The 57,323-nt window shown below is 46.5% G+C and overlaps 3 protein-coding genes across 3 annotated transcripts; 1 reads left to right on the forward strand and 2 right to left on the reverse strand.

The window, feature by feature from the left end:
- Positions 1-1,778: 1,778 nt before the first annotated feature.
- SDC4 (syndecan 4) lies at positions 1,779-26,214 on the reverse strand. The gene is made up of 5 exons (XM_036752548.1): positions 25,818-26,214; positions 7,460-7,604; positions 5,667-5,713; positions 4,514-4,703; positions 1,779-3,800 (listed from the first exon to the last, which is right to left on the reverse strand). Exons 1-5 carry the CDS (start codon positions 25,875-25,877, stop codon positions 3,649-3,651), a joined length of 594 nt encoding a protein of 197 aa, XP_036608443.1. The 5' UTR covers positions 25,878-26,214; the 3' UTR covers positions 1,779-3,648.
- Positions 26,215-42,599: 16,385 nt separating this feature from the next.
- On the forward strand, positions 42,600-47,805 carry SYS1 (SYS1 golgi trafficking protein). Its single transcript, XM_036748071.1, has 4 exons — positions 42,600-42,777; positions 43,262-43,541; positions 45,403-45,470; positions 46,367-47,805. The coding sequence occupies exons 2-4, from the start codon at positions 43,380-43,382 to the stop codon at positions 46,605-46,607; spliced, it is 471 nt and encodes a 156-aa protein (XP_036603966.1). The 5' UTR covers positions 42,600-42,777; positions 43,262-43,379; the 3' UTR covers positions 46,608-47,805.
- A 1,489-nt stretch (positions 47,806-49,294) lies between these two features.
- On the reverse strand, positions 49,295-54,791 carry NRN1 (neuritin 1). The gene is made up of 3 exons (XM_036752520.1): positions 54,701-54,791; positions 53,790-53,913; positions 49,295-49,721 (listed from the first exon to the last, which is right to left on the reverse strand). The coding sequence occupies exons 1-3, from the start codon at positions 54,750-54,752 to the stop codon at positions 49,502-49,504; spliced, it is 396 nt and encodes a 131-aa protein (XP_036608415.1). The 5' UTR covers positions 54,753-54,791; the 3' UTR covers positions 49,295-49,501.
- Positions 54,792-57,323: the final 2,532 nt, after the last annotated feature.

Consider the following 57,323-nt stretch of genomic DNA (forward strand, 5'->3'; position numbering starts at 1 on the left):
CTTAGTTGTCAAATCCCATGACCTTTTCTCAATCGTCATTCTCGCCGACCTCTCTGCATTTTTCTTCATTGTTGATTATTGTCCTTGTTTGGTACTCTCTTCTCTTTAGATTTTTGGGACACTGCTCTCTCCTGGTTCTCCTACCTATCTGACCCCTTAGATTTTGCTGGATCCTCCTCCAGATCACCCCCTTTGAATATACATGTCCATCATGGTTCAGTCCTGGGTCCTCTTCTCTCTACATACTACCTCACTCTGGGATCTAATTAGCTCTCATGGATTTAATTACCACCTCTATGCTGACAATACTCAAATCTACCTATCTTGTCCCAAACTCTGCTGATCTCCAATCTCTCATTTCCAATTGCCTTTCAGGTATCTCAAACTGGATGTCCAGTAGACGTCTTAGATTCAAAATATGCGAAACAGAATGCATTATCTTTCTTCCAAACCCTCCCCACCCCTACCTTCCCTATTACTAGAAGGTAACAACATTAACTTCCCAGACCCTCAGGCTCACAACCTAGGCATCATCCTGAATTCCTTACTCTTCCACACCCCACAATTCAAAGCCAAGGCCTGTCAATTTAATTTTGTTTTAATGAGCCCCTTCTCTCTTGGGTACTGATACCACTCTAGTGTAGGCCCTCATTGCCCTACCCTTTGATTATGGTAATAACCTCCTTGTGGGTCTGCCAGCCTTAAGCCTCTCTCCCCACCTCAATCAATCCTCCATTTAGCCATCAAAGTGATTTTCCTCAAACACAGGTGTGATCACATCAGCCCCCCTACTCAATAAACTCCAGTGGCTTCCTACTCCCTACAGAATCAAGTTCAAAATGCTTTAGCATTCAAAGCCCTTCATAACCTAGCCCCCTCCTGCTTTTCCAATTACTGCACTTTACTCCCCAACAGATATTCTTCAATCCAGTGACACTGACTTCTTGGCAGTTCCAAAAGCAGGACACTCGGTTCTCAGTTCTGGGCTTTTATCCCCCATGCTTGGAAGGTACTCCCTCCTCTGCTCTAACTACTGACCTCTCTGCTTCTCAATTAAAATCCCACTTTCTACCGGAGGCCTCTTAATTCTAGTGCCTTCATCTGTATATACGTTTGCATGTGGCCTCCCCCTTCAGACTATAAGCTCCTGAGGGCAAAAGGTCTCCTGCATTCTCTGCATTTAGCCCATAGTAGGTACTTAATGTTTATTGATATGAGATTGGGGCCAACCTGGCATTCCACTGCTCATTAGTGGTATCTCCAAGTGTTATTTCCAAGTATGGTATTTTTCCACTGCCTTGGGTGTGTTTCCTACTAGACTCATAAGCTCCTAGAATTCGAGGCTTCCACAAAAAGGCATTCAAAATGCTCCAGAGAGCAGAACTGTTTTCAGAGAAACAACTAAGTGCAAAATCAAGCAAGGCCTTTCAGGTTTGCTTAGAACACCCATACCAAGAAGGGAAATATTGGTGGAGCTGCCATGTGGGGTAGATGGCTGTGATATTTGCCTTGGCAATGTTTTCTGCTCATCCTGGCTTTATCACTTGCCAGCTTTCCAACTCTTAGCAAGTCTGCTGAACTGCTGGGAGGTAACATAGGACTACTAACACATATGCCACCTATAGCAAAGGACTGCCAGCCATTACTGGTGAATAATCATATTAAACGATTCCCTTTTCCCCACTATGGGTGAGATGGGAATGTGGGGCCAGTGGAATTCGGGACTGTAGAATCTACTTACCCACCCTCCCAACCCCCTAAAATGAAACAAAAGCAGGGGGTTTGAGAAAGCTTTTTATTTTTATCCAAAATATCAGTAACAGACACAGTGAAAGGCAACTACAAAAAGGCAGGAAGTGCCCACTCCCACCACTCAGTCACAACAGTGGGCAACAGGAAGTTGGATGGGGGTGTCAAGGGAGGAAGAGGGCAGAGATCCAGCCAGCTGGAGTCCTGGGGCAGGTACGGGGTAGGGAAACCAAGTCAGATCAGGGAGCAAGAAAATGGGCAGGTTGGGAAGAGCTACCCACCCCAGCCAGCAGGGTGGTGGTGGGAAAGGGAATCCCTAGAAGGCCCTTCTCTCTTCACCAGGGGTCCATGGGGCTGGTTCTCTGGGATTTTTCTGCTCTCATATAAGGAGTCAGTTCAGGACTGTGCCTCCATCAATAGTCCCAGGAAAGTCCGCTCCCTCCAGGATCTCAGACCAGGGCCAACCAACTCTCGACACCATGGCTACTGCCACCATCCAAATTGGGAGAAGGCACCAGAGGAAGAGGCCAGGGAAAGAATCGAGAGCTGAAGTCAACCACTCATGAACTCCCACTCACCCACCCAGCCTATTTTATACTCTTTAAATCACACACTTTACTTGAAAAATATATCTCTATCTAGAACTGAGGAGAAAGAACAATATATTACATACCAAGATAAACAAAGGCCCACCATTGCCTACAATATCAACACAATTTGGGATCTGCAAGAATCTATTTTCCTGATGTGGAAGGGGCTGAGGTTGAGGACAGTGTCTGAAGTATCAAAAAGGAAGGGATTAGAGAGGTAAGGAGTGTCCATAAATAATAAAAAACAATTTCATAAAAATCACACCCCAGGCTCTCCCCTCATTTGAAACAAAAACAAAAACAAAAAAATAAAGACACATAAATAAGACAGGCCACAGCAGGTGTTGGGAGATGCTGGAGGCAAGGCCCACCCAAGCTGGTATCTCCCACCATGCACCAGGGCAGGAGCAGCCTCCACCCCAAGGAATGAACTCTTCAAAAATTGGAACATTATTTTTTTTAAGTTCTTAACGTTTTTCTTCTTAAGAGAAAACTCTACAAATCACTTCTCTAAGTATTCACCTGTGTTTGTATGCTCTCTCTACCTACCCCCAAAAGAAGTTATAAAAGGAGTCCTCAACAGGCCAGTACAACTTATCCCTGATCTCTTTTCCCTAGCGTTTACACAAGAGCTCTTGTTTCCCCACTATCTCTTTTCCCTGATGCCACCCTAGGGTAATGCATTGCTACTGCTATAGACATCATAAATGTCATAAACATCGCTATGTGTTAATAGTTCCATCTACCTCTCCTCCACCAATTGCAATGCCTTGGAGATATGGGGTGACCTTGGCCCACCCCTACATAAAAGGACAGCTTGCCCTGGACAGAAATGAGAGAACTGTAGGACCTTGCCTATACTGCCCCCAAGAAATGCTTGGGGTCCATCTAGTTCCCTCTCCTTCCTCCAACTGTTCCCTCTCAAATCAGACTCCAGAATGCCCAACATTAGACCAGGTATCATAAATTCTAAGATCAGAGCAGGAAGAGTTTCAAGAGATTTCCTTTTCCAGCTCTGACTTTCAGGCTAGAGAATTATTGCCATTTTTCATATGAAACAACTGAGGCTCAGAAAGATGAGGAACTGGTAAAGGAACAGGAGGTGGGGATGAGGAAGAGGAAAATTTTCTCTTATATAACCTACCCCGCTCCCCAAAATGCAAAAGCACCCACTTTATGGGAAGAGGGGAGAAATAAGCGGAAAGAAACAGTGGAGACACCCTGGCTGGTCAGTGCCTTCCCCTCCCACTGAGATGGCCAACCCTCCCCTCCCCACCCCTAAGTCTATGCTCTGCTGCCCCTGAGGGCCTCATGCGTAGAACTCCTTGGTAGGGGCTTTCTTGTAGATGGGCTTCTTGCCCAGATCATAGCTGCCTTCATCCTTCTTTTTCATTCGATAGATCAGCAGCAGGATCAGGAATATAGCGAACAGGAGACCCACGGCACCACCAGCAATCAGAGCTAGGGAGGAGGAGGAGGGAAAAGGTGTTAGAGCTTGGAGGGACCTGTGAACAGAGGAAACAGATGCAGAAGGGAACTTCAAGGTCATTTGGTCCAACCCACTCCTTTTCCAGATGAGGGAGGAGCAAAGAGCCAGAGTGGAAAGCTGACCTGCCCCAAATCAGCATATCCTCTTTCAGTGAAAGGCCCCTGGACCTGGGGTCAAGAGACCTAAGTTTAAGTCTAGCCTTAGAGAAGTCTCATAAACCTCTGTCTCAGTTTCCTCATCTATAAAATGGAGAAGATAGTGCCTACTCCCAACATGTTGTCCAATTTATTGGCTGCCTAAGGTGGAGGCAGTTACTTGCCTTCTCTGAATCTTAAATGAATTACTCTACTCATCGGGCATAAATACTTTTATGGGCTTCTTTGAAGGAAAGTTGTGAGGAAAACACTTTGTAAACGTTGAAGAGTTACTATCGGTCCAAATCATGCTGCCAGATGCTTGTGCTTATTCCATTTGGGGAAAATGTTTTCTTTTGGGGAAGGGAGGTCTCTCTGATTATTGCCTGGAAATTGCCGAAAGATAAAATGTACCCATATTTAAAAAAAAAATAAGCCACACAACTTTAAAAGGTTACAGAAATGAGACACCACATGCGCGCGCGCGCGTGCGCACGCACACACACACACACACACACACACAGAGTCCCCAAGAACTTAAGCCAACTTACCTGCCAAGACTTCTGTCTTCTCAAAGATGCTGCCTTGGGCAGTGCTAGACATTGACACTTTGTTGTTCATTTTTTCTTCCTCAAAGGAAAAGCTCTTCTTGGAGAAGATCTCATTCTCCTCCAGCTCTTCAGAGTCCTTGGGACCCTGGCTTGAAGGCTCCTGCTCAAGAATGTGGTTATCCAGGGGCACCTAGAAAGGGACAGAGTATTCAATGGTGTTTAGGAAAGGAAAGCCCAGCCCAGTGTTCACATAACAACTCTGGCCATCTCACACAAAGAGAGAGAAAGAGAGACAGAGAGTGACAAAGACAGATAGAGACACACACACACACACCCACCACCACCACAAAGAGAGAGAAAGAGAGACAGAGTGTGACAAAGACAGATAGACATAGACACACACACACACACACACACACACACACACACAACCACCACCACCACCAGCACTGATCACCAGAAGAGTTAGGGAGAGAGTAAGGATGATTCCAGCTGTGGGTAGGACAGGTCTTCTCACTACATTGCCAGGCAACTGAGGACCATCTTCCCTTTTCAGTTCTGTCACTGCCCTCCACCCACCCCACTCACACCCAAGCACTCTCATCCATCTCTTGAACACACCTGTTTGTTCTCTCACCTCCAGGCTTATGCTTGTGATGGTTCCTATATCCAGAATACCTTCAGGGCCCCTTACTGTCCCCCCACCCCTGCCCCTACCTCAAGTTCCTACTTTTTCAAAGCTCAACTCAAGCCCTGCTTCCCCAAGAAGGCCTTCCCAATTCTCCCCCGCCCCACCTTTACCTTCAGCACTTTGTTCATGCCTCTAATTGATCAGTATTTGAATTCTCTGTTTGCAGGTTAAGGCCCTTCCTGCAGCTCCATGACATAAGAACTCGAATGGAACTCAGCACTGCACCGAGTAAGTGCTTAATAAATGCTGAAATGACCTTACAGCTCATGTCCCTTTAGCATCATATGAAGTGTGCTTGCCCAGGCACTAAGGTTGAATTGCCTTTAGATATGTATGTACACGTACATGCATGTGTGTAGACACATGGGCTGGATGGGAGGCTTCCCTTACTCCCAGTCCCCCTGCCCACCCCACCCTAGGGCAAAAGGGAAGGAGGGAGGAATCAAGGCTAGTGCTACTCACCAATGGCTGAACTGTGTTAAAGAATGTCTCGGATGACTCGGTATCATCTGTAGGGACAGAGGATGGATGTTAAGACAAAGATTGGAAGGGAGCTCAGTTTATGTCTGTTGTTTAGTCGTTTCAGTCATGTCAGACTCTTTGAGTTCCCATTTGGGATTTTCTTGACAAAGATGCTGGAGTGATTTGCCATTTCCTTCTCCAGCTCATTTTTACAGATGAGGAACTATACAGGGTCACACAGGTAGGAAGTGTCTAAGGCCAGATTCGAACCCATTAAGAAGAGTCTTCCTGACTCTAGGTTTGGCACTTTATCCACTGTACCACTTAGCTGTCCAGTCTATGTTTAGATGATGTGAAATTAGCCCAGCTCCCACCCAGAGGGAAGCTTATTTAGACAGGATCTGGGCATCCCGTACTAGAATAGTCTTGTCTGTTTGTCTGGCCTCTCCAAAGGCCAGAAGAGAGCAGGAGGGAAGGATGGCATAGACAACTGTAGGCCCCACAGTGGGCCCTTCAGCGAGGCCCTGGACAAAAGGAAGACTGGCCTGCATTCCAGCTTTGCCACCCACTTGCCGTATGACTAAACAAATCACTTTCCATTTCTAGGCCTTGGACTCTTCCTTGAAAAATGAGGAGTTTAGATTAGATCATTTTAGTCTTTCTCCCTCTAACAGACTTGGGTCTACAGCTGCAAGGAACCCTAGAGACTGTTTAGTCTCCTCCCCTTCCATAAAAGAGGGTTTATACTTGCAAGCACAGATGTGAGGAAAACACATTAAACACATAGAGAAAAGGGTGGAAGATAAATAAGAAATAGGGAGATGGATTTCTGGGCCTCTTGATGCCCTGCCCTCCTCCACCCTCCCTTGGGTGTACCCAGGGCCTTGTTCCAGTTCCCTGAAGATCAGCCACCATGCCTGTCACCTGCCCAACCTCAGCCTCAGCCCAAGTGTCTACTCTACCTCAGCCCAAAGCCCAAGCTTGCTCTCATCCTCCTGTGCCAGTTCTTTCCCCACTTCTTCACCTCCCCCCTTCCCCTGTCCCCCAGCTCTGCCTGCACATGCCCTAATGGTTTCAGGGCTGGTACTTCTCCTTTCCTCCCCACCCCTGGGATGCCCCAAGCTAAAGGGAGGGGCCTGTTAAGACAGGTTGGGGCCAAAGCTCTTGAGAGCAAAAGGCTCAGAGGCAATTTCATAGGCTGTCAGAGTTGGATAGAGCCTGAGTTCAACCCCCTCATTTCTCAGGAAGAAGAGAGCAGCTGAGGGCTGCAGAAGCCAAGGGACGGCCCAAGGCCACGCAGTCAATGAGACCCGGGGGGTCTAAGTCTCCTGACTCCTGGGCCAGGGCTCTTCTCAGGTTCAAATATTTGTTTCCCAGAGCCAGCACCAAATAGGACCTACTGTGGAGGTGTTCAGGATGAAGACGATTGTCTTTGCCTATAAGTTCACACGAGTGAATTGGAGCCCAGATCAGAGGGAGAGGCCCCTCCAGCCAAGAACTGGCAGCAGAGGAAGAATAGTAATGGGGCGGGAGGAGGGGGACCCGTGATCCCAACAGCTTTGGTGAATGCTCTGACAATCGTCAAATAGAAAGGGAAGCCCACACCCCACAACCCCCAGGATCAGGATTGCCTATGGCCTTCTGGGCCCAGAATGTGGCCAAGTGCCTTCCAGAATTACCCTTCCCTCCCTCTCATCCCAGGGGAAATCTTAGAGCTCTCCTTCCCAAATCCCATTCGGGATCCTCAGACCTCCCTACCCTTCTCTAACTTCCTAGAAGGAATTAGGCCTTACCTGTATCTCCTGAGCCTGACAATTCAAAGTCATCAGGCTCTTGTTCCAGAAGGGCCCCTCCCACATCCTCATCATCTGGCAGGTCTCCAGAGGGGTACTGAGCATCATAGAGGTCCCGGGGGTCCATCACTTCTGTCTCACGGATCTGGCCAAGAAGAAGTAAAGGCCTGTCAGCCAACAGTGTCTGCAGTCTAATCAGCTAGATGGAACAGAGAGTCAATCCCCAACACCAGGCCTATCTAGAACACAGGATGAATGTGGGTCCCAACACAGGATGGTCAGGGACAGGGGCTTAAGGAATGTAGCCTGGGCAGTGACCCAGAAAGGGAAGGTCAAGGCCAAGCTCAAACCATTCTGGGTCTGCTGCAAGGGAGCCAAAAGACACAGCCCTCACCCTGGAAGAGCTGTCAGTCAAAATGCAAGAAGGTGGGAAGGTCAGGATGGCAGGACTCACCCTGGGCCTATCTCTTCTGGGCACTGGGAACTACCACAAAAGCTCCAAGGGCTTCAATAAGAGGTGAAAAAGCAAGTGTGGGATACAGTGGACCTTGGGCTACAGGCACTCCAGCCCAGCTGCTAACTTGCTAGGTGACCTTGTATGACCCTAGGTATGACGGGAGCTCCTAGGACAGGAATTACATTTGTTCCTAGCTCTGTGTCCCCTATGTGGGGTATGGCACCTGGCACATTGCAAGCAATTAACAAATGCTTGCTGACTTCTTGGAAGCTCAGTTTTCTGCTCTGAAAAAATAAATATCCTCCAGGTAGAGGTGGAATGGGAGAGACAGACAAAAAGGGATCTCCCAAGCCTGTTCCTTACCAACTACAGAATTCTGATTCCTCTGAATTCCAAAAGAAACCTAGGCTCTTCTCTAAGTATCTGAGGCCTTGAGACTTGATTTCCTTCCTGAAAAACCATGAGGAAATGTGTATCCCTCAGGCAGACTTCTCAGTAAACAGGCCTGACCAAAGTCACCTTCTGCCAGGGAGATGAGGCTGGTCAGGTGCTTAGCACAGGATGAGGGGAGTAGGAGGGAGGAGGAGTTCCAGCCAGGCTTCTAGCTGCCCCAGGCTCTAGGACTCAGAGGATCTGTTCTAGTAGGTGGCTACAGAAAGAGAAGGACCCCCTCCCACCCCTTCCTGCCTACCAGGACACAGGCATCCACACGTACTGTAACAGAGGAGCTCCTAGTGCCTGCCAACAAGGCCAAACCCACAGGCTGCACGCGGGGGCTAGGAATTCCAGCAGCAATAGCTCCTGATTCCCAAACCGTGAAGTCATCTCACAGCAAAGGCTTTAACCCCTTCTATTCTCACCTTTCCTGGCTGGGGGAACTGTTCAGAACAGTATAAAGAGGCGCTGGCCTGGGTAATCTGGAGGCCTACAGTTTTACTCCTAGCCCTAGTCTCTGTCCCACCAACACTTGCTTAGCCTTTCCGGGAGAGGGCTTGCTTCCTTTTCTGATAAATCATGGGGTAGGTAGAAATTGTCCCTGTGGTCCCTCCTTGCTCTAAAGTACTAAGATTCACAGATGGGGCTGCCCAGGAAGGGGGAGAGTGAAAGAGAGAGAGAGAGAGAGAGAGAGAGAGAGAGAGAGAGAGAGAGAGAGAGAGTGTGTGTGTGAGTGTGTGAGTGTGTGTGTGTGTGACATCCACCAAGGAAAGAAAGTCAATGATAGTTCAGTTGTATCAAAAGAGGGCCTTCCCTCCCCATCTGAAGGGGTACAAAGACCCTTTTTAACTTGGCCCCTGTTGAAGACTCCGGCTAACTTCAACTGAAGTGGGGCAGAGTGGGGGGTGGGGGGATCACCAGAACTTGCTATGTGATACAAGAGACCACCTCTCTGCCTCACTTTGATTTATCTAAGTTTGTTAAATGAATTTGCTTTTTGTTTTAACCTATCTAGCATGTACCAAGAAAATAAATGTGAAAGTAATTTCAAAATGGCAGAGGGCTACCTAAACACATGGGTATGACACAGCTAGACCCAGAGAATCCAGGCAGGGTGAGTGGCCATACTCGTGTGCTCATACACATACAACCTCTGAGTCAGCCAGGCACCACCCAGACCCAAGGCTCTGAGTCCCAAGGCTCAACCATTCTCCCTAAAGAGCCAGCCAGGCCTGCTCTGGCCTTCAGACAGCTTACAAGAAGCCTGGTTCAGGCTTAGCTGGAAAAAAAGGTGTCTTGGGGCTGGGGGAGGGGACTAGGGAGGAGAGGAAGAGAGGAAGTGAGGTGGGGAGGAAGGAGGCAGCCCCACTCTCCCATCTGAGTTAGGGTCAAGTATCTACTGATCTTAGAATCCCAGAATTTAACACACAGAACGTCAGAGCTGAAAGGGAATGCGTAGCAGAGGGCCATTCCCTCATGTCTGGAATGTAGGCCTCTCTCCTATCTGTGTGTTGAAATCTATTTCTCAACTTTCTATGATCCTGCCATCTTAGAAGTGATCTTTGCCTGGTTTCCAGCACCCTCAACCTCACATCCTATTCACCTGTAGACATATTTAATCTCTCCTGGATGACCATAAACTTCTTGAGGCCAAGGAGATTTGTACAGAGTATCTACTCTGTTCTCAAGGCAGGTTTATTTTTATTGATTTTTGTCCAACACGGAATATGAGAGCTGGCAGGATCTTTATAAACGATAGAGCTCAATTTCTGTTACAAAGGAAATCCCAGGAGAAAGGTGACTTACTAAAGATTATACGTATGGGGATAGGGGTTGGCACAGAGCCAGTGATGGGCTAGATCGAGCTGCCAATTGGTAACACTTCAATGTGAGCATTCACACCTTGAAAATGGGCAAATTCTACTCTAAGAAAATGTCAATAATACAGATTAAGGTTAAATGTGGGTCTTGCATTTTCCCCCCGGAGAGCTGGTTGTTAAACATATACCAGCAGATTCCAGCCTAGAATCCTAGGCAATTACGGGACCCTCAGGAGGTGGTATATCAACATGCTCTGGGTACAGCCAGCACTAGAGGTAGGCCTAAGCCAGGGCCAAGATGGGGGCACCAAGTGACCCCTGGAGACTCATGGCCCGCCATCATTTCCCTCCTAGCCCTAATTTGTAGCCCCTTTGTACAGAGGACCCATTCAGCACAGGGTGGCTTTCTTTCAGAACCCAGGCCACCCAGTAGTCTATGTCTGCAGAGGCTTCTACCTTTCCCAACTCGAGGACAGGGAACTTGCCCTTAAGAGCTGGGCAAGATCAGCATCCCATAAAGCACTTTGTGTGTGTATCTCCATAACTCCTTACAGCCAGTCTGTAGTTTCTCTACCTCCCTGTTCTTGCCACCTGAGAAAGGTCGCCTTCCCGGAAAGGAACAGAGGGTTCTCTCAGGCTTTGCTGGGCTCCAAGGACAAAAGGTTGCTGGGCCTCACAGCCTAGACTGGGAGTCTGGAAACCCAAGCTTAAACCCTAGCTTGACCATCTATATTATAGCTACATTAGGTAAGTCGCCGCCTGATTATGTTCTTTAAAAAAAAAAATGGGGAAAATGCTAATACTACCTGTCTCCAAGTTTGTTAGGAAGAAAATACTAAAGAAATGGGAACTAGTATTATCCTAAGGTCTCTTCAAGTTCCTAGGCTCAGAGCTATAGAGGGCTGGAGGGTTCTCAGGCCACTCAGCCTAACCCCCTCCCCGCTTATTTCATTGATTAGGAAGCTGTTGCCCAGGTGTTGTCCAAGATCACAGAGATAACAACTATCAGAAGCAGAATTTGAATTCAGGCCTTCAAAGCCAGAGGGGCTCTTCCCACTGGATCATGCTACTTCTAATTTAGAGACCATGAATGCCAACAAAAGGCTTTACACACAGAGAATCAGAGCTAGATCCCTTTTAGAGACTGTCCAGCCCCCTCATGTTATGTGAAGGAAAATTGAACTGCCCAAGGTCAAATAGCTCAGGTCTTTTTATGACATGGCTGTGGCTGCTCTAAACCATCCTGCCCTAAACTATGACAGGATACAGCGTGAAGGAGAAATGATAAAGAAGATGCTGACTCCCTACCCTTAAGAACCACTGTAGGTCAGTACCAGACTGAAGAGTTATAAAGTATATGGGGAGAAGACCCTCAGGGTTGGGGTAAAAATCCAGCATTAATTGCAGTCAGTCATCAGGAGTCAGATCTCTCACCCCTACCCACCCTTCCAGTAGGATAAAGGCATCAGATGCCAGTTATTCTGACTACCAGACAACAGGCCCAGCCTGCCTAGGAGCCCCCGATCCTAGCAGGAAGGTAGGAGAGGAAGGCAGGGGCATAGATCTTCCCTTGCAGGCTCCTGGAAGAAGCCTCAATGTCTTTCTATCATCCACCAGGCTCTCCACTCCACCTCTCTTCCCAGTGCCCACAGAGCAAACACAGAGAACCTCTAGGTTGTTTAAAGTACTGTTTAAATGGAAACTTGGCCCCTTCTCTAGAGGGCTCTAGGCAGGGCCTGGTTAACTATTTGTGAGGTGAGGAGAGAGAGAAGGGCACATTCAGGGAAAATCTCTAAGACTTGGCCCTTGAGGTTGGAGGAAAGGGACTAGAAGCTGTAGATTATTTTGCTTCCTTCATTCCTTCTGAGGGTCAAAATATCTGCTGGTTAATGAGGGTGGTCCAAATAAGGGAGGGGGTACTGCTCAGTGTTCCCCTCCTCTGGCTCCTGGGAATCACTGCTGTCTATAGTTCAGCATCCATTGGTGAAAGCAGAGGAAGAAAGGAAGAAAACTGCAGGGACAGACACCCTGTCCTCTCCCCACCCCATAGGATGAGAATTGCCCAGGGAAATAAAGACCCAAGTGTCCCCAACACCCACACTGGGACTGTTCCATCCAAAGCACTGCAGACCCGGTTCATTTGGGATCTTCAGGCACCCTGTAACCAGCCCCTTTGGATTTCACAAACCATTTTGCCTTATATATCTCAGATTCACTTATACAGGAAAACTTTATTATACTCCAACAGTCTTCTTTCTTTCTCCCTCTCACCTCCTTCTGGCTTAGAGTGACCGAGCTCTTATCAATTCCAACATATAAGTATCTAGCATATGCAGAGGGCCCTGCTAGACATCATAGAACAAGACACAGCACCCCCATCCTCAGTTTATAGTCTAATTGTAGTGCCTGCATGTACACGTACTTGCACAAATGTACAGAAAACAAGGCATAAACATGATAAAAGGAGAATCATGGCAAAGAGATGAACCATTTAGGGGAGAGATGTGGAAGTGAAACCAGAGAAGGCTTCATGGAAGAGGCAGCATATGAGCTGGGGTTTGAAAGGAAGAAAAGGATTTCAAAAAGCTATAGCGTAGAGGGGGAATAGTCTGAGAGAGATTAGTAGATCTGGGAATAATCTGGTGGAAACTTCAAAGCGAATCCATCTGGTTGGTAGGCAAGGCCTCTTTTAAAACCTGAAGGCAATTCTGCAGCCCCTCAAAGAAAAACTGAGCAGGAATGGATTCAGCCAGGGAGAAATCCAAGGCAGTTAAAAATTAAAGGCAAATGTGTGTGTTGAGGAAGGTGGTGGATTGGAAAAGAGTGAAAAGTAGCAGGAGCTTGAGACCTGGAAAATCAGCCCAATGACCACTGGAATTTGCTCGGCCTATCTTTTTTTCTCCGGGGTGGGGTGAGGGCGGAAGAATGAGACTCACATTTCCTCCCCCAACACAGTATGCGAATGCCCACACATATGTACTTCTAGCTCTAAATCCTATGGTCATGGTACCCAAGGTCACAAGGGATGGCTGATCCAGAGGGCTGAGCACTTTTCTCAGACTCAGAGAATGTCAGAGTTAGAAGGAGCCTTTAAAAACCAGCCAATACAGCCTTCCTCACTTTGCCAGAGGCCCTAAGAGGGGAAATGACTTGGCCAAAGTCGCACATGCAGTTACTGATACTCAAAAAGTTAAACCAGGTCTCCATGGGGGCTCAAATGGCCAGCAAGGCAGGCAGTTCTGCTCCAAGGTCGGGTTACTTTCAACACAATCACTCTGGGGAGGGAGCCCAGATCCAGGCTGCCAGCATCTAGGAAGGAGTTTTTACAAGAACCCTGTGCGGCAGCCTATTCATCCCCATGTAGAGGGCAGATCCCGGCTAGGGTACTGGGGGACATGGGCAGGAAGGCCCTTCAGGTGGGACCCAGTTCTGCACTTTGTATGCACCTCCCTGATCAGGTGGAGCTTGGTTTTGGGGATGCTAGAAAGTGTTCAGATCTCTTTCAGATAGCTAAGGCAGGCCACAGGAGAGGAGAAAGAGCTGCAGCACCCCACCCCCTTCCTCCAGGGGCTCACAGACAGAGATGCATTGAGCCTGGCCTTTTAATCTGAGAACCAGATCTGAAATCCCTGCCGGATAAGTGTCCTGAGGAGCTCTCAGGCTCTGAACACAAATCTCCTGTTCTCCCAATCTCAGGCAATAGCTTCTTTCCAGGCCTGTCGTCCTTAATTATATCACCCCCTGTAACCAATCCAGAAGGCCTGGTTCCCCAGACTCTCTCTCTTCAGTCCCCGAGGGTGGGAGGAAGGGTGGGCATGTACCCTTGGGGAAAGCCTCTTCTCTGGAAAGGATCAATCTGCCCCACAAAAGTTGGGCAAAGCAGGTCAGGCTTCCCCAGGCTGGGGATAGAAGAGGCCGCCTGATCTCCCCGGGTGATGGGGCATCAGCCAGCCCCACCCCACCCCCACCTCCAGGCTCTGAATGGGAGATTTTTCATAAGGTCCCAGTACACAGGGTCCCGGCAATTGGCCACAAGCTGTTTCTCTGCTTGGATCATTCTTTCCACACACATACTTGCCACGCCACCCCACCCCCTCATCCCTTTCCACTACCCGGTCACCTGACTTCCAGCTCCTTTGGCTTCAGGGCAGAAGGAACTGGGAACAACTGGGCTGCCAGCCCCACACAGGGGCAGCCCTTCTTCCTCCCCCACTCCAGACCACTGAGATTAAACAGACAAGGTCCCTGGTGGACTGGCACACTCACACTTAAGGTTGCTGCCTGAAGGAGACCAGCTGGGCAACACAGGGACCAAGAATGTACATGTATGTGCATTTGGGAGAGAGCGCCCATTTTCCAGATGATGAAACTGAGGTCCAGAGAAGGGAAGCCAAACCACTGGCCAGGACCCAGGGGTCCTGACTTTCAGTCTAGCACAGTCTCCATTACATGTAACACCCCAAACTCCTTCCCTCCTTCCTACTCTTCCCTTTCCACAGAATCTCACTGCAACCTGTAAGACAGATCCATTCTTTTCCCCCTCCCCACAAAGTATCTTCAACCCTGGGCCTGCAGACAGCAGGGAGGGACACCTAAGAACTAGTTCTAGTTTAAATATAAACTCATCTGATAATTCGCAAACAGCCTAGTTCTTAGGTAAATAAATAGAGAATTCTGGATCTAGGCCCCACCACACCCTTTTCCCCAACAACAGAGCAGTAGGGCAGAGGGAGAAAAGCAGCTGCTTCTGCGGGCTCCACCCCCGGGACCCCTCAGGGAAGGGAAAGGCACCACCCCCCAACCCCACTCCCACCTCTGCAGCCCAGGCTTAGGGGTTTCTGAACTGGGGCGGACTTAGGGGTAGAGGGCAAAGCCCAATTCAGTAGAAAGAAAACAGACCTGAGTCCAAGGCCATGGGTTGGAGTCCCAATTTTGGAACTGAAGTTAATTAACTGGGGGACCTGGAACAAGAACTTCCCTTCTCTGGCCCTCAAGTTTTCCCATCTATAAAATGAGAAGGCTGGACAAGATTTCGAGGGCCCATGCTAGCTCTGACACTCTGGGACTCTGGGGGCAAACACAGCCAAGGGATTCAGAATGACTGGTTGTTGACCCAAGAGGATCTTTTCCTATAGGGGTTAATGAGGCCCTGACCCCTAAACCATCAGGTAGACACATTTCCTCCAGCAGAGGAAGCTGTCCAGACTCCAATACCTTCCCACCCCAAGACGGAGAACCGAGGAACTCATTAGCACAATGTCTTGTAGTATTTTTCTGTTAAAACAAGTTTTATTGATGCCCTCTAAAATATTAATCATTTCCAGATACACCCCAAGGCAGCTATGTGGCTCAGTGGATAAATGCTGGGCCTGAAGTCAAGAAAACCCGAGTTCAAATCCAACCTGAGACACTTACTAGCTTCGAGACTCTGGACAACCTCTGTTCACCTTAATCCACTGGAGAAAGAAGTGGCAAACCACTCCAAAATGTTTGCCAAGAAAAGCCCATGGAAAGTATGGTCCACAGGGTCATGTAGAGTTGGACACAACTGAACAATAAAAGATACACCATAGCACTAAACACTCTTACAAAACGATTGCTTTGTAGCAAAATGAGACTGGAAGAAATTAACTGATTTGCTCCGGGTCACACGACTGCTAAGACTCATAGTTTGGACTTGAACCCAGTTCTCTGGGTCCTCTAGCCAGTTTCTTTTCTACTTCACACTAACTCTTCAGAAGGACTAAAGGCCAGGTGCTTTGCCTTAAGGGGGTCTGGGGCAGGCTTCATCCTGTCCCTGACTCTGTTCTTTAGAAAGGGTGGCAGGTAAGTCAATATTTAACTGACTTTTCAAGGAAAGGACTAAACAGCTTTCCTGGGCCCCAAGGGGCCTCCCAGTCTGTGCCCCACCAAGCCTGGAGCAGTTCCCAAGAAGCACGAATGACTCAGGGTGAGTTACTCCGACTGTGACTCAGGGACCTAGAGCTAAGGCCCTGTTCTCCAACAGGTCATCTCCAAAGACTTCTCCCCATTCCACCCCAGCATGGAGGCTTGTCCTTCAGTATGGTGCCAAGATGGGTTTCCAGCTCCCTCCTCCACTGATGTGGGACTGCCAGTCGGGAGCCTGACTTTTCAAATTCACAAAGTGGGGCGGCCTTGACCCCCCACAGTCTAGCATTCAGAGTCCTTAGAAAAGCCCTGAACGGAACTTCTGTTGCTGGGGAGGTGGGGGCAGCAAGGACTGAATTCTGAATCGCTGGTTTGTCTGACATCCAGCTGAGTTAAGAGGCACCAGCTTCCCTCTCCTCCCCCACAGGCCAGGGAAGGACCAAGGCCTGGACCTGCTTTGCTCAGTCACTAAGGCAGAGTACCTCTACCTGTTGGCTTCCCAAGCCTACAGCAAGCTCATGTGCCCATTCGTGGGCACATCGACATGCTGGAGCGGGCAGAGACCCTGGAAGGGACTTTAGGAATCATTTACATGAGCCAACCCTCTGGTTTTATAGAGCAAGAAACTTAAAAAGGAAAGAAGGCTTGACCCAGGACACATAGCTAATTAAATAGGAGAACCAGGCTTTCTAACCACTAGGCCAGGACTTCTCTACCATACCACATGTCCAAAAAAAATTTTTTTTCTTTCTAGGCCCAACCACCTTGCAATTAAAGAGTTAAACCTAAACCTCCCACATTCTAAGGCACAGTTAGGTAGCACAGCAGATAGTCTGTAGTCAGGAAGACAAGAATTCAAATCTAACCCATCTGCCTCAGTTTCTTCAACTATAAAATGGCTTAATAGCACTTACGGCATAGAGCTGTTGTGAAGATCAAACAAGATAATAATTGCACAGCACCAGGTCCCTAGTGGCCACTTAATAAGTGCTAGTTTTCTTCCTTCCTTAGATAAAGTAGAGGTCACTCTAAGTTCTAGTCCCTGCTCCCCTCTCCCCTACAAAAAAAAATCCTCACTTCCAATGACCAATCTGCCCACCTTGTTAGGTAGGGTTAGGCTGCCTACCACCAGGTTAAAATAGCTAGGGTCCTGGGATTCTTTTTAACTCTCCTGCATTTCAGGGCCACATTCCAGGAAAAGAGTCACGAGGTGACACACAGATGGTGACACACAGATACACAGGTCTCCAATCCTAGAGAGGTACCTATAGAAAGCCCTATAAATAAAGGTAATGGAGTATCTAAGGAACTCTACTGGGTCCAAAGCCAGCCCTCTCCAAGGACGTTCTTGGCACCCAGGCCCGCCCTCCATGCAGCTCAAAGCCAGCACCATCCCCAAAAGAATGCAGTATGTAACATCTCCTAGCTGATTCCCAGCCTTCCTTTAAGACACAGCAGATCTTCAGTGACCCTGTAGCTGATTTCCATTCCCCCCTGCCCCCTGCCCCCGCCCATGCCCCTCCAGCCATCTTTCCCTTCACTGAGGAAGTACAAAAATTAAAGGAACTGGGAGCAGGTGGAGAGCTTAGAGATCACAGGGTATAATAATCCCATCAATTTTACAAACAAGGAAACAAGCGAACACATCCAGGTAGCAGGGCTTGGGATTTGAACTCAGATGTTGTCTCTCTGTTTCCCTCCATACAGTTCTTGAATATATCTGGTCCTTCCCAGCCAGACTAGGAGCTCTCAAAGAGGTGGGACTATGATTTATGTTCCCACCCCTCCAGGGCCAACAACTTTGTCCTCTAGGTAGCAGACAGCTGATAATAAACACCCTGTTGATTGATGGGAGTTGTCCAGATGTAGGGACAAGAAAGGTGAGAAAAATCAACATCCTCCCTGGTCAGAGCAGCTGGGGCATCATATACTGGCCTGGAACGGGAGCTATTCTTCCATATGGAAGGCACAAGGTATAATGACCCAAAAGCAATACAAATAGATAGATGGCAAAAATAAATCCAGTGCTGGGCTTGGCTGGAGTTAAAAGATCTGAGTTGGAGTCCAATCTTGGACACTTACGAGCCACTTAAGTCTCTAGCCTTATTTCCTCATTCATAAGAAGGCAGATAACAGCACCCGCTTCCCAAGGTTGTTTTGAGGCTCAAGTGAGATAACATATGTAGACACTGGATAAATTTTAATTATTATTCTATGACTCCATTTTCCTTTCAGCTCCTTGACCTTCTCAGCTTCAAAGACCTCAGCTTGTCTGAACACTGGCAGGGCTGACAGCATGAATTTGGATTCCAGTTTTAGCACTAACTAGCTGTGCACCCTTGGACAAGCTTCTCTCCTTTGGGCCTCACTTTTACTGATAAAAATGGGGGCAAGGGGGTTGGCTTACCTGACCACTTATCTCTAGGGTTCCTTCTTGCTCTGACTTCCTAAATTCTAGAGGCTCTCTCCACCCTATCACTGATCTCTTCAGCCTATTTCTGAAGAACACTTCCAAGTGGTCCCTCTCTTCCAGACTGGAGTTTAAATGCAATAGGAACATTTTTGAAGGTCTCCCCCAGTGGTTTCTATTCCCTCACCCAGACATCTATGCATTCAAGAGGGAGATTGTCTGACCAGGCTAAAAGCTTTCCCTAAGTCCAGATGTGCTGGGAACCAGTGACCAGCTCTACCACCCACCGTCTAAACTCTGGGCTAGAGAGGTTGGAAGAAAAATGTTTCCCCTCTTCCTTGTGGCGATAGCTTAGCCATATTCCCTACAAAGACCTAGATGAGGGCCTACTCATCATTCTGTTGCTGCCCTGTTTTTTTTTTTTTCCCTCCGTCATTTCTGGAGATATCCACCCTCCCCACCTCCTAGATGGACTCTCCCTTGAAACACAAGCAAAAATACTAAATTACAGTGACCTCACAGGACAGTGTATATAACATTCTGCCCTAGTGGTCTCTTGCTTCTCCGAGAAAGATTTCATTGTCTATCCCCAGGGACCATTTATTGGTTTTTCACTTACTCAGTCTGGCTTCCTTTAACGATCTTTTCATTTCTAGGGATGTAGTCATTGTGTACATTGCTTTTTTTTGGTTCTACTCATTTCACTATCAGTTCACAGAAATCTTCCCATGTGGCTTTGAATTCTGCATTAGTCATTTCTTATCACTAATATTCCATTAGATTCACATGCAGCAGTTTTTCCAGTCTCTCCCCAATTATCAGACACTAACTTTGTTATGACAATAAATGCTATGAATATTTTGGCATATGTTGGACCGTTGTTTCTGCCTTTGACCTCCTTTGAGGGGATCCTTGACTACCTTCTACAATAAGATGGACAGGTTGGAGATTGTCACCCCTATTTCATAGAAGAGGAAACAAGATCCAAAGAGGATTAAGTGAAAGAATACTGAATTAGTCAGATTACAAAAGTTCAAATCTTGCCTCTCTGCTATGTCCAACCAGTGACTTGGGGCAAATCATTTCACCTCCCCCTATGTCTCAGTTTCCTCTTCTGAAAAATGAAGGGGTTGAATTAGATGACCTCTATCACCCCTTTCCACATCTCCCTCCAATAACAGTAGGGCCCAGGCCACGGCAGCCAGCTTGTTTGAGCCAGCCACTCCAACAGGAGACAAGGAGGCCTTTAATTGGTTGGGGCAGGAAAACTGAGTAGGGCACCGAAGGAACAGGCCCCAGGGAGTGCCCTCCCCACCGGACAGGAAGAACTGGTTTGAAATTGTAACCAACACTGGAGCATGGGCCCAGGCACCGGGCCCAAGAGGGGTGACCCACAAACACTCCGTACAAGGACAAACATCGAAGGGACCTGCTTCTACCCAGACCCCCTCCTGGGAGCCTGTCACATGAGGCAGAGTGAAAGGCTCAATAGAATTTAGAGCTGGAAAGGGCCTTATCTAGTTCCATTCTCTTATTTTCATGGATGAAAAAACTGAGGGCCAGAGAGGTTAAGTGATCTGCCCAATTTCAAGCCACTTTGAGTGAAGATGTTTCCTCAAAACGGAAACCAAGTGAGAGAGTAGGACATAATAGAAAAGTTACACCTGTGTGACCTTGAGCAGCAAATAGCTTCTCTACCCTGGGCCTCAGTTTCTTTATCTGTAAAATGAGTGTTGGACTAGGGTCTAAGGGACCAGCTCTAACATTCTGCTATTTGTGAGCACAGGATAGAGTCAGGAGACCCAAGTTTTAATGCTAGCTCTGGGCTATTGCACAAATCACTGAACCTGATTGGACATGGTCCATCTAGGGAGCCAAGAATGCCAGATTAGGAATCGATAAACCCAGGCTCTAAGTCTCAGCTTTGTTACAAAATAGCTGTGTGATGGGGGCCTCAGTTTCCTCATCTGCAAAACTGATATAATTTCTGGCTTCCAGGGTTGGGGGGAAAAATGATCAAATAAAAGAATAGGTGTGAAATGTGTTAGAAAAAAAAATTTATCATTATAACCTCCTCCCTTCTCCCATCACCTTTGCATTAACCCCTTATTCTCTGCTTTCCCTACCCCAAGCTCAGACCTCCATCAGGTGACAGAAAAGAATAAGTATCTTTGAGAGAAATCTTGGGCCTTTTTTCTTTGTTTAAAGGGCCAACAGAAGCTAGAGAACTGGAGCCTTTGGGCAGAGGTCAAAGATCAATGACCTCTATCAGGAGTCATGCAAGCAGTAGCAGGTTGCCTTATCCCTGTGACTCAAGTAAACAATTAACTCTTCCACTTAGGATAGACGGCCAGGCTCCCTTCTAACTCTCTTCACTTCCTCAATACAGCAGGAGCTACATCTAGCCTGGCCAAAGGGCTGCACTGAACCCAAAAGTCACTGCTACTAGAAACTGATGCTCAAAAGGGGAAAAATTCCTTCCCCCACTTCTGAGCTGCCTATCACTCTTTAGGGCCCTCCAACCTAACAGGCAGGGCTTGGGAGTGTGCACCGGGGACACATTACTGTGGGTGGCTTAGAGTTAGGAGAGGAAGGTGTCTTCCACTAACCACAAAGTACCTGATAACAAATAAAGGCTCTTCTTCATTTATAAAGCTCCTGAAGGGCACTGAGAGGGAAAGAAATACTGTACCATGTAGTGAAACTAAGTCCTAGACCCCAAGTCAGGAGACAAGAATTCCACTCCCAACCAAACCAATGTAATAATCATGTGACCTTGACCAAACTGTCCCTTATCTAGGTGTCTCAGCTATAAAATGGAAATAAGGATGTTTACAACACATGTTTACCTTGCAAACATGAGATCACAGGATCAGAATTAGAGCTGAAAGGAACTTTGAAGGTCATCGAAGAACATAACCTCTGGAGAAGCATATTTGAGGCCCAGAAATGCCAAGTTATTTTTATCAAGGTCAAAAGGTTGATAACAGAACCAGGTTTTGAACCCAAGTCCTTGGACTCTAAATCCAGCACCAAGACCCATAAAAATAGAAGGCAGTATAGGCAGCAGTGTTCTGCACACAGTAGGTGTTGAATTCTGCTATTTCCCTACTGATCATAAAGTTCAGATCTAGAAGGAACCTCAGACCCAGTCCAGGATTGTCATTTAGCAGAAGGAAAACAGGGCTCAAAGAGGAAAGTGACTTGTTCCGGAAGTCACACGGGGCATGGGCAATGAATGGGGCCTTTTCAAGCCTTTGCCGGTGCTGTCTCCTCCTCCTCCTCCTCTCTGCAAACCTGCCTATCCTTGCAAGCAGCTGTGGTTTAAGTAAAAAGAATCCTGGGCTGGCTTTGGGCAGGATACCCGATTTCTTTCTACTTTCAGCCTTGCTACTAGCTCACCATATGACTCTGGATAAGCCTCTCCACCCAATCACAAGATCTGGAACTCATGGAGAGTTCAGAAATCATCCATTCCAACCCACTCCTTTTACAGAAAACTGAGGCCTAGCGCTGGGAAATGTTTTGCCTAAGGTAGCAGAGCCAACTGACCACAGAAGTGGAATTCAAACTGTCCAGCAGACCCAGCTCAAACTCAAATAAGGAAAACAGAAATGACCATCTTTCCCCCACAAACTAGCCCTGCTTCTATAACTTCTGGATTTTTATCATGGGCCCCACTAACTATCCTTCCAGTCCCCCATCCCTGTCCCCATCCCCGTGACCATCTTAACCCTGGTTTCATTCTCCCACTCACTCAACCCCAGATATCCAGTCAAATCAATGCCAAATTTTGTTTCTCCTTTGATGACACTGCTTTCGCCTGTCCCTTTCTCTCCACCCACAGCCTCTACTCTATCTCAGGCCTCATCATTTCTCACCTGGACTATTACATTAACTTCCTAAATTGGCCTCCCTGCCTCCAATTAGTTACCAAAGTAAAATTCTGATAGATCTGGTCTGACTCTAATTCCAATGGCTCATTACCTCCAGGACCAAATAAATATGCACTCCCCTGTTCAGAGTTCACAATCTGGCACCAAATGACCTTTCCAGACTTACTACAAATTACCCCTGTTCTTTCTCCAAAATCGTGGTCCAGGCCAATACCTTGCTATACAACACACACAGCACTCCCATCTCCTGCCTGACACACAGGAGGCTCTTTATAAATGCTTGTTGAATGGGTTCCAAATCCTGTGTTCCTTCTAGAAGACCCAGTGTCTCTTTAGTTATTTTTCTCCTCAAAAGATAGCCTGAATTTGATAGGGGCTTCACCTTCCGGTTCAGTAATTCAGCATTTATTAAGCTCCTACTATGTTCCAGGTCCTGGGAATACAAATCCAAAGGAGTACTCTCTGCCCTCAAAGGGCTTTCCTTATTCAAGGTCTACCTCCCCTAGGCAGCACCGGCTACTGTAGCCCAGGATTAGTCTCTCTTTTGGGGGCTCCCAAAGAGCAGGTAGTATGAACTACCAGGACTTTTGATTCGATAGTTTTCTGCTACTTGTTTATGAGTTTTATCTTCCTCCCAAAATGAGAAGTTCCTGGAGGCTACTATTATTCTGCTGAAACAGTACACAGGGCAAACACAGGTGGCCCACCAGGATATTTACATACACCCCCCTTTTTAGTAGTAATGATAATAATAGCTAGCATTTAAGATTTGCAAAGTGCTTTACAAGTTAACTCATTTAATAATGATGATGATAGCTAGCATTTAAATAGCTCCTACCAGTGGCATTATGTTAAGCACTTTACAAATATCTCATCTGAGCCTCACAACAGCCCAGTGAGGTAGGTACTATTATTACAATTGGGCAAACTGAAAGCAATCAGTGGTAAAGTGACTTTTCCAGATTCACACAGCTGGTAAATGTCTGAGGCCATACATCAACTCAGGTCTTCCCAATTCTCTGTCCCTGTACAGGGACTCCCTCACCTGCACTTAGTCATCTCCAAGAGGGTGAGCCTGGTTCTAGTGAACTCCACTGACTTCCCTCAGCCTTCCTGCATATTGCTTCCTTTTCCAGGGTCCTTATAACACCTGGGGCACTGGACTAGTGGGCTATTGAGCTGTTCTCAAAACACTGAAATTATTCAATTCTCTCAAGACTCAGGTGAGGTGCCATTTCTTCCTCCAGGCCTTCTTCCCTGATCTCAAGCAGAAACCATTCTCACCTTCCTCCAACTTCCACACAGAAACTAATCTTGATGGGGCAGCTAGGTGGTGCAGTCAGTAGAGCACCAGCCTTGGAGTCAGGAGGACCTGAGTTCAAATTCGGCCTCAGATACTTGACACACTTACTAGCTGTGTGACCTTGGGCAAGTCACTTAACCCCAATTGCCCTGCCTTCCCCCCCTCAAAAAAATAGCTAAAAGAGCATAAAAAAAAGAAACTAATCTTGATCAATGTTATGAAAAACTCAAATAGAAAGGGAACCACTAATGATACATAAGGATCCCGAGGGCCACAATTGACTTGTTCTTAAAATAGAATATTGTCCATGTTTTATATTTATTTGTTTTGCTAAATATTTCCCAAAGACATTTTAATCTAGTTCAGGCAGCTAGTCTGAAAGCCCTGATCTAGACCTTTTGACTTTCCCCCATCACTTTGTTTTCTTCATCTACGGACATGTCATATTTATCTCCCTCAAGCTCATAGTCCCTGCCCTCAAGAAGCTTATGTCATTTTCTCATCTCTTATTTCCAACAGAGTTCCTTGCAGAGAAATTTGTTGAATGGAACGACATCATTACCCATCCTGTCCAAAGGTTGCCCCCAAACTGTTCTCAAGAGGCCTCAGAATTCTAAGTTGAATCAATATTTAATGATTAAGCTGCTAGGGCTCCTAGGCCTGGGCTAAAGGTTAGCCAGAAAATGGTAACCAGCCCTGCTCCAGACAACAGACAGGGTAAAGAACAAAGTTTCACACATGGTGGGCGGGGATTTGGGGAGTTCGGGATGGGTAAGAGTCAAGAAAGTACTGTTTCCTCACCCCAAAGGAGTCGACTCTTTGCTTACTGTAGTTTATGAGAATAACTCCTGGCAGTCCAGGTTCCCTCCCACACTCACATCTCAGGCTCCACCAGGTGGAAAGAATAGTACAGCACATTTTTTATGTAAACTTTTAAAATTCCAAAGCACTTTGGCATCCATCATCTCTTCTGATTCTCAAAACTGAAGCTCAGGGCAATACTTAAGTATAAACTACATCATCCCCCTTTTACAGTAGAGAAAATTGAGTCTGCGAGGGGAAGTTACCAGTACACTGTCATCCCTTGAGCTCAGGAACCAGTCTAATGTTAACTTTGTATCTCTCACAACAAGAACGAATCTCTACATACAGTAGGCACCTAATCAAAGGATGTTCAAACTGACTTGTCCAAGGTCAGGAAGTTAGAGACAGAAAAAGGGCTTGAAAACCCAGGCTAGAAGCCTGGGCCTTTTTCTACCAAGAGCATTTCAACTTTGTTTCTCCCTCCTTCAAGTGGGTAGGCAGGAGGGGTGGGGAGAAATTGGAGGTCAGCCTCTAGATCGTAGCATGCCACAAGAAATGAACCCAGATCCAGAAGAAGAGAGGAAGGAAGGGCGCCTATCACCAATCCCAAACTCCAACTCGCACGAAATACTGTAAAGATTTAGAGTCGGAGAGAATCGTGACTCCGTCATTTACTAGCCAATCTGGGCCTCAGTTTCCTCAACTGTAAAATGAGGCAACTAGATGAGTTTTAAGATTGAAAATTTCAGCTCTAAAGTTTTACCTATGCGCGCTCGATCAGTCCCCCAGCTGGCTGCACCCTCCCCCCACCCCCCCATCACTCCAGTGAAGGCAGGCTGGGGCCCAAATGAGGGGGTGGATGGCTGCGGGTGGTGGTGCGGTGTAGCGATGGGATAGGGGGCTGGCCACAGGGCGGGAGTGGGGTGGGGGAGTCAGTCTCAAGTTAGTCACGTCCCTGACAGTAAGGAAACTCGGGGAGAGGAGGGAGGACCCCCAGTATAGGTCGGGGTGGAGGCAGAGGCGGGGTTGATGGCATTCTGGGTCAGTCATCCTAAGGAGGGGTGAGTTGAGGGCAGAGGAGCCCAACCCCACACCCCCGTCTCTGGTCCCCCTCTACTTCACCAACACTCCGGAGTAAAGTTCAGGGGGAAAACAAAGTTAACTCTAGTGGAAGTGGCCGCCTCCCTCCATCCCTAGGGTTTGGAGACTAGAGTCCGAGCACGGCTTCCCCGCCCCCGCCATGCACCCCAGGCACAAAGCAGGCGCCAAGCCCTCCCCACTTCCACCGAACCGCCCCCCCCTTCCAAGAGCCATTCAGAAACACTTGGATCTCTAAGCACCTACCGATTCGCCTACGGCGCTAGCCGCCAGGAGCAAAAGGGCGAAAAAGCCGAATGGGGGCATGGTGCCTCCCAGCCAGGCTGGCGTGTGGAAAGCTTAGGACAAGGATCCGGACAAGTCCGGAGCCGGCTGCGCGCGTTCCTCTTATAGGTGGCGTGCTGCTGCTGCCGCCCCTCCCCGTCCCGCCCAGTCAGGGCTTTTGGCTGCCGCCCCCGCCCGGAATTCCCCAGCCTGGACTGCTCCCCGGAGCTCGAATGGCCGAGCCCCCAGGCTGCGGAGGCTCACTCCCTCAAGGGAAGGAACAGCAAACCCACGCGGAATGCCGGAAAGCCCTATTCAATCGGAAAGGTCTCTTCTTCCAGTCCCGGTACACACACCAGTGCTTCAGTGGCCTCTTCTCTCCCCGCCCCCCCCTCCCCAGCCTCTTCTCCCAGCCAGGCCACTCCCACGCCAGCCTTCCCCTCCACCTTCTCCACTTACCCTCAGGTTCCCTCCGCGTGCCAGCTTCTGTCTTCTAAGAGATGAGCCCTAAGATACTGGCATTCCGAGGGAAATGCCCTATCTTCTCCCCGGTAGTGATCTTTCATCGGATCATAGATCTAGATTGGGAAGGAACTTTAGGCGTTAACCCAGTCCAACTCCTCAGGTGAGGAGATAGATGTTCAGTTAGAGGTATTGCAAAATAAGTTCCAATCTGTAGGGGGTTTTGTTGTTGTTGTCATATTAATATTAGGCTAGAACTGTGATATCACTGCTGTGGGGAACTCCTAGTGAGGAAATTTGTCCGGGCGAGGCGGATCTGGCAGTTTTGTTATTTACATCGTCATAAACTTACAGAGAGGCCTGGGGACCTGAGAGGTTAAATAACTTGACTGAGGTCACAACCCACTACCGGCTTTCTGGGGTAGAATTTGAATACAGGCCCTGGGGACCAGCTCTGAGACCCGCAGTCTCTCCACTTAGGCAGTCTGCCTCTTACCAACATCATCTTTATTGTCATTATGGAGCACATGTAAACTTTAGAGCTGACTTTCCCAGCCCCTACTCATCAAAGCCAGTCAGGTCTCCAGAGCAAAGGCTGATACGTCTTTAGAAGTGTCTTTCTCACACAGGAGTTCTTAACCTGGGATGTTTTTAAAAATACAGTTCTATTTCTATATAATTGGTCTTCTTTGCAATCCTACGCATTTTATTTTATGAATTTAGTACTAGTAGCTAGAATTTACATAGCCTTTAAGGTTTGCAAAGCACTTTACAAGTTATTTAATCCTCACAATAACCCTTAGAGGCAGGTGCTATTAGTATCCACATTTTACAGGTGAGGACACTGAGGCTGAGAGAGATTAAAAAGACTGTTCACACAACTGGTAGGAATCTGATGCAGGAATCAAACTCAATTCTTTAAAGCTCAGATGTTTTTAAACACCATTCTGAAAAAGGTATCAGCTTCACCAGACTGCCAAGGGGGCCATGATGCAAGAAAAAGTTAAGAACCCCTGTCGTGCTTTCTCTCGTGATTATCAGCTGATATCAGTGAGCTTTTAGAAATGAGCATATACTACAATGGTATAGTGGACACAAACCCTCCAGCCGCCCCCCCCCCCAAAAAAAGTCTGTGGCACTCTCCCACAAGTACATACAGAATTCAGGGGAAAGTGGGCACACTCATATGCTTGAAGAGCATATGTAGCAAAGAGGTAACATAGTTCTTGGAAGTCTTTTAACTGGAGTCTTCCAGATGTTCCTATTAGCTATTATATAGCTTTCTTGCTGGCCTTCTTGTGGAGATTTGACTCTGCTGGAGTCCAGTCAATCCTAGGCTTCTGACACAGACACTATGCTAGTCCTAATGCACTCCCAGGGATTCTGCTATGACATGAAGGAAAAATTCCCACAAATGAGGCTAAGCCTGGGGGAAAACTGAGTCCCAGAGATGGGAAATTATTTGCCCAAGTAGCTAGTAAGTAGCAATCTCATCTCCTATCATCCTAATATTCTGTTCCTTCTGCACCTTGTTGACAATCCACACATCCAACTACACAGACACACACCACTGATATTTTAAATTATTGGAGAGCATGGAGAGAATGATAACACTGTGTCATTTGCCCCAGTCCTGTCTCTGCAAGACTCTGAATTGACTTGTGAGTTTTCCTGAAGAAGACATAGTAAGCCTCACTAGAGTATAGACAGCAGGATCCTGAAGGAACTGTCCAGAGCTCCACCTAACTTATTATTGGGTATTGGCAGACCCTTCATTAGATAGAAATAAAAATAACTCATTTTCATATAGCATGTTAAGGTCTCCCCTTTCCTCAGGACAGTGTTGTAGAAGGGGCTCTAGTTATCATCCCCACTTTACAGTTGAGAAAACTGAGTCCCTGAAAGGGTTAAATGACCTAGCCATCTACAAAAAGCTAATATGTAATTAAGGCAGGATTTAAACCAAGTTGTCCTGACTACTAGTTCAGTAATTTATCTGCCGCTTCACCACACCAAAAGGGAACCAAACTAGTGTTCTTACAGGGTTCACCCTCATTAGTGTGGCTCGGGAGAGGGTAACCAGAGGCTTCAAGGCCACATGTGACCCTCTAGGTCCTCAAGTGCAGCCCTTGAGGCTACAGGTTCCCCACCCCTGGTGTAGCTCTTCTCTTGGTCCATGAAGAATGCCCAGCTATGGATGTTAATGTCACTTCTTTCTCCCTCAAACTACCGCCTTGACTTCTCCACAGAGCCTGGTCTGGGAGTGAACTAATGATCAGCGTTCCCTAAATTCGAGCAGCATATTGTAATGGAATGAACTGCTTGTTGTTCAGTTGATTCAACTCTCCTTGACCCCATTTGGGGTCTTCTTGGCAAAGATACTGGAGTGGTTTGCCATTTCCCTCTCCAGCTCATTTTATAGATGAAGAAACTGAGGTAAACAAGATTAAATGACTTGCCCAGGGTCACATAGCTAGTAAGTGTCTGGGGCTGGATTTGAATTCAGGAAAATGAGTCTTCCTGACTCCTAGTTTGGCACTCTATCCACTGTGCCACCTACCTGCCACAAACATACAGAGCACTGAACCGGAAACCAGGATCAAAACGACATCTCCTGATTTCCTGTCCAGTGCTTTCACCATAAGTGAGTCCCTTTTCTTTGCTGGTCCTCTGTAAAATGAGGGGCTTTGATGAGACTGTCCTGAAGGTTCATTCCAGCTCTAACTCTCTGGCACGTGGTCTGTTTCATTCATAATGGTGCTTAGTCACTAAGTGTTCTCTCTGGGTTAACTGTGTCCTCCCAGCTTGATTCTCAGCTTTGCAAGGGCAAGAGCAGGGTCTTCAACCTTTGTATCCTCGTCGGTGTTTAAATACTTACAAAACTGAATGTTCATTACTGTTACTCAGAAGCCCTTATAATCTGTTCCAGCAGCTTACCCTTCACATCTTCTTTTCCCCATTCCTCTTACCCCCCTCTCCCTGGTAACTCCCCTTTCTTCTTTACTGAGCCTGGTTTGGGACACAAGGCAGCAGACTGTTGAACCATAGGTCAGACCCAGAAGAAATCTTTAGAGATCACCTTGCCCAACCCTTTCATAGATATGAGGAAACTGAGATCCAGAAAGGGCAAGTGACTCGCTTGAGGTCATACAGCCCATTCATTAAGCAGTAGAGCTGAAACTAGAACCAGTATCCCTGTGCTCTGTTCAGAATTCCAACCACTATAAGAGGGAGGTCACTGTGAAAATCTGAAGAAGTCAAAAGAGCTCCAGTGAATAGCCCACAGGCTTCCAGAAGCATCTATCCTACCAACAATTAAATAAAAGTGAAATGAGCTATCTCTCTAGTCTAAAGCAAGTTTCCTGTCCCTGAAGGTGTTAGAACAGAGACTGAATGTTCACCTGTTGAGGATGATCTAGGTATATTTTCTACTTCAGGAAGGAGACATGGGAGATGAACTTAGTGGTCTCTTTCAGCCATATGTGCCTTAGATTATCAGTAGCTGGACCCCAGTTTTGGATAGCACTAGGGAAACTGAGGCAGAAATGACTCAGAGGAGATATTGACCTATGGGATTCCCCACTGTTGAGAAACATGCTTCTTCCTTCCTAACTTACTTGAATGCAAATCTCCCTCTGTCTGGGTGACGAGCCCAGAGTCGACGTGGACCACAGCCACAGTGTCCAGCCACAGCCTTTCCCAATGTTAGACGCTTGTTACTATGTTCCTGTTTCCCTTAGAGACACTGTGACTCACTCATACAATAGACCTTTGGGAAATCCACCCCCACCTCACAGGCATAAATGGCTCCCAAGAAGATCTTTTCCATCAAAAACTACATGATTCTGAAGTTTCTTCAGACACTAAGATTTTAAACTTACTACAGTATCTTCTTCAGTCTCCTCACCAAAGCACTTTTAAATGTTTCTTCCCCAAGGCAAACATGAAGGAAATCATCACAGAAAATGGGAATGGGAGATCACACATCCGTAGGGAGTTGTTTTCATGTGCCTTATCTTCTCCCTCTCCGGATTGTACCTTCCTTGAGGGAAGGGATGCTGTCATTTTTTATCTTTTCTCCACTAGACAGTACTCTGAACAGAATAGACATTTAATAAGTATTTCTTGAACTGAACTAAATTAAATTGGTTCTCCCCTACAGAGTCAGTAGCTAGTTATCTTAGCTACTCCTGCTTACAGTGTCCTGGCCCTGGAAGATGGAGTAAGTAGAAAGACCTTCTACCAAGTAGAGGATCACAGGATTTAGAACTGAAAAAGGACTCTAGGGATCATCTAGCTAAATCTTGTCATTTTTTAGAAACTGAGACCCAGAAAAGTGAAACGACTTGTCTAAGGTCACATTGGTAGTAAGTAGCAGAGCTGGGAGTCAGTGTCTGGTCCTCTGATTTCACATCTAGTATTCTTTCCACTACATAACGATTGCCATCCCCAGAAGCCCAGACGACCAAGCAGAGCAGTTACTTAAGTGGGATTGGAAGTAGGGATGGGGTAAAAGAGAAGAGTAATGAGATTCCAGCTGCTGTCTTCCTAAAAAGGCCATCAGGACAAATTCCATCAGTCCTTTCTGGTCTTTGGGGTCTCTCACTTGCCAAGGAGCTGCCTAAGAAGGGAAAGATGTTTCTCAATGTATACCTGAGCAGCAGGAACTAGGGGAAAAGAGTCTGCCCTATCTCTGGGACAATGTGGTTTTGAGTTCCTCTTTCACACTGTGATGAAATCTCTGGCTGGTGCCCAGTTCGGCCAGATACTTAACTCCCTAATGGGTTTTCCAAATTTGTGAGTACACAGTTGCATAACCTGCCCCAATAACATGCTTCCCCTGGGGAAGGTGTTTTTCAAAAATGTTCCCTACAACAGGAACATGTGAAGTGGGCTGTGTGCCAGCTGGAATGAGGGTGGGGATGGAGGGGGTCCTTCTGGGAAAGTCCATCTTTCTCCATCTGCACAGGAGAAACTGCCCTTTTTCTGGGACACTGGAAGGACTCATGAAGGACCTCCTGAGGGTAGGGGACCTACAGGGTATTTTAGCACTACCTTGGTATTTGAACTGAGAATGGCATCTTAGGAGATTGCCTCTCTTTACCCTGAGGTGGTTTGGTTTGGTTTGGTTTGGTTTGGTTTGGGGCTTCTGTCACCATTCAGTTCCTGATCAAAGGCAGATTAAAAGTGACTTTTGCCATAATAACTAGATCATACTCTTTTTGTGGGGTTTATGGGTGCCATCCTCAGATTAGTGGTGTCCTTTGGGGACCCCAGTAAGCTAGTGGCTCTTCCAGCTGGATTCTTACAATTGGTTCATAGAATGAGAGACTGGGAGGATGTTCGGTATGGAAGAGACCATTTAGTAAGACCACTACATTTTATACATAGGGAAACTGAAGCCCAGAGAGGGAAAATAAGTTGCCCAAGGTCCCACAAGGAGTTAGTGGCTAGTAGGGACTGTAACTCAGGCCTCCTGATTCCCTTTCTACTATAGCATGCTTTTGCCCCGGTTTTCTCCTAAATAGCCCTATAACATAGACTCTCTTCCTTCTCCTTCTACTCCCTTTTGATCTACTCCCTGGATCCTAGCTCCCTTTTGATCATCCCTCACAGCCTTTGAAACTTCTCTTTCTAGGTCTGGGCCAAAAGGGGCCATCCCACGATGTCTGTCTGTTTGCTCAGATCAACAGGTTGGTCTCAGTGAGTCCTGTGTAGCAGTGTGGTGCAATGGAGAGAGCCATGAATTTGGTTAGTCAGCTGTGTGGCCCCAGGCAATTCACTTAACCTCTCTAGGTCTCAATTCCTTATTTGTACAATGAAAATATTAAATTAAATAGCTTTTTATTAATCACCTAGGCACTGGAGATACAAAAACAAAAAATGAAAACCCCACAAAACATTTTCTGCCCTTAAGGCTCTTATCATTTTACTAGGAGGATACAATACAAAAACACAGACTAGTGAGGGGGAAAGAGAAACCCTGGGTTTAGATTCTGATTCTGATTAGGTATTCCCACCCCTCCGCCGCGGCCCCCCCCCCCCAAGTCCTGTACAACCCACTAGTAACTACTACCAAATTTCTCAAGGAAATGACTTCATATTTATTATCAAGCTGTTCATGCTGTTTCCCATCAATAGAAAGTAAGCCCTTTGAGGGTAAGGACAGTTTTTTTGTTTGTATCCTCAGGTCTAGTGCAATGGCCTACTACTTAATAAATGCTTGGTAAATGAATAAATGAGGCCACTTAACTTATCCAGCTTCCCCTATCTTCTTTACTTGTAAAATGAGGGTGTTCATGAGGTTGAGGTTATTTATTTCTAAGGCATCTGTTCTCAAAGTATAGTCTAAGGACCTTTCCTGAGACTTTTGCAGAGTATCTGTGAGGTATAAACTATTTTCATAATAATACTAAGATGTTTTAATTTCTAATATGGTAAATATCAATAATAATCCATTTAAACAAAAGCTCTTGGGTGAGGAGTGGGGAGGATTCTCCATAATTTCTTAAGAGTATAAGGGGGACTAGAAACCAAAAGGTTAAAGTGTCTCACAGTCCTAAATCTATAACTTAGGGGTTGAATGAGCCTATGGAGATATCAAAGAGCTCTAGGAACCCCAGGAGAGGTGCAGAGCCCTGATAACTGGAGAATAAGGAACGTATATGGGGATTAAGGGGGAGAATAGGAACTAAATGGATCTCTGACTTTATTTCCATCTCTAAATCATATTATCTTTACTCTCTGGGAGTGTTCCAGGGAAGTCTCCCCAAGGTGCCAAATCTGAGAGGCTGGTAAAAATCAACCACCAAAAGGAGAAGTGGGAGAAGGGAGCTGGTTTCCAGAGATGGGGGAAGCTGAGAAGTGAAATTGCAAGAGGAAAGGAAAAGAGCATCTTTCCCAGGTGGGGAGGGGTGGGATGGGGGACAGCATCAGGCAGGAGGGTGCTTTCCCAAGAGCTGCAGGAGCACACACAACTCAGGGGATTACATCAGAAACCAGCTATTCAGCACAGGCAAGCAGCCAGCCCAGTCCAGCTCAGCCCTCCCCTAGCTACCTCTGAGTTCCATTTCGGGAAAGGGGGGGGAGGGCCGGGACACTCCCAGTGAGGAAAAGAGGGGGATGGGCCCCACATCACAAAGTTTGAATGGGAATGGGGGTGGGTGGACAGTCCAAGAAACTGAAGCCTGAATTCCAACCTCATCCTGTAAAATCCTCTGCCTGAATAATAAAAATAATCACTCATATTTCCATATCATGTCATAGTTTGCAAAATGATTTCCTTACAATAGCTCCATGAGATAAGGTGGGGGCATTATTATCCCCATTTCACAGATAAGGAAAAAGGCACAGTCCATTCAATAAAGAAGAATCTTCTTTCCCACTGAGGAGAGTTCAGTCTATGGTACCCACTTCTTGTTGCTTGTCCTTATACTAGATGTAACTTCACTGTTCTTCCAACTGCCTGGCTCACTTTCAAATGGGGAATATTTCCATATTCCCTTTTTTCATTCCTACAGGAAGTTGGCTCCTCAGCTGCATTCCTCCACCGCAACTGACACTTCACCTCCAGGCTGATGAACTTTTTCTTTTTCTTCTTCTTTTATTTTTAATCAGAAATCTGGGAGGCTTAGGAAATGGCTGATTACTGGGTGAGAAGAATTATTCACAGACTCATTGAATATCTGGGTCACAAAGTTTTCTGGAAGGTGGAATGTCAAAGCTGGGAACACATTTAGAACAACAACAACAACAAAAAATAACCAAAAACTCCATTGGAAAGGACTCTTAAAGGTCATCTAGCCTAAACCTTTTCTTTTTACCAGCTGCCGAAGGGAAGCAGTGCCTTGCCCCAGGTGATACAGTGTTCAACAAAAACCAGGAATTGGCATGTTTCCTAAATCCTAGAACAAAGCACATAGGGAAAGTTGAGGATTAGTGAAGCAGCAGTGGATTTTGGTCTGCTGAGGCCAGGAGGTGAGGGAAATAATCAATTCAATCCTGCCATTTCCCTTCACCTTTAAATCAATTCACTAGCTATCTCTTCTGTTACATGCCTTGTGTTCAGGTCCAGGCTAGGAGGAAACTTCTAAGTTTAAAAAGTATTTTGCTTATTTGAGCTTATCTCATTTCATGCTTTCACGAGGGAAAGGGAATCTTATCTCTATATTAACTAGTCCCACTCCCAGCACACGTAGATTTTTTGATAAATCTGTTATCTTGTCCACGTGATTTCTCCCTCAGATGGGAGTGGTGAGAGTATATCCCATTCGTGCCTTCCCATCCATTGCCACTCTTGTTACATGTGCTGGGCCCTACTCAGGGGACTGAGGGCCTTCCTCCTTCTTGATTGTTGTATATCGTGGCAGATTCGTGCTATGCATGAGTTATCCCCAACTTTGGCTCTTTGAAAGGCCACTCTCTTTTTTCCAATTACCCATCTCTCAAATGCAGTTCCCTTACAGTGTTCATCTCTAGCACAGTTCTTACTGGGTGATAGGTTTCAGCCTTCTCACGTTCATCATGTGTCTGATCTTTCTTAATTAGGTGTTCTTTTGGTTAGGTTTGTGCTCTCTTTCTCTAAGGAAGGCAGTGTGGTCAAGTGGGAAAAGGAGTCACGTCAGAACCTGAATTTGTCACCAACTTGATGTATACATACCCTTGGTGAACATAGAATGACCTAGGCACTACTTCCTTTTGGCAACTGGGCAGAAGCTGTGGAAAGGCAGATTTAAGTTGAGTTTAAGGAAAACCTTCCTTAACAATTAGACCTAGCCTAAAGTGAAATGGGCTGTCTCATAGGCTGTGAGTTCATTGGAACCCTTCCAGTAAAATCTGGATAAGCCCTATTTATGTAGAATAGAGAGTGAATTATTGTTCAGGTCCAGTTTGGATTTAGTGACTTCTGAGGTCCTTCTCATTCTCAGATTCCATGTGATTCTGGGGCTCTGGATAAGTTTCTTCCCATCTCTGAGCCTTAGTTTCTTTACACGTAAAGTGTATATAGGAATCCTTGCACATCACACATAGAACATTGATATTCATTATCGTGGGTGTTGCCTCCACTGCCTCAAACCCCTCTATGGCTCTAATAATGGTTTTCAAGAGTTGTTATGTGCTCTGCTGACATGGTATTAAGAGACAGGAGTCACATGTATTGGTTGTTTTAGTTATACATGTTGGCATCAACCCCCAGTTAGACTGTGAGTCCCATGAAGCCAGGGACCATGCCCACTTGAGTTGAAAGGTTAATGTATTTGAATAACTGGAGAGGGCTGTATGTGGATGAAGGGTTTACATCCTAAATGGGGGAAGAAAACAATTGTCCTTCAGAACTTTTATTATCTGGGTATTAGAGGGAGTTAATTTCTGAGGCTAGAAAGAAGAGAAACAAAAGGGAGGATAAAAGAAGGAATACATTCTATTGTAGAAAGGTGGAAAGGGGAGGTAGAACTTATTTCTCACGATTAGGGTAAGTGAAGAAAATACAAAAAATGAAAGTGAGAGGGATGTATCAGATGAACTTTCTTTTATCTGAATTAGATAAAAGAGGGTTGAACACATAGTTTGTTGTAGAAATATATATTTTAAAAAAACTCAACATGAGTAAAAAGCAGAATGGTAGTTAATAGAGACCCTAGGGAGAGAATTTGTTGTTCAGTGGTACCCAACTCTCTGGGGCCCCATTTGGGATTTTCTTGGCAAAGATATCAGAGTGGTGTGCCATTTCCTTTCCAGCTCATTTACAGATAAGGAAACTGAGTCAAATAGGGTTAAGTGACTTGACCAAGGTCACACAATTAGGCCAGATTTGAACTCAGGAAAATGAATCTTCCTGACTCCAGGTCCAGCCTTCAATCCACTCTGTCACCTTAGCTGGTCAAAAGGATGGATAAATTGTTAAATTAACAGAGAAGTCAAGAAGAATGAGGCCTGGGAAAGTATTATATAAAGAGGTCGTTAGTATGTAGGAGAATGCAGTTTTAGTTGAGTGGTAGGAATGAAAGTCAGATATTCAACAGTAAGTAGCTTGAGGGCAGGGCAGGGTTAAGTATTTTAAGTATTGCAAAGATATGAGGTCATTTGTAGACTGTGGGGGAGGATCTAATAGATAAGGACTGAATGAAAATGGGTAGAAGGAGGCTTGATTGAAAGGGAAAGTTCGAGAAGATTGGAATAGGATCAGCAGCTGAAAAGAGGAGGGGTCTTGGGCTGACTTCCTCTTTACTACTTCACTTGGTCATCTCACAACTCCTAACACTTAATTGTCTCCAAGCTGATGATTCTTAAATTTACTTACCCAGCCTGCCTCTCTGATGACCTGCAGACTTGCATCTCCAACTGCCTTTCAGACAGCTCAAACTAGATGTCCAGCAGACATCTTAGATTCAGCATGTATAAAATGGAACTCATCATCTTTCCCCTAAACCCTCTTCCCTTCCAATCTTTCCTATTACTGTCTAGAAGACCACCATCCTTTCAGTTCTCCAGGCTCCCAAACTAGGTATCATCATCTATTCACTCTCACCACCACCACCAACACTCCCCTCCCCCCACCTCCATATCCAATCTGTTGCCACAGCTTGTGGATTTCACCTTTGCATCATCTCTCCAATATATCCCTTTCTCTCTTTTGCAGCGAGGTGGCACAAGTGGATGGAGTGCCAGGCCTGGAGTCAAGAGGATTCATCTTACTGGGTTCAAATCTGGGCTCAGACACTTACTAGCTGTGTGACCCTGGACAAGCCACTTAACCTTGTTTGTCTCAGTTTCTTCATGTATAATATGAGCTGGACAAGAAAATGGCAAACCACTTCAGGATCTCTGCCAAGAAAACCCCAAAATGGGGTCATAGAGAGTTAAAAAGGACTGTACAGCAACTCCTCTAATTTTGTTACCACCACGGTGCAGGTGCTCATCACCTTACACCTGAACTACTGCAGTAGCTTGCTGATGCCGCCTGGCACAAGTCTCTCTCCACTATGTTGGTCCTCTATGCCGCCTGGCACAAGTCTCTCTCCACTATGTTGGTCCTCTGTGCCGCTACTAAGTGATTTCTTAATGTTCAGGCCCAATCATGTCAAACCCCCCTCCCCCCACATTCTCCACCACCACCACAACACCCTTCCAGTGGCTCCCTACTACCTCCAGAATCAAAACCAAAATCTTTTGTTTCAAGTCCAAAGCCCTACATGACCTAGTCCCCTTCCCCTTTCCCAGTCTTCTCACACCATATACCCTTCCCCCCACCCATGTACTCTTTAATCCAGTGACACTGGCCTCTTTCTCTTCCCCAGGAAGATACTCTATCTTTCAGCTCTGGGCATTTTCTCTGACTGTCCCTTATGCAAGGAATGTTCCCTCTTTTCATGGCTACCTCCTGGCTTCTCTGACTTCTTTCAAATCCCGACTAAAATCTTACCTTCTAGAGGAAGCCTTTCCAATCTCTCTTAATTCTAGTGTCTTCCCTTGGATTATTTTCAATTTGCACTCTATGTAGTGTGCTTGTTTGTACTCCATGTCGTCTTTCCCCCATTAGTTTGTAAACTCTCACTGTAAGTGCTATGACATAGTCAGTTGGGGAAGAATACAAGGATTTTGGAGTAGCAATGAGGACTCAGCAAGGGTTTGCAAAAGGGCTTTTAATCAATAGTGCAGACTTATTTGAGATTAGATAACATAAATATGCAACAGGCCTAGTCCTCACAGTCCCTTGATTTCTTTCAATGGCATTCAGCAGCACCCGAGTAGGAGAAAAAAGGGAGAATGGTAGGGTTAACTAGAGGTTGGAGTTTGTCTGGATATGAGTGGTAGTAGGACAAGGGAGCAAGAGAATCCACAGAAAAGGATAATTTTTAGTTGGACTGGTCAACCATGTGGTCCAGATTATGATGGGAAGAAAGTGAGGTCAGAGTAGGAGAGATATACTAGATATTACAAGAAGAATAGGCTTAGCAAGTATGAAGCATAGGGAGAAATAGAAGGATAGGAAGTTAGGATCAATTGGGAATTTCACAATTCAGGATCAGATGAGATAATGTAAAGCACCTTGTAAATATTAAATCATAATATAATTGCTATTATTATCATTATATTGACCTAGCCTCAATCATTCAGGAAGACCTGGGTTTAAGTCTTACCTCTGACACATACTGGGTGTGTGACCCTGTGCAGAATAGTTCCTGATTAATATTGGTAGAGGGAATTTCCTATATAACAAAGGAACCATAAAGCTAGCCCATGATTCTTATTATAATTATAATCCTTGAGGAAGCAGTTATTGGTAATGGTGAGATCTAAGATTTAATCTTCCCTGTGTGTGGCTGAGATGGAATGAAGATTTAGGTCATGGGAGTTTAGGAGGGTGGTGAACTAGGAGATCAGAGTGTTTGAGGGCACATCGATTATGTCCCTAAATATAAGGGCAAGGGTTGGGCTTGAGAGGAATGTACACTACATATAATGGATGTAGCTTTTAGGTTTTCAAAGCACTTTATAAATATTCTCTCATTTTATCCCTAGGGAGTTAGGTATCATTATTACCTTTATTTTATAGATGAGGAAACTGAGGTTAGGAGAGGTTAATTGATTTGCCCAGAGTCACACAGCTAGTGTTTGAGTTCAAATATAAACTTATTTTCCCAGCTCTGGGCCTATCTCTCTATCCATTGTGCCATCTTGAGAAAATATGGAGAATGACTTGGATGTCAGTAATGACAGCAATGAGGATTGGGATGGGATGACAGAAACCAGTGGAGTGAAACTCAAAGGAGAGGTTGCTAAGTGATGGTGGCAAAGGGAGGGCCTGAAGAAGTGTCAGTAATAAATAAGAAATGCCTATTTTTCCTCCCAGCCTATTGTGTTGGGAGCATGAGGGAACGAGCAGCCAGTTACCAGAGAGGGTGGCAATGTGCTCAAAAGGGAGCTTGAGCCAGATTTGTTTGAGTGAAAGAAGATGGAAAGATGTGAGATGTGAGGTCTGAGTAGATGAGAGTATCTAGGATGAGAGGGAACTTGTTAAGGATGAGGTGTGGCTTCCGGAGGGCACAATAGAAGGGAAGGTTTGAAGGAAGATAGAGATTGTGGAAGAAGAGAATAGAATTTAGGTGGATAACGGGGTGAGGAGTGGTAGCAGGGAGAAAGGAATTTTCACCAATTCAGTCCCAAAGAAAAGCTATAGTAGGGGTAGAGGTGGAAATTTAACAGCAATCTGAAGCTGCATGTTGAAGTGGCTGGGTCTGGAGTTAGGAAGGCCTGAGTTCAAATCCGGCCTCTAATACTTATTAGCTATGTCACCCTGGGCAAGTCACTTAACCTCTGTGTACCTCAGTTTTCTCAACTGTAAAATGAGAATAATAAAAGCATCTACCTCATAGGGTTGTTGTGAGAATTCTCTCTTTGGGTATGTGAGAAACGTGGTTTTGGCAATCACTGGACTTCCTAGGCAGGGCTAAAGTCCTGAAGAAGAACCCTGTGATAATCCCTAGGGAAGGCTGTACAGACCACAAGACTCCCAGAGGAAGACCAAGTGGTAGCCATCCCTTAATCTGTGGGGATCACAGGGCCTCCTAGGGGTCAGACCCTAAGGAAGACCCAAGTGATGGCCCCTTAGGATGGCAGTAAGATCACAAGGCTCCCGAGACAGGGCCGGAAGTCTCATGTGATGTCCCCTTAAGAAGGCCATGCAGACCACAGGGTTCCCCAAGGGAATCCAGAGTGGTAGCCCTCTTAACACCGCAGTGGGGATCGCAGGACACCCCAAGACAAGATCCAGGAGTAAGCCTGGCGAGCTTCCGCTGCCTGTTGCTTCCCTTCACTTTTACCTTAGGAAAATCCATGTGATTTGCCCATTCACACCCAAAGAATTCAGGACCAGAGTGGGCAGAGGAAGGCATTTTATTACGCTCCCCGGGAGAGCGGGTGCAGTGCTCGCGGGAACACTCACACTGATACAGCTGCAGGAGCAGGGGTAACCATTCCCTGCACTCCTGCTAGAGTCATGGTTAGTTTACAATCTTGGTTTTTTACATAGTTTTCCTAGGTTATATAGTTTATATAAATAGGATAATAAGGATACAGAAGCAAAAGTGAAGTTAATTAGATTTTCCTTGCCTTAGTTTAGGATTAAACTATATTCTTTTACTTCCCCTACTTTCCCTTTTTAACATATGCAAATGATGCAAATCAGTAGGCCTGGATTCTTGACCAAGACCAGACCCTAGATAAGCTTGAACAGGTTCAAGTGGGTTTGGCCTCTCTAATTCCCCAGACTGCCTTCTCAAAAAGTATGCACATGCGTACAAGCCTCTGACCTCTCACCTGACTGACCTTGAGGCCTGGTCTCTGCTAAAGCTGGGGTGGGGGAGGGTGGGGAAGCACACCTTTAGTTCTGTGGAAACAAAACTCCTCCTCCCATTTCTTACAGGGTATATACATACATATATACATCTCAAATGAGATATGAAGAGCTTAGCACAATACCTGTCACACAGTAGGTGCTAATAATTGTTTTTCCTTCTATCCATAGGAAAATGAGAACTACCTGTTGACCATGGCTCTAGTATCCTATGATAGATTGTGATAAATTGGATTTCTTCCCTCCCTGCACCCCCCCAAAAACACCACAGGGTAAAGCCCACAGAGAGGCTGGCTGGGATCTCTCTGGGTCAGTAACTGCTTGGTCCCTAGGGACAACACTGAGCTCACATGTGGTGGCCACCCTTCACTTGATCTCAGGATGATAGGGGATAATGAACAACTATAAGAAACTACACACGGAGGGCCACACTTGAGGATCTCGAGGCCAAAGGTTCTCCTCCCCTGCCCTGGTTCTTGTGAAGAGGTAAAAGGTTGAAAGGTGCTGGGCACCCCAAAATATTGACGCACCGGGTCTTGCCGAAAGAATTCGACTCAAGCCTTCTCAGCCAAGGGAAAAGAGAAAGTTTATTAGGGATTCACCATAATGGGCTGTCTTAAGAAATCCCCCCCCACCTTGTGACGCCTGCTTTCACAAGCAGGCCAGATTCAACCTACTGAATTAGATTGAATCTGAGCACCTTCATGGAGGCAAGATGGAGATTATATACACAAAGATTGTAGGAGGGATTGAGGGGTGGTCTGGGGTGACTAGAGGAGGGGTTTAGGGGAGGGTCTTGAGGGGAAGTCCAAGGAGGACCAGGTGAGGTCAGAGTCCAGGAACCAAGAGAATAGAATTAAGGGCGGAAAGTTCCTGAAGGAATATCAAAGGTTGGGAAGTAACTGAAGGCATGCATATCTAAAGTAACAATAGAGGGAGAGATCTGGGCCCAATGACAATGTGAGGCTTGTGGCCCTAGGGGAAGGCCAGATCCAGCCGGAAGACCCAGGGACATCTCAAGGGGCCTCCCAGAGACCGCACTCCACACTCAAGGGGGTTCCCAGAGACTGTGCCTTCATCACTTGGTAACTAAATAACCACAACTGTGCCTAGGTGCTTTGTCAAATGGTTTAACGGCGCAGGGCAGAGAAGTCACAAGCTTCTTCTAGGGCAAAGGGTTCTGGCAGAGACTGGGACAAAGAGGCTTACAAACATAGTCCTTGAAAGGGGCCTGGGCTTGGGAAAGCACTCTTAGCAGCTATATGGCTGCAGAGCTGTCTGGGTCTGGGAGCTCACTTCCTTCACATTGCTGGAATTCTCCACAGCTAATGGCCTTTTTCTGCACAAGGTCTGTGCTTAATGTATTTGTAAAATATTGTAATTTAGTTTGAGGAAAGTCTTGGGTAAGCCTTAAATAAAAGGAAGTTATCATTACCACTCCACTGTGAACTTCCTGAAGACATTTATCTTCCTCTGATAAGCGGAAACCACTATGGGCCCCTTGTATACAGTAGGCGCTTAACGTTTTACAATTCGAATTGTACTGGGTACACAAGCAAAATTATGAGGTCTTTGACCACAGACAGGCTAAAAAGAAAGGCAGATCCCATCACCCCCTCAGATCCGTGCCAAGGCCATTCTGGCTGGGGAATTTCCCAGTTTGGTTCCTACATTTACTCAGCACTCCTCCCTCCTCCTCCCTCCTCCCTCCTTCTCTCCTACAGCTTCTCTTGCGTTCCCAAAACATCCAACTACAGACTCCCGCCAGAGGGCGCGCGCGTTCCACTGAGCTAACGCCCCACTTCCGTTTCTCTTCGATTTCCTTAATGCGCATGTGCACCAACTCTTCTTCCTCAGCAGTTCGCCTTCCCCTCCTCCGCCCCGCCCCTTCTTTCGCAGGTCATTCCCAGTGCGCCTGTGCAAAGCCGGGTTTCTCTCCTCTCCGACTCCCCGCTCCCTACCGTGTCCCCGGAAGCGTTAGATCTCTTCCCCTACTGAGGCTGTGACACAGAGGAGTCGCGGCGCTCTAGGCGCCACCACCACCATGGTTCCAGCTGTCCGCGCCGCTCGAAAGGCTACGTGGTGAGACCGGGCCAAGCTACTGGTACCACATTCTGAAGCGCGGTGAGTGAACCTCAGACTCTTGCGGAGGTTCGAGAGCCTGCCTGACCTTCCAGAATGGGACAGCCTGACCTATCAGGGTCTCCTTCCCCCCGCCTTCCGCCAGAAATGGGCTCGTCCACTCCTCTCCTTTTCCCGCCCCCCGCCCCGTGGAGGGAGGGTTTGGTTACCATGGAAACAGGCCTATCCTCATCCTCCACTTCTCCCCAGTATTCAGGCTGTTGGAAGATGGGACATGGCGGGGGATGGGGGGGGCAGGAGCGGTTTGCCATAGATACTGCCGAGTGCTCTTTCCCTACAGACTGCTTGTTGCGGCTTCATTCGCCTCAGCCCCCCATAGTTATCTGCGCTCTTTCCCCCCAGCAGTGGGTTCCCCCCTTCCCGGGCTGGCCAGGTGTCGGGAGGAGAATGGGTCGGGGATGCGGGTTGCCATGGTTATTGAAGTTCTTCTTGCCAGCTGACCGCACCTTGGACCCCAACCCCGCAGGCCCCGCCCCCGACCTCCACACTTCCCCTTCCCATGGCTTGGACACACGTGGAGACCACTGGGGGAAGGAGGCAGCAGCGGTGCTGAGGCCGGAGGCTGGAGCCCTGGAGCCCTGGCCATGGCCGGCCAGTTCCGCAGCTACGTGTGGGACCCCATCCTGATCGTCTCGCAGATCATCCTCATGCAGAACGTGTACTATGGCTCGCTGGGTCTGTGGTTGGCGCTGGTGGACAGCCTGGTGCAGAGCAGCCCCACTCTGGACCAGATGTTCAGCCCGGAGGTAAGGGTCCTCGGGAAGCAGATGTTCAGCCCAGAGGTTGTGGAGGGTGTGCATTCAGCGCCTATCTGCGCAACACGCTCATTGAGTCATTCACTCCTTCACTAACAATCACTTTCATTCATTCGGCTACTCAGTGGTTCATACTTTGAGCCAGTATGCAGTCACCCACTCACCCAGCCAGTCTTCAGTCAGACTAGCCACCTGGTCAGCGAGCCAGGCACGCCCAGTCACCCACTCAGCCACCCTGGTGGGCAGGCAGTCGTCTCATTCACTCAGCTCCTCACAGTGTGTCTCTTGGTCCCTGTTCAACTCTGTCACCCAGCCAGTAGTGTTTTGCTAACCCTCGAGTACTTACTGTGCACTGAGATTTGTGCTTATATAAAGCTACAAAGTTGAGATAAGGCGAGGTCCTGTTCTCATGGAATTTATATTATAGTAGAGTGAATTGACACACAGATGCAAATCATTATGTAACATATTACATGATAAATAATTAGGGTGAAACAAAGTAGTATTTGAGGTCTAAAAGGGAAGAGTATTACTTAATGGGGTGGGGGGAGGGAGCAGGGCAGACATCCTAGAAATGGTATTTGACTTGGACTTTAGAATGTGTGGGAATTTGACAGGTGGAGTGGGAGGGGAGGAAGGGGAGGAATGGAGGGTGGGAAGCCATTCTAGGCACCAAAGCAAAGATGGAGGCAGGAGAATTCAGGGCTCAGTCAGAGATAGTGTGTTGTAATGGAAAGAGTACTGGACTCAGGACACCTAAGTTGAAGTCTTAGCTCTCTACCACTTACTAGATGTATAATTTTGAAAAAGTAATTTTCCCCCTTCAGAGCTTCAGTTCCTTCATTTATCAAAGGGAGATAATTGTACTTAATGTTACCTAACTCACTGGACAGAGTGCTGAAAGAAAAGCACTTTGTAAGCTCTTAGTCACTATAGAACTGGGAATTGTGATTATCATTCACTCAAAAAAGATCAGAGTTTTCTGTTGAGGGTGGACTGGGCAGTAATCAAAGGTCAATGAGACCCAGTCTCTGTGCCTTAAAAGAGCTTCCCATCAGGAGCCTAGGGCTGGGATAAGCTAAGACCCACTAATAAGTATAATACATACAAAGGGTAGAGTGTGATAAACACATAATGGAAGTACAGAGTGTGCCGTGTTCAAAGAAGGGAAAGATGAGGAAAGGTGGCATTTGATCTAAGCTTGCAGAGATTCAGGTAGAGTTGAGGGCATATTGTCAGAGATAGGAAGATGTAGAATGTGTGGGGACATAGCAGTTCTTTGGGCAGAGTGCCTGAGGAGTTAGTAGAGGGAGGTGAGGCTGGAGGGATAGTCAGAATCCCCTACTACCCCTCTCCTGTAGGCCCTGCTGAGACTCCAGTCAAAGCTCCCCAGTAGGGAGACCTTTCCTAGGGGCATAGCCTGGGTCAGGATCTACCATCAGGTTATTGGTGATAGACTGATGTACTCAACTGGGCGTCAGTAACCTCAGAATTTAATTTCTCACCCATATCTGAATGAAAAGGTGTATGGATTCTGGCAACATGTACCTAGCCCTTATTTGGTGATAGGTTCTGATCTTTTTCCTTGCTAGCTGTGACTTATTAAATAACTCTTTGAGCCTCAGTTTCTTCATTTGGAAAAACGGGTATAATACACTTCATTTGATTCTCAAATGTGCATCTGCGTATAAATAATTTTAAAATACTATGTAAATCTGAGCTGTTATTAGCTTGTGATTTCATTATCATCATCCTGCTGGGAGGGTTCTTGATCTAGGCCCTTGCTGAAAAATCATCTTCACATCCAGTGTTACCTCATTCATTTGTGAGTTCTTCCTTTGTTCTTCCTTAGATCCTGGGCTTTTCTACTCCTCCTGGCCGTCTCTCCATGATGGCCTTCATCCTCAATGCTCTTACTTGGTAAGTATCCCCAGCCTCACAAGCCCCTATGACAAAGCTTCTTTTGGCCAAGTATTAGGGCTTACCCCCTCAGATTCTGACTTGATGTGAGTGCCCCTTTCTGGGGCAGGTAGGTGGCTCAGTGGATAGAGTGCCAGGCCTAGAGTCAGGAAGACTTGAGTTTAAATCTGGCCTCAGACACTTACTAGCTGTGTGACCTTGGGCAAGTCAGTTAACCCTGTTTGCCTCAGTTTCCTTATCTGTAAATGGGGCTGAAGAAGGAAATTGCAAGCTACTACAGTATCTTTACCAAGAAAACCCCAAATGGGGTCACAAAGAGTTGGACATGACCAAACAACTACAACCTCTTTTTAGGGAGTAGTGAAAGAGAGTGGGTTTATTCAGGCATCTACCTCATTTCTAGTTTCCATAAAAAAGTAATTCTGACATAGGTTTCCACCTGTATCTTTCTGCCACATGTAATGTGGTCCTGAGATAAGACCGTTGAGCTAAGACCCAAGAGATGATTCTAGGTCTCCGTTATGACCACTTCCTATGACTCTGGGCAAATCACTTCTCTCTGGTCCTCAGGGTCTTCATATATAAAATGATAAAGTTAGGCTGCTTGGTGTCTAAAGTTACCTCCTGCTCTGTATTCTGTGTTCTAAGGTACCTCACAGCTTCTTCAGTTGGCTATGAATATATAGCCTAATCTTTTTCTTTGGGTGCCAGCCTTGATTTTACAGTCACAAAACTTTTAACTTGCATATGTTGTTTGCCCATTTCCTATCCTTACAATTGTTGTGCTTTGTTCAGTCTAATCAGTGACCTGTCAGAGGAGTTCCCTTCAAATTGCTAGATGCTTCTCTCAAAGGAAGGCCAACCCAGTGATCTCTCCCCATTTTGTCCCATGACAGTGCCCTTGGTTTGTTATACTTCATCCGTCGAGGGAAACAGTGTTTGGACTTCACTGTCACAGTCCATTTCTTCCACCTCCTGGGATGCTGGATCTACAGTTCCCATTTCCCCTCATCACTGACTTGGTGGCTGGTGCATGCTGTTTGTATTGCCCTGATGGCTGTGATTGGGGAGTACCTCTGCATGAGGACGGAGCTCAAGGAGATCCCCCTTAACTCTGCTCCCAAATCCAACGTCTAGGAGATTGGCTTCTGGGGCCATGCATACCCTCCAGGTCTTTTTGCTGGCACTGAGAGGGACTTGGCCAGCGTGAAGTTGACAATGGTGTGGGAGAAAGCAGGCTCCACCAGTCAGCCAGGGGCAGTCAACTGGCATAAGCTGAGGCAATGATGTCTGCAGGGAAGAAATGCATCGGGAAGAGAACCTTTCCTATAGGCAAAGGCAGAATGCAGGGAGCAAGCCAAAATTGGAGACATCTCTCTCTTTCCACTATTCTCGTCATCATCTTTTTTTTAAAGAGAAAAAAATCAAGAAACTCTAATTGGAGTAAATCACCTGCCTGGATCTTCACCCTACCTACTTGGAATGGTTATAACTTCTCCAGTTCTGCTGGACCAGAGGAGTTCAGTTTGGGGTAATACGTGTTTCTGTGGACGGGGAGATCGTAAATGGTAGTCATCAAGGCTGATGGAGGCACGGAAGGCTAGTGAAATCCCAAGCCTCTTGCCGTGAAACACACATACTGACCATTGACCTTCCTTTGGCTCCCGTTTGTCTGTCCTATCCCTTGCCTCTGGTTCTTATGAGAGGCAGCTCCTAGTGAGCATATGCTGGCAGTTACTCCCTCCTTTCCTTGGTACTATAGTATAGATGAGAATACAAAATGACTCAGTGATGGGACAGCCCAGCGTTCCACCCATCCAGGGTTTTTCTCTTGCCAGTTGGGGATGATGTGGCAAGTAGGAGGAGGAGGAGGTAGTGCTTCACTGTCAAGATGCTGCTTTGGGAAAGGATTTCCTGTTGGAGTGGCTGATAGCTGCTTGACTTCCTTTGTACATAAATACAGTATTTTCCAGTTCTGCCTGTGCTGACTTTGTGTTACTGTGATAAGCTATTGGGAAGAGTGTCTCACAAAGGTACAAGCCTCTTGTTTCCCTTCTTGGGCTGTAGGGGCAACCTTTCCATTGTACCAGCAGAGCAGGATGGTAGAGGAGAAAGAGCACAAGAACTGGAATGAGGAGAAGGGTTCCAGTCCTGGTTTGGACATGTGACTGAGGGCTATTCTCTTCCCCTCTTGTAAGCCTCAGTTTCCTTATTTGTAAAATAGGGATAATAACACTGTTCCAACCTGACTCACTGAGCCGTTGGGCTGACTGCATTTTGTAAAGCCTTAGAGTACAATCGAAACAAGAGTTATTAATAAATTTGTAAAGAACCAGTGTGCTGTGGTGAAGAGAGTGCTGAACCAGGCATCAGAAGACTGTGCTTCTAGTCCTGGCTCAGTCAGCAACTAACTGTGATCTTGAGCCAGTAAACTTCCCCTTTCAGAGTTTCACTTCATCTGTTAAATGAGAAGGTCAGACTAGATGGCTTGAAGTTCCTGTCCTGCCCTTCCATTTCACGATTCAGATAGCCCTCACTCCTGCTCTTACTGTGCAGGTCCAGTCTACTCCCCATCCCAGGCTCTAAGGGAATTGCCTTAGAAACTGAGCAGAGAGATACCACCGCCATCTCCCCATCATTTCCTAGCCCAAGTGACAATGGTGGTAAGGTCTCTCTTCTGTTCCACATTTGCCTGGCACCTACTTTTGGTGCTAATGAGTTAGAGCAATTCTTGCTTCTTTATGGGGAGGAGGTGTGAGCCAAAAACCTGCCCCAAAGACCTGTAAAATGCCAGATTTTTCTACATTACTAGTTCCAGAGCTGGAAAGAGAATGTAAATTTGACTTTAAGAAATCACTGAATTTCCCATGCTGCTCTGGATTTTGACCATGTAGAGGGAGGGTTAAAGGCTGACTAGGTTCAAATTTAAGAAGGCAGATGCTTGGATGGAGAAACACAGGAAAAGGATAAAGATTGGCCTATGAAGAAAATCTGAAAGGTGACATTTTGCCATATAAAGAGATGGAAGAGAGTGACTTTATTAAGGTTTAAATCTTTAGGGGGAAAGGCATAGAACCTGACATAGGTTTTCTTTTTTGGAAGGGGCCCAGCTCCCTACCAGTGCATGAATTCTCTCCACAATGGTCCCAGCAGACAGAAACCCAAATTTTCTCATCCTGGTTAAGTCTCTGCATCTTATAACGGAACCTGGTAACCCCTTAGGATAGTATGAGAAGGGAGAGCTGCAGAAGGGGACCCTCATTTCCCTTTGTGGCAGTTGATTTGAGATTTGACTTCTGGTATAGTAGAATAGTAAGTAATGAACTTGGAGAAAGAAGGCACCTCTGATTCGTGCCTCACAGGCCTGTTGTGAAGCTTAGATGCAATAACATCCTTAGAGGCTTGCTTTTCAAGTCATATGTCATGGCAGTGTCCTCTCTTGATAGTTATTGTGGATTTGAGAAGTAGGATGGCAGGAAGAGCACTAGTTAGAGGTCCTGGGTTCTGCTGCTTACTATGCTGTGTGACCTGGGCCAACCAACTGCCCTCTCTGGGCCTGTTTGCTTATCTGTAAAATGGGGATGATGCTTTCTACACTAACTTAGCTCAAAGGACTCTTGTAAGGCAAGTGCTATTTCAAAGTGAGCTATTATTATTTGGACCTCATATAGCAGGAATATCTCATTGAATACTGGGAATGCACAGGGTTCCTAAAAATGTGAACTCTGACAGGTCTGTTTTCCTTCTTTCCAAGATGATTTTCTAAGGAAGGCTTGCTGATACATAGCAAAATCCATAAAATGCAAGACTCCTGCACATCACAGGAAGGTTTTTAATTGCAAAGGATACACTGAGGTTCTTTTCTCTGCATGTATTCTGGAACGGTGGGGGTGCTACCTAGGCAGGAAACCGGTGGGTATAGTCAGTGACTCAAGTGGCTTAGCACTTGGCAGTAAAGGATCATCTTTCCTTTAGACAAGAGAGGGTTTGGTTCAGGGAGGCAGGTTCCATGCACTGGCCCAGGCTTGCCTTTAGAACCAAACAAGGAGCAGAGTAGTGCCCAGCAGGTGCCAGGGTGAGAGGAATAAAGGGCTTGGCCCACCAGAACCCTTGGGGTTACATAGCTCAAACAAGTTCCCAGGAAAGTGAAGATTCCTAGATTCCTTTTTTAATGTCTCCCAGATCAGGGTAGCTTCCTCTTTACAGTCCTGGAGGGTAGTCAGGGCACAGGTGTGAAACTCTTCCCAGTACCTGCAACCAAAAGGACCAAAGAAGTGGTCTTTCAGGGTTTCGTATACTTTAATTCAGCAAAAGCCTTATGATAAGCCGCTTCTATGTATAAGCACTGTGCTAGGTGCTGAATACAAAGAGAAAAACAAAATTCCTGTCTTCAGAGAGCTGCATTCTACCGGTGCTAGTGCTGGTAGTGGGATCCAACATGTACACAAATAAATGTGATACAAGGAAAATTGAGGAGAGACAAAAAAATTCTAGAACAGGGAATCACTCTGAAATTTCGTATTTGGAAGGGAGCTCAGAGGCTGACTGATTTAACCCTTACCCTAAAAAGAATCTCTTTGATAACCTTGCCAGCAAATCTTTGATTAAAGGCTCCCAATGAGGGGGACCCACCTCCCACCTCCTGAGGCAGCCCGTTCCCTTTTTGGAGAGGTCTAATTGTTAAGCTTTCCCATACATCAAGCCCTAAATTGGCCTCTTGGCAACTTTCACCCTTTGCAGCTTTGTTCTACCCTTGGGGCCAAAAAGAACTAGCCTGATCTCTCTTCAACATGACAGCCTTTCTAATACTTAAAGCCTTTCAAATACTTAAAATCATGTTCTGACTGAGTTTTCCCTCCAGGCTAAACATCCCTAGTTCCTTCCAACAGATGTTCACGTGGCATCTACTTGAGGGCCTCCATTATCATGGTGCTCACTGGTCAAGTTCCAGTTTATCAGTGAAGGAAGGCTTTTCTTAGGAGATGGAACCTGAGCTTAATCTCACTGGAAGAGAAGGTTTCTGGGTAGCAGAGATGATGGAACAGTGGATGCCCAGCATGGGTCATGTGCCAGTTTGAGTCCCTAGCATAGGAAATAGAATACTGAGTGTAGGGAACAGATAGAAGTCCAGTTTGGCTAAAACATGGAGTGTAGAAAGAGTATCAAGAAAAAAAAAATTGGAAACCTGGGCGGGAGCCAAATTTAGGATGACTTTAAATGCCAAGTTAGAACAAATGTGAAATCACTCTAGATCCTTTGAGCAGGGCGGTGGAGTGATATGGTCAGACCTATGTTTTAGGAAGATTATTGGGGCAGATAGGTGGTACAGTGAGTAGAGCACTGGCCCTGGAGTCAGGAGGACCTGAGTTCAAATTAGGCCTCAGATACTTGACACACTAGCTGTGTGACTTTGGGCAAGTCACTTAACCCTAACTGCCCTGCCTTCCTCCCTTCTCCCCCCAAAAAGAATGTGGAAAAAAAAAGGAAGATCATTTTTGCAGTTGTTAAGGAGAGACTAAAAAGAGGGAAAGGCTAAAAACAGAAACCAATTAGGATCCTATTAAATAGCCTAGGAACAAGATGATAAAAGATCTGAACTATAAGTCCATGAGTGGAAAGAAGAGTGGATAGCTAGCTAGGTCCTATAGGCATCAGGAAGATGTAAGTTCAAATCCAGCCTCAGACACTAGCTGTGTGACCTTGAGCAAGTCACTTAACCACTGTTTGCCTCAGTCTCTTCAACTGTAAAATGAGGATAATAGCATTTACCTCTGAGGGTTGTTGTGATTATCAAATGAGATAATATTTGTAAAGTTCTGGCACACAGCAAGTGCTATATAGGTGCTAGCTATTGTTATTTGTTTTAAGAGACTGTGAAGGCAGAATCTGACTTGACAATTCATTGGCTTTGGGGGATGGTAAGGGTAGATGAATATCCAAGGATGATTCTTAGGTAATAAATCTAATTGATTGGGAAGATAGGATTCTCAAGAGAAATAAGGAAGTTTGAAGGAGGGGTAAATTGATTGGTGGGGAGGATTAGTTCCATTTTTGGATATGTTGAGCTTAAGTTGCCTACAGCACATCTAGGAAGAAAGGGATGACGGCTGAGTATTTAGATTTGGGAGTTATCAGGGTAGAGATGATAACAAAACCAGTGGAAGGAGATGACAACACCAAGAAAAAGAGCATAGAGGGAGATAAGGGCATGGGACAGAGCCCTGAGGACCCCCTGCTAGAAGGGTAGGAGATGGATGATCTGGCAAAGGAGACTGGGAAGAAGAACAAATTGGGCAGGCAGCTAGAAGAACCAAGGGAGAGCAGTGTGATAGGAGCTCGTCAGTTAGGAGGGGATGATTTAACATTGGCAATAGCTGCAGAGAGGTCAAGAAAAATGCTGACTAAGAAGCCATCCAATTCCATGGTTTAAAAAGCACTAGTAATCTTGGAGAAAGAAGTTTCATTTCAGTGGTGGGATTGGAAACTAGGTTGCAAATGGCCGAGAAGTGAATAGGTGTTGTGGAAATGGAAGGAGCAAATGTAGATTATTTTGAGGAAATGGGTAGTGAAACAGAGAAAAGATGAAGGACTGTAGCTTGAGAGGATAGCACATGGGGTAGATAAAAGCCTATTTGTACTTGGGGAGGGAGCCAGGTTAGAGAGATATTGTTGGTGAGAGAAAGGGAAGAAATGATGGAAGAAGATGAAAGCAAGGACCAAGTAGAGAGGTTCATCTTGGCAAGGAGAAAGGTCACTTCTCTAAGAAGCTAGAGCAAAGGAAGAGACAGCAGGAAACAATCTAGAGGATTCTGAGGTGTGTGTGGAATAGGAGCAGTAAAGGGAGTTCATACTAAGTAAAACAGGAGATGAGATAAGGAAGGAGGTCTTGATGAGAGGAGATTTGAAATAGTCACTGTGAAGGCACAGAATAGTCAATCGATGAAGAATAAAAGAATTGTTGTACAGCTGTGTACAGCCTGGTTGGTCTTCCTAATTCCAGACCTGGAACTCAACCCATTGTGCCACCCAGCTGCCCCACTGTTTATCATCTGGATATGTTGTAACTGGTGGTGTCCTAAGAAATGTTTAATTCCAGTATGCACCAAAAAATATGAATTTGTAGCGGACACAGAGATGTTGTGTGGCTTTGAGTAGTAATGAGCTAGGGAAGAGGGGTGGAAAAAGCAGATAGCTGAGGAGATGCAGGGTTGACTGGATGAATGACAAGACAAAGGGGCAAGGGAATTATGGGGGAAAGACAATATATGTAGCTGAATTAGCTAACTAGGACTATGAAGGAAGGAAAGTGAAGCCAAAATTGAGATGAATGTTTTGAAGAACATGGTGACTTGGTGTTCCAAGGCATATTTCCCTATTTGGGGGAGGAGGGGAAATCAGATTTAAAGAGGCAGTAAAGAATCTAAAGTAGGACTTACTGAATTCGGGCCTTATCTTCACTTTTTATTTGTGGCTTTGGGAGGGGAGGGGGAAGAACAATTGGGCTTGGGAGGCAGGAGATCCCAAACCCTTTCTCCCTTTCTCTCTCTCTCTCTCTCTTTTTGCTGTGTGACCTTGTCTTCCTCTGTACTTCAGTTCTTTCAGATAAGTCATAAATTATAGAGCAGAAAGGGACCTTGGGGATTAATTAACCAGTTCTACTACATTTTTCAGAGTAAACTGAGGCACCGACAATGGTTTAAAAGTTACACAATAAATTAGTGCAGAGGCAGGATTAGAACCCTCATCTTACATACATTTATATTAAGAGATGGAGATGCTAGAGAAGGTAGCAGACTTTGGATCAGACCTGACCCGGTCCAGTGCTCTTTGCTTAAAAGACTATGAGTTTCCAAGAAACTTAAAACCGCCAGCCTTCTGACAGGTCAGTAAAGTATTTCCTTTCACGTAATGACAGATTTTGCATGGCTCTCAGAAATATTCTTTACCCCCATCAGAAAGTCAGGCTTGCACGAGCACTGTGGGGAGCAGGTCAAGAATTTTGGTATTTCAGCAGATGATTCGGGAGGTTATGAAGGAACATAAACTTCCTTTTCAAATACCGTGGGTAATTAATTCCCGAAGGGTGGTTGGTTGAGCAGCTGCTCATTAGTGGCAAGAAATGAGGTCATGAGTACCCTTAGGGCATCCTAGTGAAGCAAGTGAAAAGGAGTGACTGGGGGTGTCACCTCCGTTCTTCTGATCTCAGTCCCCTTCATCCTTCCAACCCTTCCAGGCAGAACCTGTGGCGACACCAAGGCCGGTGGGGGACACATGGGGCAAGCGGCCTCCAGAGGGCGAGGAAGGATGAAAGCTACTCACCCACAGACTGCGGGCAGCCCCTGTGCCTCAGCCACGCTGCTTCCTAGCTGCAGTACGCAGGCAGAGAATCCTTGGTACACTTGAAGGCATTCTACCTGGGCGTCTTGTGCCGTAACTGAAGTCTCTGGAGTAGAAGTCAGGGAACAGGAGAGACGGAATGAACCAGCTCAACTCCATATGGAGTCTCTATAGATCGTTAGTGCTGTGCTCCCCCGACCTCCACCCCAATCCCCAACCTGTCGGACACTACTATTAACGACTTGTCCCAGTCCCACATTCAAACTCTAGTTCTGTTGCTCCGTCACTTCCTTCTTTCAGGGCCCTCCTGGGCCCTTTATCCTCCCCCGCGCCCCCCCCCCCCCGCCCCCGCCCCGTATCCCCCTTAACTTCCCTCCGTCCCACTCCAACTTGCAGTTAAGTTCATTTTGCCCCAGGCAGTGAGAAAGAAAAGTACGTTGGGGCTGAGCTGGGAAGAAGAGAGCCAACCGGGGCTCGAGGACCGAGGGAGAGGTTCTGGGGGTAGAGAGCAAGAAGCCTGCGGGAGCGGGAGGTGAACTGAGAGAGAAGAAATGGAACGTATTCATTTTTAAATAAGAGGCAATGAGGGCAGTGCGGAGGCAAAGCCTGGGCTCAGAGGTGGCCAGAGAGCCAATACGTTCTAGGTCTACAGGATGATAGGCAGTTTGCGCTGGGCAAGTAGATCCCGCAGCTCAGGGACTTAACTGAAAGGGAAGGGGACACAGTCGCAGCCCCAAAGAAAAGAAATTAAAGCGCAGAAGTAAGAGTTTGACTTGGGAGGAAGGAGTGCACCTCGGGGGCTGAAGGCGGGAGGACAGACGTGGAGGAGCGGACAGGGAGGGCGCATCGCAGAGAGATGCGGTGAGTGCTTCAGCATGTCTTGGGTGCCTTACCAAAGGAAGGGAGCAGCAGCAGCAGCGCCCAGAACAGACGACTCAGCGCCATGGCCCCTCTCAGCGAAGTCTGCGGGGATCCATGTGGAAGACCGAGCATCGGAACTCGGAGCCAAAGAGCTCACTCTTAGCTTCATCTGCGCCAGCCCGTTAGCTCCTACAGCCTGGCTCCCTCCTGATTGCTCCCACTGCCTGACTCCCTCCTTCTCCCTCCCTCCGCTGCCCAGTGTTGCGGCTACTTCATCGCCCCAGGTCCCGCAGCTGGCCAGGCTCACTGGCCCAGACCAGCTGCCGCCGGGTCCCCACCAGAGGCTTGAGACTAAGGATCAAAGGAGGAACTGTTGGACCGGAGTCCTGCGAGGGAAAAAGCACTGACTGGATTCAGAGGACTTGGATCCAAATCCTTCCTCTTATGCTTACTACCTGTGTAATCTTGGGCAAATCATCAACTCCCTGGACTCATCTGTAAAATGAGAGGGTAGGATCAGTGGCTGGCTTCTGAGGTTCCTTTCTGCTCAAAATCAACATCTGTGCTCCTATGAGCCTATAGACATAGACCCAATACTCTTATAGAGGAAGAAACTGAGACCCAGAATCAGTCAGGAAGGAATCTCTGGCTAAACGTAGAATCCAGGTCTCCTGATCCTCTACATCTTTTATCCAATCTGCCTTATCCCTAATCCTTTTCAATAGATTATTAAAAATCTCAGTTTGAATCAATGATAAGAACTCTGGTTCCCGAAACAGAATATAAGTTCTAATTCTGGCTCTCGCTCTTGCCAGCTGAGTGATCCTGGACAGTTCACGACCCCTTTTGGGGCCTCGGTTTCTCCATTTGTAAAATGAGGGGCGATCTCTAAGGATCCTCATCCAACTCTAAATCTGGCCTTTCCGAATTGGTAGGAGCTGCCAGAGGCTCGGCAAAGGCCAGAATCATGGGCATCCCACAATGAAGCACCGGAGGAGATATTGTAAGATCAAAATCGCCTGAATGTGCCCCCTACCATACAATGGTACAAGTGCTCCCTCCAGATTTGCAATCTGGGAGAGATTGGATCCCTCTTTTTTTCCCCTCCCTCAGAGATAATCTTTGAGGTGGGGAATGGAAGACTGAGGGTTCTGAAGCCAGAGCGCAACAATTATGACCGGCAGATCACGATCGGTGGCCAGACCTGGGTAGCCCAGGATTGATTCTACTCTCCAGTAAGTCTCAGCATTCTTGGCTTCCCTCTCCAGGGCTGCCCACTTCCTTCCCCTTCCAGTCTTTTCTTCTTCCCTAAGGACAGACGGATCTTGGCCAGATGGCTCTAGCCACGTGCTGTGTTACATGGGGCTTTTATTTGCACAGACGTCACTTCTCTCGAGCTGCGGGTAGGCGAGGGCTGACCTCCCGCTCTCCCACTCACTGAGTCCGAGCCACGTACCTGCTCAAAGACCCTGTTAAGTGGACGCACTGTCGCTAGGGGGCACTATTTTAAGGGTAGGCTCTACACGGGATGTTTAAGGCCACCTGTCTGGGAGGGTATAGATTTCCAGAGTTCTTCCCTGTAGGATGGGCCGTTGTGGAGGGCACACTGCTAAAATGGTGGACTGGGATAGGATAAGTCTTGGTCTGGAAGAATGTTCGTGGTCAGGTCATTTTTGTACCCCAAAATCTTTATAAATTTAGGGGCTTCCATGAGGCAAGAAAGAAAACCCTAGTTGCCTTGTATAATGTAATATCACTGGCCTTGGAATCAGAAGACACGAGTTCAAGTCCCATGCATACCATTTAGATGAAACCAGGCAAATCACAACCTATTGTGTGTAAAATGGGGATAATAATACTTGCACTTCCTCTCCAGCTTTGTTCAAGGAAAGCACTTTGTAATAACTTACATTTCTATAGCTCACAAAGCCACTTCTTAGTAAAGCCCTGTGACCTAGGAAATACATACATACATACATGCATACATACATACATACATACGTAAGTATATATATATAGATACATATATATATACACACACACACACACGTATATATTATTCTCCCAATTAGACAGATGGAAACTAAGTCTCAAAGACATTAACTGACTTATTTGCCAATGACAAGAGCATGTCAATAAGTTCTAGAATTAGGATTTCAATCCTGAGCCCAAAGTTCAAGTTCTGTTTCATGTCCAGTAACCCTTCTGCTGAACCACACAGAAATCTCAGCCCTTATTTAAAATATTTTTAGTCTGAACCTATAATTCACTAATGTAGAAAACTCCCTTTACCAATACACAATGGTCATGGTTCTGCGCCTTTTCTTAGGAGAGTTGTCTGGGGCACAAAGAAGTTAAAACCATCCAGGTTCAAATGGAGAGTATTTATCGGAAGTATCCCAGTGGATAGAGTGCCTGGCCTGGAGTCAGGAAGACGGGACTTCAAATCTGGGCTCAGACACTTACTAATTGTTTGACCCTGGGCAAGTCACTTAACCTTGTTTGTCTCATTTTCTTCATCTGTAAAATGAGCTGGAGAAGGAAATGGCAAAGCACTCTAGTGTCTTTGCCAAGAAAACCCCAAATGAGGTCATGACGTGACCGGAAAAATGACTGAACACCAAATCAGAGGTAGAGCCATAACTCTGGTCTTCC

This window comes from Trichosurus vulpecula, chromosome 3 (assembly GCF_011100635.1).
Source record: "Trichosurus vulpecula isolate mTriVul1 chromosome 3, mTriVul1.pri, whole genome shotgun sequence".
Lineage (NCBI taxonomy): Eukaryota > Metazoa > Chordata > Mammalia > Diprotodontia > Phalangeridae > Trichosurus > Trichosurus vulpecula.

Coding starts and splice junctions, on each gene's coding strand:
- NRN1 (XM_036752520.1), bottom strand. CDS start 54,752: ATGGCGCTGAGTCGTCTGTTCTGGGCGCTGCTGCTGCTGCTCCCTTCC. Junction 53,914..54,700: donor GCTGCTGCTCCCTTCCTTTG/GTAAGGCACCCA, acceptor CTTCTACTCCAG/AGACTTCAGTTACGGCACAA. Junction 49,722..53,789: donor GGGCTGCCCGCAGTCTGTGG/GTGAGTAGCTTT, acceptor TTTTGGTTGCAG/GTACTGGGAAGAGTTTCACA.
- SYS1 (XM_036748071.1), top strand. CDS start 43,380: ATGGCCGGCCAGTTCCGCAGCTACGTGTGGGACCCCATCCTGATCGTC. Junction 43,542..45,402: donor ACCAGATGTTCAGCCCGGAG/GTAAGGGTCCTC, acceptor GTTCTTCCTTAG/ATCCTGGGCTTTTCTACTCC. Junction 45,471..46,366: donor ATCCTCAATGCTCTTACTTG/GTAAGTATCCCC, acceptor GTCCCATGACAG/TGCCCTTGGTTTGTTATACT.
- SDC4 (XM_036752548.1), bottom strand. CDS start 25,877: ATGCCCCCATTCGGCTTTTTCGCCCTTTTGCTCCTGGCGGCTAGCGCC. Junction 7,605..25,817: donor CTAGCGCCGTAGGCGAATCG/GTAGGTGCTTAG, acceptor CTTCTTGGCCAG/ATCCGTGAGACAGAAGTGAT. Junction 5,714..7,459: donor GTCAGGCTCAGGAGATACAG/GTAAGGCCTAAT, acceptor CTGTCCCTACAG/ATGATACCGAGTCATCCGAG.